A 69,547-nucleotide genomic window follows, 5' to 3' on the forward strand; every position below is an offset into this window, starting at 1 on the left:
AGTTGTAAATATCGTCTCAAAGGGAAATTAAGTCTGACTGTCCCGAAGGTCCATTGAAACAGCCACACACGTGCTTGCAGGTTGCTTGCTTTTATTTATTTCTTGAATGTAATGTATTTGACTTCATGCTGCGCTGTTCGGAGGTCTGGGATCCAAAATGTAATTTAATCCTGGAAAGGTTCCTTGTTTATATTGAAGCTCATACAGGAAGAGGCTTTTTGGAACGTCCTCGAGTTGTGCTGGACAACACAGATGTTCAATTAAAGTTCAATATGTTATGCTCACTTTCACATTCAACTTTAACTTTCAACAATAATGTAATCGGTTGTGATATAACTTAACTGCATTATATTATTGCAAAATACGTCTTTTCAAAGTGGGACGCTGGCAACCTGTTTACAGCCATCTGAAGTGCTTGCATTATTAGTAGGGAAATAATTTGCCACATTATAAAACAACATGCATTGACGTATCGTGATTGATGCTTTGGACACATCGCGCTGATCTATGATTATACCCTGTGGCAGAGCTTTGATATGTTTGATTTTATGACTGTGTAATTTAACAATGTGATTATGTGGTTTCGTCTGTTTCATGTTTGTTCGTCCCCCTTGTGCACGCAGGACCAGCACACGCATACGAGCTCTAAGTGGCCTGACCCTTGTAATTAAGGCATGTGGCTGGTGTGCTTATAGCTGGTTGAAGATTCTTATGACAAGAGGTTTCATTGACTTGAGATCACAGGAGCTACAATTTCAAAGGTACTGCAGATACTCATTGGAGTGATTTCTGGGCTATGTTTAGAATACATACGACCAGACTATTACCATTTCTGTGGTGTATATGTGTAGAGGACAGATTATGTACATTGTTTGCAAGCATACAATGGCTAGAATATCCAAATTATTATTAGCAAAAATGCACAATATAGCACTTTCAATGTTGTGCATTCGGCTTGACCACAAGCAAAAACTGATTTTAAACATTTTATAAAATTTAGAATTAAACATTTGTTTCACAAACTAGCAACCAGTATAAACAGTGGAGTATATTGGTTTTCAAACATAGCCTTTTAAAAGCAAAGTATTGGGCTATTTCGCACTTAACAATGAATTTAACCTTTCCCCCCAAATTTATGACAAAGAAATAAAGTTTTATTCATAGTAAATAGTTTCATTAATTAAATGTCCCCCGCGACCTGGATAAGAAAATTAATGGATGGATTATTAAATGTCTTCATAAAAGCAGGCCACTTTTTAAACCCAACTTCAGCATGAAAGCAGGGAAAGGCAAAAACAAAGAACAATGGCGCAACCTGCTGTTACTGCGCTTTATTGCAACATTGATACCCTTGTATAAAATGCAGCTCTTTACATTTTACATTTATAATGCATATCTTAAGAGCGCCATGCTCTAACCTCTTAGCCACAGGATAGCTCTTATCTCTTATAAATACCCTGAAAGGAAGGACTAGACACCCTTTTGGATGACAGTAGCCAAATTTATTGGTACAAAGCCAAACAACTATAATGGCATTCTCATGCAAATTAGCATTCATACAACTGTGAAAGAAAACCACACTTAATTCCTTTGAAGACGCAGTCTTGTATTATCCGAATGTTAAGAAATCTATTGCTACTGTAAAGTGAATGACCCAAATCTACAAATACTGCTCGACGCTGGCAACAGACAAAAAGTTCAATAAGAAAGTATATACAGTAATATCACAACAGGTCGAATGAGATTTAACGTAACATCATAACAGATGACGTTACTCTGCCAGCAACCGGATGAAAATGGAGCCGAAGAAGTGAACTTATTTAGTCCAGCTGACTTTGGGTATGTCATAATGCTCTGTCAGTGCGTCCAGGTGTCTGTTAAAATCCTGTAACAGAACAAACGTTCTTAACATATTAATACGCATGACATGGCTAACTTAAATATGAATTTAGGACCAGCTACATACCTCAACTCTTCTCTTGTGTGTCTTGGATGCCTTCTTTAAAATCCGCTCCATTTGCTAAGATAACATAATATATCAATAACAAAAAAGCATACAAAGATAAATACATTTCAATCACTTGTGTGCTTTTCCAATGTTTTAATGTTGTTTTGGATGTGGATTAATAATTCTAAACGTGTTCTAACGTTTACAGACATCATACAGATAAAATATAAAACCATAAATACCCTTTTCTCCTGTACTTTGTCAAACGCCATCTGAGCTGGTGTCCTTTTATCAACATAACCTTTCTCGGCTCCCTCTTCTTCGGTTTGACTGGCCAGCATTTGCTGCTCTAAATTCTTCCTTTCCTTGTCCTTCTTCTTTTTCCTATTAAAACACACAGCAACTTAATAAACGTGTATTATAGCGAGAAACGATTACGTTACAACACAACACAAGCTAGCATAACAGCTAACGTTTACGCTATCGTCTACTTCGTCGTAATCGTGGCGGTTTTTCCGCGACAAATAACTAAATATATTATTGTTTTGTATATCTGGAAGAGTATAGGTATGTATTTAGACATACTTTTTACTTGGCAACTGGACTCCTTTCAATTTTAGAGCGCCTTTCTGGGTAGGTGCGTATTCCGACATCCTAGATTCTTCTAGTAGAACAGTAGCGGCCGTCAAAATAGAGTCTTTATAGGCTATTCGCTGTATTACCGCCCTCTAGTGGCCAGGAGCTAAACTTAATAATTCACTTAATAATAATAATACTTCCGCGTCTGTAATATTCTGTTGTCGTTATTGTGTCACACCGTGTTTAGAAATAATATTTGCGCTGTTTGAAAAAATGCTATTTGAAAATCTTATGAAATCTGGTAAGTTCCGGTTTCACCCGGAAGCATGTCTCACATTTAAGTATGTCGGACAAGCATGGTGGAAGACCATAGAAGGCACAATGGCCCTACACGTACTGCGTTCTTTTAAGAGGTTAACCTTGACTTCTTTTAACGAGCGTTTTGTAAACGTTCCTATGATCCAGACATGTGGCTATGCTAAGAAAGCAGGTAAGGTTTGTCTGCGATATCTTTATCTAGTGACGTCAACATGAGCCTGCTTCTGTTGACATCTGACCTTGGAGGACCAAATTCATGAATTGATTTGCAATGTAGTTGTAATTGTAATGTGGCTTATTATGTATAGAATGTGCTGTGGATAATGGATATATATTGAATTCGTAATAGTGTATAATGTCAAAAGCATTATTTTGCGTATGTTATCGGTCACTAGCATTGACAGGTGTATATTTTTTAAAACGTGTAGTGTTACATGTAGATTTAAAATATAAATACAATTTTATAACAATAACGATTCTGTCTAAAAGTAGGATACGGTGTCACACTGCAGGCCATGTCAGCATGCACAACATATCTTTGTGATATTAAATGCGAACAAAATAATTAAATGCAAAACTAATTTTGTTCTTTTTTTGCAATGAAAGTAACTAAAGGGAAAGGGAAAGGAATGGCAAAAGAAGCCCTTAAGGGCCCAGACGTCTGTAAGGACCCAGTCACACTGTGCACCCATGCAGTTGGAGTAAACGTGTTCAAACAGGGCCAGGACCCTTCACTTAAACCGAAGGAGGAGTATCCAGAATGGTATGAATGTTTATGTGCCGATTTGATCACATTTATTTCATAATCTCTCATATAATTTAGAAAGAATGCAGTTTAACCCAAGCTGTGTGTTCTGTGACACTTTCAGGTTGTTTCAGCTGGATCTTGGTCCACCTAAAAAACTCAACGAACTGGATCCGGACAGTTGGGAATACTGGAAGCTTTTAAGGAAGGAGCATATATGGAGACACAATAAACTGCATAAAGGCAAAAAGATGTAGGGTGTGAACCCGGCATAGAGGACTTTTTTTGCCTTCATACTCAGTGGACGTTACGTGGATCGCACATCATACAAATACAGAAGAAACTATAGTAGAGAAGCCCAGCATCTTTGCCAGATTACCACACATCTCAGTTGTGATCTTTTTTATTTAGTCTGTGCCCCTGTACCTAAGGATGATGTATTTTTTGATACGGTGTTCACTTTAAAGTTAATTCTGTTTAGCAATATCGGTTTCATTGTGTGTTTGTCTCACTCACTTCACATAAAAATAAAATTCTTCTGCCATTATCAGTTATATCACCAATGTAAACATTTTTTGAGACTTTGAGATAACGATGCATTGCTCATTTAGGTCGAGAAGGTGAAAGTAACAATCTGGGTGCGCGTGCATGCAAATACATGTTAGAAAGAGGAACTGCTGGCAAAGAAAGCGGACTCGGTTGTTTACCATAATGATTTACGATAAGCGGAAAGATTCAACATCCGACCACATCAGCTTAACTGTTTGACTAAACTTACATGTGTACAGGTACCTTCAATACTTTTATTTTGGTCATATTGTTGTGCGCTCGTCGCATCTCGGTCGGTATTTCTGTGTAACTTACATTTAGGAAGCGGCGAGATAAACGCACTTCCTGGAGTCTCAATTGCCGTGCACCAGGTAACGTTACATTTACTTCTCTAAATCATTTGCTGTATTTATTAAAAACTAGTTCTTGCACGTCAGAAAACGTAACAATCCTATACTAGATATTTATGTCTAGAACGAGATGTTTATTATACTAAAGTGATGTGTAGAGTGCAAAGATCTTGAACTCAAGTGTGTATAGTTCATGAAGCGTGACGACACGCGTGTCCGTAATGCAAAAGTTAGTATACGTTCAGTTGCGCGTTTAACGTTGTTTGTGATCTTAGTGGCTATTCCGTTTATATTATAGAAGTTGGTGAATTGAAGTTTTACGTCTTCATTTTCCCGACGTGCAAATTGACCTTTTAGGGGTTGTTATCGGTAACCTTTGTGACTTGTACATCTTCTTCATTTATAATGTTGCTTCCTTTTTTCCTATTCTAATGCTTTTTCATCCCCAACTCATATCTAACCTTAGGAAAATAACCATGGTTTATTATATTAAATGTGTAGTAAGAATGCATTTTGGGCAGATTACCACGCGTGTAACCAGAGTTTTACTGGTTAAAATCATGCTAATTTCTATAAAATCACACCAGTTATTATTAAGACCCGGTATGTCTGCAAGGTGCCTGTTTAAAGATGGGGTAACATGCTATTTCATGCACTCTAACTTCTTTTGACTGTTAAACTAGCTGGCTTAATATGATGAACTTGTTTGAAAATGAGTTGGACGTAGTATTAGAGTTTTTATAAGTCTGTTCTATTCATATTATCAGCCATTCTCCCGAAAAGCACACCCACGCGTCATCCAGTGAGCGAAAGAGCACGTCCATCAATGCGGCTTCACTCGGTTGACGGAAATTTACATTTATGCATTTGGCAGTAGCTTTTATCCAAAGGGACTTGCATTGCATTACACTACACATTTGTTTCTAAGTATGTGCAATCCCTGGGTTCATACCCATGACATTGGCGTTGCAAGCGCCTGGCTCTAACCGCAGAGCCACAGGAAAGTTTAGAATGTTATACAAACGGTCCCTGCGCTAAAAGACGCAAGACATGGACTGCATGCGGTAAGTCAAACTAGGTCGTATGTCTGTGTTTTGTTGGCAAACGGTGCATAAGTGCATCTATTCAACACGAAGGGATAATGCGATGATGTACTGTGTGCTTGTGCTGTAGTTCCATCCCCCTGCCTGCCTCCAGCAGCTTGTCTTTTTCCAGAAATAATCGTACAGTTGTATCTCTCTTTGATAAATGTTATCAAACTTTAATACTCTTTGAAGATACGACGTATGCATTACTACCGTATAGGCACTCAAGAGTAATATGAGATTTACCCCATCTTTAACATCTGCTAAATGTTTTGGAGCAGTTTTACATCCTTTCTATATCATAAACATCTTACAGACATCTTATAGATGTCTATTTGACATCTGACAGCAGACGTCTCAGAGACGTTTTGCAGAGGAGCAAGACATCTCTGCCAGATGTTTGTGTGCTATCAGGGGAGAACTGGTAAAAAATATAAAGATATGTTTGATGCAGATGTGGCACAATAGACATCAATGACATCTTCCCATTTGTATTACAAGAGTTTAGGTGTTACAGGGATTTGATACGCAACCCATCAATGTCCGGGGAATTTCTGGTTTGGGATTCTTTTAAACAGTCATTTACAAATGTTTTACTGAGGATTTTTCAAACGAGTCTTTAATGTGTTTATTTCTCCTACTGCTTACTAAAATGTTACTGTATAGTTTATTTGATGCCATACATTTCAGCTTTAGAAAATAGACTTATTTAAAATGAGCCATTTTAGTTGCAAAGTTGAATATAAATAATGTTTTGGTAATTTCTGAAGCAGTTATGGAGGATAGCAATTTGGGTCTAAACACTCTCAGCGAAGCAACGTTAAACAGACTCGGTTATATGCTGGACAATTTACAGCATGGTTGGAAACAACTTGCGAGGGCAGTGGCCGAACAGCCACAGTTCTCCTGTAGGTGAGTTCATTGTAAATTTAATCATGATTTAAATTCATTTATGTTTTTACTTCCTGTACATAAATCCTCCTATTTTTTAGCGACAAGGAGTTGACGGACTGCTCACTTAAGGTGTTAAGTCCTAAAGGCAGCCCTGGCCGATACTTGCTTGCCCTCCTTGCGGATAGAGGCTGTACCTCGAGTTACCTGCTTCAGTGCTTCAAGAAAATGGACCACAGAGAGGCTGTTGAATTTCTTACGATGCATGGTACGCATTTCCTCTGTAAGAGCTACATTGCTTTACTCCAAAGTGCATGCAAGAACACATACTGTATAAGGTATACAATTTTTCCTATTGAGCTATATAGTGGTTACGATTTGCACAGGCACAGAGGTGAGGATCCAAACACAGTAAATGAAAAGGGGTACAAGGCATAATCCAAGGTCATAAACAGATAATCAGTCCAAACAAGACAAAAACTGGGAACAGAGAACTGGGTAACAAAGTGTGTAAACTGGGTTTAGATAGGCAGAGGTGCAACAGGTAGCAAGACACAGGGGAATGCAATGCGGATTAATGAGTCCAAAGGCTTATGGGAAATGTAGTAAGAATTGGCAGTCCGGGTGGTGTGTGGAGAACCCTCTTGTGAAGCACAAGGGCACTCTGGCTGGTGATTGTGACAATAGTATCTGAATGCATGTTTTGATTTTTTGAAGCGATGGAGGACATCAATATCACACTGCATCCACAAAGTCAACGGGTACCCGAGGGAAGTCCGGTGGTTTTGTGCTGCAAAGCTGTCGGACCTTTGGATCTCACCTACCAGTGGTTCAAAGGCAGAGATGAGGTCTGGTAAACAAATGTAATTTGTAAGACTGTCATTTTTGTCCCAATAGACTAATCATTGATTTATCTTTAGGTGCCAGGAGGCAGTAGCCCAGAATTGGTTTTGGGCACTTTAAATCCAGTTCAGCAGGGCCACTACATCTGTCGTGTAAGTTTTGGTGACAAGTACGTCTTCTCCAACTGGGCCAACGTACGGGTACTGAGGTCTGGAGGTGCAAGTGCAGGTATGTAAATATATTCACCTTACACTTTCATAAAACCTTACGGGTTTCATAAAGCCTTTGTATATAAATGGTCTTTGAATATATGTGTTTGCAGGTTCAAACAGTAGCGACTTTCTATCGACGTCAAGCGTTTTGCTTATAACTAAGCAGCCCAGACCTCTATCACTGGTGGAGGGTGATGCTCTCTGTCTCGAATGTGGTGCTCAGGCCAACCCGCCTGCACAGTTCCAGTGGTACCATAACAAACAGCCAATGCCAAATTCAGCTAGAAGTATTTTAAAGGTCTCACCTTCAGTGTTATGTTATCATTCAAGCTCTATTTCTCTGTTTTAAAGTCAACGTGAGTTGAATGTTTGGCTATATGTTCTCATGCAGATTCCATGTGTAACCACAGCTCACCGAGGTACATACACCTGCAGGGCCTACAACCTCTATCATGAAATATGGAGTGATCAGGTGCAAGTGAACATAGGTGAGTCGCTCGAGATGTTTCCTTAAAGGTCCATTGTGTGAAATTTAGCATCATCTAGCGGTAAGGTTGCGAATTGCAACCAGCGGCTCACATCACCCCTCCCTTTTGAAGCACTACGGTGGCTGACACAGGACTAAGTTGTCACGTTTTCGCTTCTTTGCAGAAATAGATTTTACGTGTTTACGAAACACGCTCTTTAGAGCAGTTTGGAGCCTTTAAAGAACTACAACACAGGTTATGCATGTAAGGTAGTAGTTATGGCAATATAGTGCGATCTTTGTATTTAGATGTTCGAAAATGTATACATTTTTGTCCCTGGCAATAAGTGTTGCAATAGGAGAGTAGCGTCGCGGTGTTGCACACACTGCTTTAGTTAGACTTCAGCTTTTTTCTGTGAACTTTTGTTTTGCGTTTGAAGAACAGCCACAAGAGACCACCTACTCTACGCATACGGACATCATGCGTAAACATTTTAAAAAGCACAGTAGTCAGACATGATTTAATCTATACCAGCTAAAAAGTTTGGGTTAAAGAAAAAAAGCTGAATGTTTTCTCACCATTCAATTTCTAACACATGCATACAGTGTTCGGTGCTATCTCACATCTGTCAAAGCAGAAATAAAACCGCTGTTTTTTTCTATCATCTCGGATCACGCTCATATGTATATTGCATGCACTTATTTAGTCTATTTAAAGGAAATATCTGAAAAAGCAAATACAATTACATCTAGTACATCATTTTCTTGAAGAAATCAGGACAAATGTGGTCAAAATAGATAGATAACAGCAGCAGGTGTAAACGAGTATGTGCCTCTTTCGTCCACTTGTGATCCGATCAACCAAAACGCATTTTAATACAGGCATTAAGACGGCCTTATAAAGACTGCAGGGAGCCGCAGCAGGGGGGCAGAAGAGCCACAGGTTCCCGACCCCCGGTTTAGGGCTACTGTAGAACAACATGGTGAATTCCATGTAAGGGGATCCGTGGTGTATGTAGATAGAAATAGCTCATTCTAAGATAATAAAGGTATAACGCTTCATTATGTTAGATCTTAATACTCCTCTTAAAACAAAGTTATATGTATTATATTGCATTTCTTTCAATAGATCTTCCAAAAAATTTATGGCTTTGTCGGCCTCCTTAAAATATAATATGGCCTGTTTTCCCTCAGGTCCTAGTTCGGTTTCAGACGCCTCTTGGGAAATGACTGAAGCAGGTACGCACATATTTATTTATTTATTTAGCATTCAAACATATCTTTAGTTAGGACAGTATATGATGTTTCGTTGTCACTCACATTTAACAGATGGTCCAGATTTAGCACCAAAACAAAGAAGTGATTTTTACGGTACGTGATGAAAATACCGTCCTTAATGTCTTTGAAAGATCTGCTGCAGTATGTCAATCTTGTCAATTCTCACACACAAATTATAGCCACTGATAAGGTCGCGTTGCTTATCGGAAACATGAACTACCTGCACCACAGACAGCTCAGAGCTCCGATGGCTGACGTGCACGAGTTGACAAACCTTCTACGGCAGCTGGACTTTAAAGTCGTGTCTCTGCTGGACCTCAACCAGCAGGAGATGCAAAGTGCCGTCAATGAGTTCCTGCTGCTGCTGGATCGAGGAGTTTATGGTTAGTTCCCTATCTACTGTATATGTTGCAGCGCAACGAAAATACTTAACTTGAATGCACTGCTTCGGATAAAAGTACAAATAATGCATTGAATTAAATTGTGGGAGATTTGGTAATGCTATCCAGCTATCAAAAAAAGTGAAGTACTCACAGCTCTGTTATTATATTCAGAAATATAATGCTGTATTGCCAGACTTCCCCCACACAAATGGCGTATTCTGTGCAATTTCCATATGTAGTATTGATATTGTTTTGGTTTTGTGCATTTGAGGCAAGAGGAACTTAGTCATTTCCTTTTTTAACTTATCACTGAACATAAATACATTTCTTGATTCAATTGAATTATTATCAGTTCAAAACATACAGTTGGATCTCTTACAATGCTTCATTCTGCATGAATGTCATTTCAAGGGCTGTTGTACTTTGCCGGTCACGGCTATGAGAATTACGGGAACAGTTTCATGGTGCCCATCGACGCTCCGGCCTCATATACCTCCAAACACTGCCTCTGGGTGCAGGACGTGTTACAGCGCATGCAACAACGCCAGACGGGACTGAACATCTTTCTTATGGACATGTGTCGCAAACGGTTTGACTCGTAGTGCTTTACATTGTTCGTGATCATTTCGGTTTATTTAACTGATATACTGTATGTGTGTAGTAGGGCTGTCATGATATCAGATTTCGTAGCCAAAGATATCCTTGTTTTAAATATCATTGTTATTGTCAATGTTGTGACACCCTCAGTTTGTGTATACGTGTGTGTTTGCAAACAAGTTTTAAAACAGTCAACATTTGGTGCTGTTCAAACAGAAACCCGAACGATGACAGCATCCCACAGCCCGGCCCCTTGAAAGTTACCGCAAACATAGTGTTCGGCTACGCAACGTGAGTCTCGCTCTAGTAATGTCATCGATATTAACAGATAAAATTGACAGCCATCATATATTTAATCCAGGTGCGTTGACGCCGAAGCGTTCGAAGTAAACAAAGACAACCTCTCTAATGGAATCTTCATGAGCTTCCTCAAGAAGAGACTCATGGAGCCGGAGAAGGTCACCGTTTTACTTGATAAAGTAGCAGAAGGTTTGGGGTTAAACCTACTCCAATTCCATCGCTGGTTTGGTTTAATGCTTATTAAGCTGCAGATAACATAATTTTGCATGGTTTAACATGTTTGTGTTCGATTGCAGACATGGGAAGATGCATTATTACCCGAGGTCGGCAGGCTCTGGAGCTGCGCAGTAATCTCTCAGAGCGCCGTGCACTTACTGACAGAATAAAGGCCCCGGATTGTAAGGTCACAGCGTCAACGAGGAATTTACAGTGGGCTATTGCACATGGTGATACTCTCCTCACTTAGCTTCATATGCTTATTTGGCTAACAGTTGTGTTCTTTTATGGCAAGCTTCCCTCTTGGGGCGGTTTCCCAGACAGGGATTAGTTAAAGCCAGTACTAAGCCTTAAATTAGAAGATTTATAACGTTTTTAAAAACATACTTTACAAACAAACATTACTGTGTGCATTTGGAGACAAAACAGTCGCATTGATTTATTTTAGGATATGTCAGTGCAAGTTGTTGCCCGATATGGGACTAGGTTTAACTAGGTGTCCGGGAAACCGCCCCTTGGGGTTGGGATTAGATAAACTTCAATTGAATAGTGCCACATAACCTATCCAAATAATAGTTAGTATCAGAAGTTTTAGAAAGTAAAAATTGTTAGTATAGTTGTTAGCGTTTATTTAAAGTTTATTTAAAAATGTACCCTATTTCTTTCTAGTTCTAGTTTTGTGGTGCATAATGCATTCATGCAAGTCAGTTCACAAAAAGTCATTTTTAACAACAATTCTAAAATGACAGGCCTGTTTTTACAAGATCCAATCAATTTGCAGGGAAAAAACTAACCACAACCTTTTCATTCAATATCTTGTTTCACTGTGAAATACGTCTAAACTTGGTCGCAACTTCTGATTCTTACAGACTGAAATTTACATTGTAGGTAAAATGTGGAGAAACGGATAAGACGTGATTTTTGTTTTATTTTTACTAGTTCTTCCTGAAAGTCGCTGTATTAAGTTCGAATGCGGCATTAAAGTACAGCTGGCCTTCGCTGCTGAGTTCTCAAACATCATGATTATCTACACGCGGATACTGGAAACTCCGAAAGACATCATGTCCTGCTCGGCTCAACTCTCTGACTTCACAGAGGTAAACTCTCTTTATTGTCAATCCAAGAAAAGTTTCATAGTCTTCATAGCCTCGTGTCACAAAATTGATTATTTTGGTCCATTTCAGGGTCCTGAAGTAGACCTGAAGCAAAGCAATCAGGAGACTCTCCTTGAAGCTGGAAGCATATTGTTAACCCTGGATGATTTCCAGCCTCTGGAACAGTGTCAGCTCTTCACTCGTATTAGCGCCCTGCAAAGGCTCCAGGTACGATATTGTTTTTTTAGGCAGTGCAAAACATGTAATGCAGGGGTGTACAAACCTGTTCCTCAAGGGCGACTGTCCTGTTAAATCAGCAATATTAAGAAATTCTGAAGACCTTCTTTAGCCATTTTAGGTGTGTTTTACCAGGGTAGCAGGTGTTATTTACAGGACACTGACTCTCAAGGAAGAACATTGGACATTTCGATCGAATCTATTACATATGCAACATGAATACATCTGCTTTAATGCAACTTTAAAAAATATTGAATAAAAAGGGAAGAGATAATAATTGTATAGACATAAACACAATGTAATGGAATATTTACTTCCCCTCACAGAAAGAGCTTTCATTTACTCTATGTCTTCACTACAAGTACACTAATCTGGATGAGGAGCTTTTGGAAGAGAAAAGGGTGTCCGTTGGTAAACCTCTAGTATCAAAACTTAATCTCCACGAGGCACGGCCACTCCAATGCTTCTCAGCATCTTCCTCCTCAGATCTTCAAATGTCCAGCATGCCGGAGTCTTCGTCCTTTAGTGTAGGCTTGACAGACTTCTCCTCCATCAGATCGGAATCTACGTCTTGGTCCTATTATCAGAGGCCAATGGAATCACCAACAAGATGTGGATTGAAGAATGAGCCAGAGGAAAGCATAAGCCCGGAGTTCCTTGTTTGTGAAGACCCTCCTGAAACCAAAAGTTTGCCTGGTGCTGCGGCAGAGCAGCTCCCGTTCAAATTCAGCAGCTTACCACATTCATTTTAAGTGGGGAGAGTTTTTCATTCAAAGCTTTGTTACAAACATTTTGAGTATGCTACAGTGAAAATGCTGTAGGTGTTTCTACGTTCCTGTTACACCTGACAGTGTTTGTGTTTTGAAGCATGTGAATAAATGCGAATGGGAGTATAATGGAGAAAGTTAGTCTTTCTATAAAGGAGAGTCTTTCTATGCCTCGCTAAGTCATATCGTCTATACGTTTTCAAATCAACTTGTTTTGTATTGTTTGTATTAAATACACTGAAAACGTTTTGTGAAGATTGTATTTTATATCCCAAAGTCACAATTACATTTTCTTTTTAAGAATAAGTGACTAAATAGTATCTAAGAATTAAACCAACCTTAAATGAATAAACACACTTATTATGAACAAATGACACTGTTATAAAAAAAACTAGCGAGTCTTTTACCCGTAAAATGTTAAAGAATGCGAACTAAATTAAATAGTAATTTCTATAAAAAAAAGAACAAAACATTTAGGTACGTTTTTCCTTTTCAGCAGACCGTAATTATAAATAATTATATATATATATATATATATTAATTAGCAGAACCAACAAAATAATAAGTTTATAAAAATGTTTTCTAAATATAAAGCAATGTATTGTTCGCCGCTCTGCTGTCAAGCCTTGAGGAAGACCGCCTCGAGCGCATGCGCACAACCGATAGCGCATGCGCATAACGCCGATCTGCGGCGCCATTTTGCTTCGAGAATCGGCGTTTTTCGCACTGAATCTTAAATCTGGTGTTTGAGCGTGGGGGAGAGATTAATCATTCAGAATCTGCTGTCTTATCCTCGCAAGCTGCAAGCATGTCGGACTTGTCTGCCGCAGATTTGGGTCCCGTGGAGCCCGGGGTTCGTAAGTTGTCAGAGCTGAGAGTGATCGACCTTAAGGCCGAGCTGAAGCGCCGAAACCTCGACATCAGCGGCAATAAGAGCCTGCTCTCAGAGAGACTCAAAAAGGCAAGAAAACCTCTCTGATATATTAATGTTCTACAATTTTCTCAGACACGTGCGACTCTTAATGCGTTGACGTCAACTGCGTGACATGGCGTAGGTTCTGCGTGGTCGTGTTTAGATATTGCAGTAAGTTATATGCACGTGCTGTTTATACAATCTCCAGTTTTACTGCTGCTGTGTATTTTTGGGGTATAGTTTCGCTCTATATAACTTCGGTGTTTATCAGACAAGTAGATGTAACAGAGAGGCAAAAGTAGTGAAATGTAGCATGTGTTGGATTCCTATCTTTGGTGGCATTGCTTTCAAATCAATACTTTAGAGGAAAGTACATAATAGCTGAAATGGACAAGTCACGTGTGCGTGCTGTTCTGTTACATAACATTCACATTCACATTCATTTCAGGCAATCGAGGAAGAAGGAGGGAACCCAGATGAAATTGTTGTATATCTTGAGATAACGCCTAAGAAAACCCCTCGCCGAACTCCCAAAGGTACAATTGAGGGTCATTTGTGTATATCTACTGACATTGTTGTTTTATCCAAGTTTGAAACCTAATGTCATCTGATGTCTGCAGGTAAAAGGCAAGACAACGACGAAAGTGAAGACTGCACACTTGAAGAAGACTCTGTCGACGGCCAGGTCTCTAACGTGAGGTTTCATACAAAAATACATAACATGGATGTATAAAAATACATCCATGTGGGCTAAAAATCATTTGTGTTTTTCAGGACGACCCAGATGGTGTCCCGGAAAACATCCACGAAATGGACATCATGGACATGAACGTTCTGGATGAAGCCGATATGGAAAATGGAGATGACGATGATGATGATGATGACGAGGAGCTCCCAGACACCATTTTGGATGACGAAAACGTGGGCGGTTTGAAGGAGGATTCCACAAATAACCACGATGCTGAGGAAGTCGGCGATGCTGTTGTGAGCAAATCTGAGATGGAGGAGGTGAGACTTGGTTATTTATTATATTTTTGGAGTTACATTTTATTGCACGTTGGATGACATTTTTGGGGCTTTTTTAGGAAATGGTGGCAAAGGACACCGTTGTGGAAGAGAACCAGGAAACGGATAAGCAGGTACTCATAGATGCAGATTTTGGTTCTGTGATTCTTTTTTTGTATTAATCTGCCTGAAGTGTAAATTCAACATTTGAGGGTTAGCTCAATACTCCCGTCAGCCATTGTTCAGCCAAACAAAGTACCGCCAACAAAATTGCGCCATTGGTTGAGCCAACATTTTGATGAAGTCAATTTATTAAATATGGCTTGCGTATTATGTTTTTGCGCATTTAATCCATGTAGTAGGAAGCATCTTGGCCTCGAAACCATACACTTTGTTTGTATCATAACATTTTGATTCCATGGTTCTCTGCGTAACGCATGTTTTTATCTTTAGCAGGAGGAAAGCGTAGAGGATGGATGTGACGATACAAATAGCGACAAAGGTACTGTATAGAGTCTTCTGGACACACCGTTCAAGTCAGGATGAAGCCTTAAAGTTAATGTATCGGGTAACTCGGGGAAAGAGACTGGAAATCCAAAGTTGGATTACTGGCTTTCTGCGTTGACGATAACATAAGGATATATGATCGTTTAATATATTCATATTAAAACCATGACATCATCCGGCGATGCAGAAAGCCAGCAATCTTTGTTTCAGTCAGCACGTCAGGTTGGTTTAAACAGCTCTTGCAGATGCAATGTAGTATTTCTAGGTTGCTTAAAGAAGACGTCAACGGGAAGATGAGAAGAAATGGATCACGCCGAAGCCAAATCTTTGTAGGACTCAAAGTTTGTTAATTGGAGATTTCACTAAAGGACCATTTGCTTGATTCAAAAGAATCCATTTCCAGTAAAGCCAACACAGACGGCTTCTCTCGTATCACGGACGCTTCAAGTTCTGTTCAAGCCAACAATGGACGCTTGGATCTGGTCGACGGTGCTCTTTGCTTTGAGGGCAGGTGAACCGAAATCTGTTGTCTGGAAGCTAGTTGCTTGTTCTCGCTTTGGTTTTTTCCAGTCTCTTTATAGGCTAGCCTGCCTTGTGTATGAGAATCAAAGGGTCACCTCCTAGTCCAGCCTTGCCAGTTCCACGATAAACATTGCAATGTCTCAGAAGTGATTAAACTCTGTGCCATTCTATTCCTGTTACATCCGTAGAAAGTGAGAAAGTAGCGGGGTCTTGTATATCAGAGCCACTTAAGGAAGACTCAGCTGAAGAGCCGACTGAAGACGAACGATCTTCAGTCTGCGATATTCACAAAGAGGAAGACAATGTGCTTGCTAGCGCCGAGGAGGCCGGCAATTTGGAAACGGACCCCGAGGCCTGCGAAGCGGAGACGACCGAGCAAACCGAAGTTGAATCCTCGAGCAAAGAAAACGTTGAGGACAATTTGGTGGACACTGAGAGCGCTTCCGCTCAGGTCGCTAACGCTAGCGAAACAGGTTTGCGCGATATCGAAAGCGAGGTTGATTTGGAAACGCCGTCAAAAGAAGAAGGCGTCGAGGAATGCACGAAGACTGAAGATGCCGAAGCGAAAGAGTCCTCTGTTCAGGGTGATGATCAGAAAATGAGGTTTGTTGTTTTCTGTCTACTAGAACAATGGCTTTCTCTGTTTCATTGGCTCCTTTGTTAACTAGTGTGGGTGTGCTCTTGGGAGGTGTAATCGACTGCGCATTTTGTCTACCATTGTGTCATGTTCTCCCCTTGTCTTTTCAAAAAGTAACATACCCGATATTTGGTTGCCATCAAAGCATAGTATCCAAAGAACTAAGTTTTCGTTCACTGCTTGAGGTTGTGTGTCCTCGCTAGGTGGGTATTTGTAATAAACCCTGCCTATACCGTTCAAACCGCCCATTCAATGTCTTATAACCTTGTTCTTTTTCTCTAGTGGCGATGAGGATAAATCAAGCAAGTCTGAGTCGAAAGATGATAAAGGTTGGTTTGTTGTCAAAAAGATGGGAAATTCCAGCGTTATGGACGTGACATTTTTAGTCAGAACTTGAAGTTCATTTAGTACAGATATATAGAAACATCTGTTTGAAATCTCTGATGATGGAGTACAAACGCTAGAACAATATTTGTTTTTAAATGGAAAAATTAATGTTACGGATGTGACAAATAAAGGTTGCACATTTGAGACAACTTACTTTGTAGGATTTCTGTGAATTAAAAAGGACGAGCCAGAAGCAAGAATACCCAACAACTGGAGAAGGGATGGCTCTTTATAAAAGATGAAATATTAAAAATGTCATGTTGACTGTTTAAGCATGTGACAACAAGGAAAACTATAAAAAAACAATATTAAAAACTATGAATATATGACTATTCAAATATTGACATCTATCCATCAGTATGGTGAAAACGTTTGGTAAAAACGTATTATTTTTCAAGGTTAGTATGGAATGGCCAGATGCGTTTTCAATAAGTCTTGACTGTCTTTATTGATCCTGTGACCCGTCAGGTAGCGCTGTTGATAGCGGGAGGAACCTTTGGGTCAGCGGACTCTCTTCAACCACCAGAGCGACTGATCTGAAGAACTTGTTCAGCAAATACGGCAAGGTATGAGTGCTAGAGCAAACTGCAGATTGAGAGCCACTTGTCAGGTTACGGCAATTTTTTCAATAAGGTTACGCTAACGTTTTATCTTTATCTGAATTGACAGGTTGTAGGCGCTAAAGTTGTAACAAATGCGCGGAGCCCGGGAGCTCGTTGCTATGGTTTCGTCACAATGTGCTCTACCGAGGAAGCAACAAAATGCATCACCCATCTGCATAGAACCGAACTGCATGGCAGAATGATTTCTGTCGAAAGAGTATGAATTTATTTTCACACTATTAACATATAACTATATAGATTTGATGCTACGTCATGCTGCAAATGAACTGAGTTTGATGTGACAAAATGAGTGTCCGTCACGCAACTTATAATTAAGGAAACCTGCCATTGACTAATTGTTCTATATCTTGTATATTTTAAGGCTAAAAACGAACCAGCTGGAAAGAAACCTGCCGACAAAAGCGACACCAAGAAGTCTGGGATTGAACGAAGACTCTCCTCTGAAGACTCTAAAACTGAGAAGTACGCCATAGTTCAACACTTGTTTTTATTAGTGATATGCACGAATGTTCGAATATTCGATCTGCTATAACTATTCGAATATTAAAAATGAAATGAGAATGTTCATATTTTTCATAAGAATAAAACTGCGTCACCACAAGGTTAAGTTAATGGTACAGAAGACCTTGCAACTCACATTTCACTCCAACTAATGTTTATGAATTTGGCCTTAACATAAGACTGGCACCTTTTGTCCATACCTAAAAGCCAGAATTTTCCTTCTAGAAGTTAAAACAAGGTCGTCGCCTTCAAGTTACGGCCTGTAAATAAATATGCACACATGCTTTTTTGTTTGTTTTAAAACGCGATGTGATTCCTTACCTTAGTTGAAATAAATAGATATTATTTATTGATGCAAATACAAATGCATTGGTAAACAAGACAGACATTGACCGTGAACGACAAAGAAAACATTATTTATAGTTTATTTACAGATGACGGTCACGTAATAAACAGGGAAACAAGCACTACAATGGCTCCATCTTTGTTGCAGGGTTTTTTTTAGGATCTTAACAGTCGGTATTACGCATGCATGTTTTCTCAACTGTAGACTTGTTAACCGTCGACTTGTTGAACAGACTTTCACCAAAGTAAAATAGACCAATGCTTGTTTTTCTTATCAGGACCATGTAAAACAATATAAAAACGACAACCATAAATCACAGTCTGTCAATATACGTTGTTTTCGTTTAAATGCAGTTTTAGGCATGTTTCTATTTTTTCAACATTAAAAAAACCTATATACAGGATATAATATTAAGGCTTTGAATTATTAATGATAATTATAAGCTTGGTATGAATTACTAAAAAAATAAAACCGTAACCAAAAATTATCATTATTTACTTAATTTCAATATTTGAATATTTGTTTTTTATGAACTTTCATATTAAATGATTGAAAAATGCCAATCCCTAGTTTTACAAATCTTTCAAAATATCACATGAACGGAACGGTCTCACATATTTACGTTCTTACAGGTCGGAGAACAAGGATGAGAAATCTGGAAGCCCTGATGGCAAAGGTAATAAAAAAGTTGTCCGATTATGAACATACCATTTTAGGTCGGCTCAAATTGGCGCTGTGCACACATATGGTTCCATCTTGTTTTTGCAGAACATGGTGGAGAGAGGACAGTTGTCATGGACAAGTCGAAAGGAGAACCAGTCATCAGCGTCAAGACCAAAAGCAAAGAACGAGTATGTTTTTTGCTACTTCGCAACTGTGTCATGCTCATTCTAAAGCACCGTTGAAATGACACCCTGCTTTTTTCGCCATAGAGCACCAAGAGTCGCGACCGCAAGTCCTCCAGCAAAGAAAGGAAGGACATTTTGTCCTTCGACCAGATCAAAGAGCAGAGAGAGAGAGAGCGGCAGAGGCAGAGGGAACGGGAGATTAGAGAGGTGGAGAGGCGTAGACACACAGGGTAATGTTTTTTTTTTTTTTTTTGTTTATTATTAGCAAATAATTGGTCTGTGCGGAAAGAACAACAGTAACTGTAAATTTGTTCTGCTTGGATGGTTATATAGGTGTTCGTAAACACATTAGGAATCTTATTTACTAACACACAGAAAGTTAACACATCGCTGATCAAAAGGACTTTGTAAATATTTTGCATTGTGGCACAAAACAAGTTCTCAACCTATTGTTGTGTTATTTTTCAGAGATCGCGACAGCCGCTCTGAGCGCGAGCGCATCCGTCTGTTCCGAGAACGCGAGGAGAGGGAGAGGCTGATGAGGAAACGTAACTGGCTGGAGGTGGAGAAGCAGCGGCTGGATGCCGACCGCATGGAGCGTGAGTTCCTTGAACGCGAGCGCATCCGTGTGGAGTACGAGAGAAGGCGCGAACAAGAGCGCATTCATCGAGAGAGGGAAGAGCTGCGACGACAGCAGGAACAACTGCGCTTTGAACAGGAACGACGTTCCCTTAAGAGACCCTATGATATGGATGGCAGGTATGGGCAGGTTTTTGTTTTATGGGAAATCTTTTGACATTTAATGCTGCTGCAACATTCTTGGACAAATCTTGTTTTTTTAGTAGAAAAGACGACTGGCAGGTGAAAAGAATGACCTTGGACGATCGCTACGGACGATCCGATTTGGGTCGACAAGAACGCTACCAGGACTTTGATCACCGGGATCGCAATCGCTATCAGGATGACACGATGGACAGGTAAGTCAAATTTCTCATCCTAGGTTCTCAGATCAACATGCCTCAATGGATTTCTTTTGTTCGTTTACATTTTTTATTTTAAGCACTGCCGTTGATTTCTGTGTTACCAACAGGAGAGACAACCGAGGTGGAATGCCTGGAGACCGAGACAACCTGGTAAGAAACGCTCCACACATGTTCATTTTGGTGCTTTGGAATCGGACTCCGTCTGATCCTTCTTTCAATTTGCAGCACTTTTCGGATCGCGACAGACACGGCAGAGACAGTCGCGATAACAACTGGAGCGGCGGTTACGACAAGCGAGGAATGAATCCTTCGAGGCCCGTATCTGGCAGGTTGGTTGATTCGTCTCTCACTACCTGGTTTAATAAATGAGAAATCAGATTTGACTTGATTCGGTTAAACTTTTATTTTGTTAAATGTTCAGTCGTGACAACAAAGATTGGGAACCTGGGCGTAAAATGGACGGAGACAGGAACTGGCAAGGTTTGTCTGACATTGCCCATTAAGTTAGATGATGTCACACATTATTTCGTTTCTTTTAACTGTTATTATGTGTAGGTGGCGACCGAGGTGTCCCAGGACAGGGTCACATGACGCGAGGAGGAATGGCAGGGTATTGAAATTTACTCTCTTGATGTCTTTTGGATGTTGTGTTTTAATGCCAATATCAGGGGTGAAGAATGACTCCTCGTATGTTTGTATGATCCTCAGCCGTGGTGGGTACATGCCGGCAGGAACATCCCAGTCTCTCTCTGGAGCCTTAAACAGACCAAACCAGTTAATGCAGGGCAGCGGAATGCAAGGGGGTGGAGCCTTCGGTCGGCGCTATTAACTTCCCTTTAGTCTGTAGTTCGTGTGCATTTACAAAGACGCTGCAGCCTGTACATTGCTCATCAAGCTTTATAATTGTATTTTTAAGTCTAATGTTTCCATGGTGTAAAGACAAACAGGAAATTAATTGCTTTGTGTAAAGAATGTTAACTAGATTTTTGTTCAACCCCCCTCTGTTCATTCCTCATCTCCTAAGATTTTAGTCTGTTTTTCTGTTTGTGTTGCACTCGGTTAATGCTCAGGAATGCGCCGCTCAAATGAAACCTCGGTGAAAGTTGATGTCCAATTCTTTTTGACGTGTTTCAATAAAATGATTGTGGAGTTTTCTTTACCCCATAGACCATTCACTTCTTACGATAGTTTTGAATTTCGTTTTATATAACTAAAATAACATGGCGAAACCTTATTATATGCTTTGTCATTTTATTATTTATTAGTTTTTTTATGATGCAATATATGATTCATTTTTAGTTTAATCTATTATAAATTTAGTGCTTTGTAATTTTAGGCCAATATTTTTTATTTCAATAAACAAAAACACTTTCAAAGTTTTAAATGTAGTAAACTAAAACTCATTGAGGTAGATTTTTTTAATAGAAATCGTTTGCATTGTCTTTCCACTAGATGGCTCACTAAGTTCACAATACACTGCACAATTGAGTGTAGAGTAAAAATAGAATTTGTCAGAGAAATCATGTTTATAAAAAAGCAACATTTTACTTTTACATTTTTAATACCATTATCAATAAATAATGCTATCATTGGTTTATGTTTTGAGTCATGTTGACTGAAATATGTAAGTGAAAATAATGTGTGGGCTCACTATCTCGCTTTTGGTCAGATAAAATTTTTTGGATTACGTAATATTAAAAGTTAAATTAAATTCTGAATCACATTCACCAACCGCCGGTAACATTTCTCAACACATCTCTTATTACTCATGCTGTAGGATGACTGTGACATTTAATCTAATAAACCATAAATACATCAACATTTGCAAGGAAACCACACATTTTAAAGATAGAAAAAATCACATCACTAACATCTAAAAATAAGACCCAAGTTTCCATCTCAGAAATTATGTGAGCTGGAGAAAGTTTTGTGAATGAAAATATTTTCCTGAATGATTGATTTGGATGCACATTCGTTATAACTAAATGCAGAAATGAATAAGCAGAAATGTGGAACTAAATACGTAGATTGTGGTCATGACAAATTATGTGAATTAACAAATTCAATGATTTTAATTCTTATTTAGTCTATTTATATTTTAGGTCATTTTAGTCAATGTGATTTGCTCCCGAAAATATAGAAGTGACACAAATCTCAAGCTGGGGGCAATGTTGCCTTAACATCTGTTGCCTTAACATCTGCGTTTGTGTTTTTGTAATAATTTAGTAATTGAGACCGTAAACTGTACAAGAGATGTTGGCCATCGCTGTCTTGAAATTATCCACATAATATAGAGACATTTGCATGCAATGTGCTACATACTCAAAAGCAAGCATTGGTTTATTCAAGTGAATATTAGTTTACATGATCAATAAAAATCCCATTATGGATGAAAAATTAAGTTAGAGAACAATGACCTAAAGTAACTTTCTCTTGAATGATGTCACAGAATCAGGATCAGGTCGTGCATCGCTGGCCAATCACATCCAAGGAGTGGATCTTGAGGCGGGGCTGAGCTCAGATCTACAGGCCTTCCGTGAAAGATATTATTCTACCAAGATGTTAAATATTTTCTCAGTATCAACAATTCAAGCAAAACAACTGCTTGTCTCTAATTATTTAAGGCCCAAACCATGTCTGGTTGTTTGGGTTGGCACACGTCAACATACGTCTGGAGCTGCACAGATCTGGAAATTAAATTGCAATGCACCCAAGAGAATGTCAGGTCCCCCCTGCAGTCGTTTTTGGGGTGTTTTCCAAGTCTATTTTACATATTTTCCACATTTTTGTGTCAGAACAATTGAATTGTACGACTCAACCCCTACACTTGGTAACTCTTATGTGCAGTTTCCCGGATACGGATTAGCGTAATCCAGGACAAACATTACCGTGTGCATCTTGAGATAAAACAATCGCATTGATGTATTTTAAGATGAGCAAGGGCAAGTTGTTTTTGATCAAGACGGGACTAACATGTTATTTAGTCTGGGACTAATCTTAAACCCTGTCTGGGAAACCGCCCCTTAAAGTTCAGCACAAAATATGCGCATGTAAGCGACACCCGTTCCACATTCTCAATGCACTTCTAAAATGTGACCCTCCTTCACAACATCCATACTAACAAGTCTGGATGACTAGTAAGAACATGTAAAGTCAGAAGCATTCCTGTCAGTGGTGTTTCCAAACACCCATTGAGATAAGAAACAGAAATGCTAGCCACGCTTTTGAGTGCTTCCAAGATTTTCTTGCTTATTTATCTTTTATCTAAAGGACATTATTCAGGTAAGATTATCTATCTATCTATCTATCTATCTATCTATCTATCTATCTATCTATCTATCTATCTATCTATCTATCTATCTATCTATCTATCTATCTATCTATCTATCTATCTATCTATCTATCTATCTATCTATCTATCTATCTATCTATCTATCTATCTATCTATCTATCTATCTATCTATCTATCTATCTATCTATCTATCTATCTATCTATCTATCTATCTATCTATCTATCTATCTATCTATCTATCTATCTATCTATCTATCTATCTATCTATCTATCTATCTATCTATCTATCTATCTATCTATCTATCTATCTATCTATCTATCTATCTATCTATCTATCTATCTATCTATCTATCTATCTATCTATCTATCTATCTATCTATCTATCTATCTATCTATCTATCTATCTATCTATCTATCTATCTATCTATCTATCTATCTATCTATCTATCTATCTATCTATCTATCTATCTATCTATCTATCTATCTATCTATCTCATGTTTGTAATATTCCAGAAGCTTTACAAGACATCAGCAAATACATAAAGCATTATGAAGGCCTGACGTACGATCGAGATCTTTTAAAGCAACAGCACCAGCGTATCGTACGGCAAACTCGTCTGAACGATCGAGTGCTTCACCTGAACTTCAACGCATTTGATAGGTACTGATGACATTTCAAGCGTTCAGATGTACACTGGTTTACAGTAACACTTTTAATATGTGACCCTTCGGTTATGCACTTGTTGTAGGGTTTTCCACTTGCGTCTCAAGCGAGACATCGCCGGCTTTACAGAGGATTTCAAGGTCCAGTCACAAAATACTACGAATTTGGGGGATCTTTCCCACATATTCTCGGGAACCCTCCAAGGTGGGAAGTGTTTCAACATAATTTTTTTTTAACATTATCACATTAGAAAAAAGACCATGAATCTTCCAAGTATATGCATGATGGAACAGCATTGTTGAGTTTGTTGAGTTTGGGCTGGGGTGTTGGGTTTAAATGTCATTCTTTCAATTCATTGTCATGTTTCTCAGATTTTGGTTACAGGTTAACATTTATACTTTTTGTCAGTGATTTAGATGCAAATAATGCGGACTGCAACTGGCAAATACGTGGTCACTTAAAGGTCCAGTGCATGAAAAATAGCGTTGCGAATTGCAAACAACGACTCACTCCACCCCTCCCTTTCCAAACACTACGGTGGCTGACACAGGACAAATATGTCATCACGTTTTCGCTTCTTGCCGAAGGAGATATAACATATTTTCAAAACGCCCTCTGTAGAGCAGTTTGTCCGTTTAGGGCTACTGTAGATGGTGTGTAAGGGGACCTGCTGTGTGTGTAGATAGAAATATCTCATTCTGAGGTCATAAAAACATAACGCTTCATTATGTAAGATCTTTACACACCTCTGAAGACATAGTTATATTGCATCTCCAAAAAAAGTTCACATTGGACCTTTAAATCAAATTAAGTCTCTTGACCAAATGTCATGATATAGTTTCTAAAATTAAGTAGACTTTGTGACATGTTCTTTGCTTTGTTTTTAAAGATGAGAGTGATGGTTCCTGTCACGGTTCTGTTCGCGAGGGTCAATTCGAAGGCTCCATTACCACAGCCAATGGCACATTCTATGTGGAGCCCATTGACAGATACACAACCAGCAAATCAGAGCATCATTCCATCATTTATCATGAAAACGATGTGGGTAAGCGATTCAAAACCTAATTCTTCCATCGCATCAGTTCTGATGTAGTCTCATATATTTTGTATATCTTTTGGGAATTATGATTTGATGGCTTTTACGTTTATTCAATTATGACTTAAGACGCTTTTATCGAATGTGAGGATAATATTTTCTTCACCTCCATGATATGTTCACGAATGTTGTTGTAGCTTGGAAAGGAAACATCTGCTATGAAAATAAATGGAAAGAATATGTGAACCGCAGGATATTCAAGAAAACAATGTAGGAAGCAGGATATATGTACAGTATATGTATAGATATCGTAGGAAACAGGACACATAAAGAAACATGATTTTATGATTGGATTGTGTAAAGTGGTCTTAACAGATGGTTGGGAGAGAGGAGGCGCTTGAAAACAAGACTTTCTTGCTTTATTCGCTTTCTCTTCGACTAAACACAGTTGCCAACTGTTTGCTTTTACTGTTTAACTGTTTGTGTTTAGAAATAGCGTCTTTGTTCGTATCGTTCTTTTTCATATAAGTGACCCCCTGTCTCTACAGCAGAAGGTAAACATTAGCAGAGCGACATGTGTCTGTGTATTATGTGGATATGGGTGGTCATGTGATCTTCTGGTTGAAGTCACACCATATCATGAGGCTCCAAGGTTACTCCAGAGCGTTTCCCATGATTCCAAAGGCTGTATGTTACTTATTCATTGGCTACACATGAAGCTTATCGCTACGAATGTGTGTTGTGTGGTTCCCAGGTAATCTTTTAGGTGATTCTTTTTATAGACCATATCTAGAGAGCCAACAACTTTCCATAATGAAAAATGTCTAAAAATACAGTGGAAAAGCTAACAATAATAATAAATAAATAAATAAATACTATTATTAATTACAACAAAAATTATAATATTAATACTTATTGTATAATAAAATACAACTACATATTAATTATCAAAAATGAACAAAACCGCATACAACGCTAAAGCATAAATCAGATCTATATGTCTGGGTCACCATTTGCACACAATCGTAAATGAATTGTTTATGTATGTCTGATTCCTCTCTTTCTGGATAATCCAGTGGATTTTCTGCCATCTGGAAGTTGAAATTTACAGGAAGACGGGTGGCATTGATTAAGTTTCACTGAAGATAAACAAAAAAATCTGAACCAGCCAACTGAGCAACACAGAGGAAAACACATCTGTGTTTGCCAAATCTGTGAAATTGAATTTTAATATCAATTCATTAGCATCTCTAGCTGGTTCAACAACAGTAAAGCCAAGGTTGTGGGTTCAAATCCCACAGAACATGCTGATATAAGTGTTTACCTTAAATGCCTAGTGTCTGCCAAACAAATAAAAGTAACGTAAACTACAGGCCATTTTGTTTTAAATATGATCTATTGCCAACATTCTTCATGCTGGATATGCTCCCACAAGTGTGTTTTTACCCAAATATTCACTTTAATATCCACAAACCTCTGGTGCGGATAGTTTCTCTATAGCCATATTTTTCCTCAAAGAACTTCTGGGACCTTTCTGATCCGGTCTCTGCAGGCGCAACTACTTGAAAGAGATGGTTGGAAAATGGAGCCAATGTCTGGAAGTAATTCCATCAGTGGGTCAATGGCTGACATTTCCCGCTCCATCTGTCTGCACGCAGTTGCAGATCCAGGAACAACTTTACCAGCCTTTGTGTTCACAGAAACCGATACGGTCATCATTTAACATGCGATCTGAGAACAGCTGCGGGTTCGGCAGCCAGGTTGATTCCTGCACACCAGGATGGTGATCCAATCACATCGTTCCTCTAGTTACATGGGGGCAACCTGACATTTAAACCCCCTTCGATATTTTACATTTATGCATTTGGCAGACGCTTTCATCCAAAGCGAATTACATTGCATTATCCTGTACATTTGTTTCTAAGCACGTGCAAATCCCCTGGGATCGAACCCATGACCTTGGCGTTGTTAACGTCATGCTCTTACCACTGAGAGCCATATTTTATATGCATGAAAGTGACCTGCCCATTCACCTGAAGTAGTGCGAGTTGCAAGTGTGCTTGTTAAACTTAAATAAAGATCTTCTTCCTCGATGACAAGCAACAGGATTAACTCACATCGATTTAAGGTATACATTCATTTGTTGTTACACCAGTTTGTCATTCCTTGGTACAGTTCATTAAAAAGAACCGACTCTAAAAAGTGATTCATTCGTAAATCGGATACCCAACGCTGTCTTTGTAAACAGGTGACTGATGAAACGCATTACGCGATAAATATTTCAAGCTTTCTTGTCAAACATTTCAACAAATGACTCATGTCATGTCAAACGACGTTTTCTTAAGAGAGATTTACAGTTGTCTTTTACGGATTTTCAAGAAAATCCGTCGTACAGGAATGTGATGCGCTTTTGGCCATAATGTTACATTTTATGTTACATTTTACAATGAAGTTTTTCAACAGAGGTCAGGGAAGTCAACCTCTCAAGGATCACTTGAGCAAGACTGGTTGTGCAATGAATTACGATTTCAAGATGGCATAAGAGGGCTCAAGACATTTGCCACGTTTCTTCATTAGATTTGCATATCTGACATCCAGTCGTTGCACAGCGCACCAATGAAAAACGTATGAAACATTGAATTCATGTGTATCACAAATGTAGATTGAATACGATTCAGTTTACATACAAATGGTTTATATATAAATGATTTGTCAATCTGTCCAATACTGGTCGTTTTGTGGAATGTATTTGCACAGAAAAAGCATATTTCTTGACCCCGTCTTGAAAACCAAGCTAAAGTCGTTTTTGGTGATTTTCTGTTTTCTACATAAAATCATCCTACATCATTGTAAAGCACATCCTGTGAAAAATATAACATTGAGATATTTCATATTGACTGAGGAATTACATGTCAAAGATCGAAATCATAGTGAAATTTTTCATATTTTTAGCTTTTTTTGTTGTTTTACTAATCTAAAAAGTAAAATATTTTTCAGATGCCACTCCATTGAGAGACAGCCATGTTGGATTCTGTGGTGCCGACCAGCTGCAGCATCTTGTCCAGAACAACCATGAGGTCAGACATTACATCTGCTCCCACCTCATTTCCTAATCCTCGCACACCCAAACCGTCCATTAAGATGTACGCCATGTCTGAAAATAATTCTGAAGTCAGATGTCTGAATGATATTATTTATAGCCCGACGACAGTGGCAGTCGATTGTTTTCGCTTACCACCTGTGAATGGCATGCTACGGACAATCTATCTATTGTTTCACAGTACGTGTTCAAGGTCAGCGGGGTCTGTTTTCATCAGATAACATCGTATTTTAAGCGGCACTTTCCCACGTGTTTGGTGCAAAATCGAAGGAACAGATGTGAACCGCCTCCTCTCTGTAGGTTGTAAGAATGTCGGATCTCCTTGTCTTGTGACCCACAGATACCAGTCTCAAGGTCGAAGCGAACGGTGGACCAATCCAAAACCAGCTGCCTCCTCCATCTCTACGTAGACCATCTCTTTTACAAACGCTTCGGGAGTATCCAAGCGGTCGTGGCTCAGGTGAGCTGTGAAAAGCAGGTTCCTTCAATCCCGTTAAACCACATGTGACTGATGAAGTAACGTCTGCACGATCATAATATTTACTCCAATCCTCCCGAATTAGGATGCACAGCATGTTCTTTCCTCTATTCCACTGGGGAATTCTGGGAAGTTGTGGGGTTGTGTCCACTTTGGACCGTTGCCAGTTTCTTTACTATTGCTGTGAAACACAAATGGGTTTCACGCGAAGCATGGCGTAACCTAACATTTGTATGGTAACTGTGTATTGTTTGTTTGATGAGTTTTCCAGATGTGTTCTGGGGCTTTGAGGTCACGGTACCATTACTTTGTTGGCAGTTCCTATTTTCTAGGTATTACTTTTAATAGTTACGCAACTTATTTTTAAGGATTTCCTCTTCACAGCTGGTGTACTGTTATTGTTTCACAGAACCCCCTCATGTTTTTGTCTCAAGGAAAATTGAAAAACACCCCTTTATTGCATTTGCAGATCATGCCTGTTTTCATTTCATTTCTTTGGTTATTTTGCTAGTTTTTAATTTGGAGAAAAAAATATTTAGGTCATATTTAGTGTCTATTGAATTGGTCATATTCAGACAAATCATATTTTTCTATTTTGAAAATGGCTAACATCCATAGTTATTGTAGTTTTGATTACATTTTTATTTAATCTTTACTAATATTAAGAATTACCTTTTATTTTTAGATGTTTAGTTTTTGTGTTCATTTTAGTAAAATATTTAGCGATTTTTAGGGTGCTTTTGTGTCATTTTATTATGTATTTGTTTATTTTTATATTGCTATGTAATGGGACTGTCCTAAAGTGGTTTCAGTCTTTGTCAGTTTTTGTCAAACTAGGTAACTTCTCATCCTCCACTGCCCCACTCATATGTGGCCTGCCTCAAGGCTCCATATTGGCCCCCTCCCTTTTCTCCCTGTACATGCTTCCTCTGGGCTCTATCTCTAGACGGCATGGGATGTCCTTTCATTTTTTGCTGACGATACCCAGATCTATATACCTATTAAGAGGAATGATCCGTCAGCTCTGAATACCCTTTAAAGGTGCATAGATGAGGTCAAAATCTGGCTAGGTCAAACATTTTTAACGCTAAATGAAGATAAAACAGAGGTGATTGTTTTCAATCCGTCTGCTCATTCTCAGGCTCCCAGTCCTGATCTGGGCGGCTTATCAGCCTTTAGATTAGTTGTGTGCGCGAAGAGTCAATAAAACTAGACAAGCATATCTCCTATGTAATTAGCTCCAGTTTTTACCTACTCCACTTGCTGTTTAAAATCAAACACATTTCTCACTGTACTATGGTATTTTTCAGTCACAAATCATCCGCTCAAAATTGGTCCAGAATGCTGCTGCGAAATTCATTACAAGAAGCCGAAAATACGACAATATGACCCCTATTCTGAGGGCCCTCCACTGGCTGCCCATTCAATCCAGAATGGATCTGCCACTCGAGATTAGACTCTCTTTACACTTCTCATTTAAAAACATATTTCTTTGATCTGGCCTACAACTAATTCACTTTTCTTCCTTTTTTTACTATGTATTTTTATTCCTTTTACTGCGTTATCTGTATGCTGTTCTGTTTTTCCTTAGGTTTAAGATTTTCATTCTAATGTACAGCACTTTGGTCAGTCTTGTTTTAAATGTGCTTTAGAAATAAATGAACTTGAACTTGGTGAAAAATTCATATGTTTTAGTTTTATATAATCATTTTAGTGCTTTAAAATGATTTTTATTATTATCTCTTTAGGAACATTTCAATTATACATTTTTCCCCAATAATGTTTAGGTCAAACTTGTTTGATTTCAATAAACAAAAGCGCTTTCGATGTTTTATTTTGAGTAAACAAAAATAACCTTGCTTGAATAATGATATATTGTCTGTCTCACTTCATGACTTCATTGCATAAAAACATATTCTACATGGGAGTTCTTCAACGAATACCTTATAATTTTCGGTGCATTTTAATTTAAAAAAATGAAAACTTGTTATTTTTATAATGACACACTTCACCCAATTGCTTTTTATATATACAGCTTGTTAAAGTTGTATAAATGGGTGTTGGTGCCCGGGCAATGCTCCAGTCATCATTACTAACCCACATTGCTTGATTCTCCCAGTATAGCTCTCATTTGTTGTTTGCTAACATGTTGGCCAGATAGCCGCTGTGATTGGTTGCGTTCTCTCAGAAGCTTAATGTGCCACATTCCTTTGACCGTGACTGGGGCAAAACACAGTCTGGAGACTTGATCGCCAGCTCATAAATCTCTTCTGCATGAAGCAAGTCTTGAGGGATCAAATCGTAGAGATAAGAACAGTGCCTCTGTCTGTCTGCTTATCCGTCTAAAATATATTGTTTTGGGGTTTTGCCTTTTGTAGGGCTGTATAGGTATCAGGACAATGTGCTCATATATGATAATTAACAATTAATGGTATTTTATTTTTCGCAGCTGGCCTCTTACATGAAAGTAGTCAACGACATTTATGACCGAGCCGACTTTGATGGCATACAGCTGGTCAACTTCAAAGTTAAATTTCTCACTGTAAGGCATCTATTTACCATTTTTGTGTATAGTTTTGTTTCTCGTGGCAGACTTTAGTTTACACACTGCTATTGGTGTAATGGTATATTGTGACACGGTATACATCACGGTATAAACAAGCAATATGTATTGTAGAATGTTGAGATGCCAATGTGTTTTAGTGTTTTGCTAATTTACGAAGCTCTCTTATAGCTTTATACATTTATCATTTTAATTTGTAGGTTAAAATTAAGTTTTATTTCTCGGTCACTGACTGTTTCTGTTTTTGACTGACCTGAATTTGTATACATAAGGTTCAATGAACCCTAAATGTTGCACGTTGAATATAAAATTAAAATCTTATATTTGGAAATAATGTTTAAACATGTTGTTAAAAACATTGTGAAACTATCGTTTTATTGACCCAGTATATTATGTTTCTTTTATTGAATTGTGAGCTGAGCATATTATGTATTGTCACCTGTCTGAATACAGGTGAGGACGGAAGAAGACCCCAGCAGTCCTTTGGACCAGACCTACATTGGACCCGAGAAGCTTTTGAGTCTCTTTTCTGAAACAAACTGGAACGACTATTGCCTTTCTTATCTGCTGACCAACAGAGACTTCAGCGGGGTTCTCGGCCTGGCCTGGAGTGGAAAACCAGGTAACATTTCAACCCCTTCACTCAGAACTGCTGAATCGGTGACACGAGCCTCCACATTAACGCCCGCAACAGATATCACGTTGGGTCCACCGGGGAATATTGTTGCACCTGGTGACAGCCAACTGGGCTTTGTATTCCATTAGGGAGTTTGGTATGTGACCCCTGTCCAGAGTCGTCATTGTTGCGACGTGAGATCAAAGCGAAGCACTCTGATAACATCACTCCGGCCCCAAACAACCTATTGAAAATGTGTATAGGGTGTGGAGGATGTCTTGGGGAAGTTGTTCTTAGGAACATATGTTCTCGTGTAAAATTCTGAGAAACTGACTTTCTTGGAAGCATGTGTTGCATTGTTCTGTGTTGACAGTTCTATTAGATGAACATGGAGAAATAACATTTAGAAAACACAATATCACGCTTTCTTGTTAATTATTTGTTTACAATAACACGTATTGTATGTACAGTGAGACAAGCAGATCATCAGAAATGTATTTCAAGAGGTGAACAGAGGAAAGTATTTTTACCCTGGAAAATGTGTAAACATTTTACTTCACTACATTATGCAGCATATGATCATATTTTGAACTCCACTACATATACTTTATACATTTTCTAGGTGCTTTTTTTTATAATTTTGAGTAAAGTTCTTGAGTTAAAGTAAGAAAGTTCTGGCTTTTTAATGTACCAAAGTTGAAATGTATGTACGAATTCTGTCGTCATTTACTCACGCTCAAGTGGTTCCAGACCTGCGTATATACAAAAGAAGATATTTTGAAGAATGTGGGGAATCAAACCTTTTTGGGGCACTATTGACTACCATAATAGTTTTTCAGTAACACACTACTTAAAGCATATATGTATAATGTATCATAATAGTAGTTTTAATGACTTGTAATACATCTTATAATGCAGTGTAATGTCTCATGAATAATTGTACCTAAACTTCATACTTTATAACACTCATCAATTCATATTTTAAATTTGGTTATAATTCTTTACAACAACATTTAAGTTTAACAACACGCATTATGAACAATCATAATGCATTACTCTTTAATAACCCTTTATAATGCATTTAGCACAAAGGCTTTTATTCTGACAATAGGGGTCAAGGGTGCCCCAGAACGGTTTGGTTACAAACATTCTTCCAAATGTCTTTCTTTGTGTTTAACAGAACCACGAAATTTATGCAGATTTGGAAGACAGAATTTGCATGTTGGGTGAACTGTTTAACTGTTGAAAGGTATGAGATAACATGTATTTATGAAGTATAGGGTAGTGAAATTATGATATATGCTTTATATTATAATGTACCACATCTCCAAAGTAAAAACGGATGATTTTAAAAGAAAATATTTGGGAGATTGTTAACTTACAGTTCTTGGTCACTATTGACTTCTATAGGAATAAAAACTACTATGGTGGTCAATGGTGACCTAGAACTGTTTCCCACATGCTTAAATATCTTTCTCTGTGTTCAAGAGAAAAAAGGAGTTTATACAGATTTGGAACAACTTGAATGTGAATAAATGAAGACAGACTTTTCACTTTGGGTGAACTGTCCCTTTAAGTACCATCCACCTCTGTTAAAAACATGATACCCATTTAATGGGTTGAACAGCTGCCCCAGGTCTGTTGTTATGGAAGCTACAATGCTCTACCAGTTGAGCTGCACGATTCATAGCAAATCTCTCTTGTGTATTGATCATAATGTGTTGTTGGTTAATACTGGGCTGGTCGGTCTACAGGACTTGAAAAAAGGATGGACGGATGCATTCACAAAGGTTGCGCTCTGGAAGCGTCCGCTCAATGCGAGGCCTGCTCAACCGTGCAGTCATTGTTTTGGTTATTATTGTTGTATTATGAGGAGCAGCTGAGATCTTTGAATGTTGCCATAGGATTCACCACAGCGCCCGGTGTGATTGGCTGAGAACGGGGGTGTGAGTCCACCAAAACGGTCATGTGACCTCAGAGGTATGTGCTCCCCCAATGCTTATCCAACACAACAGGGGGACGACAGCATTCCTGTTTGTGGATTTGCCCGCATGGCGAAGTATTCATGTGAGATTTCATTCGAAACAGACCCACTCCGGCATGCATGATGAATAAATACGCCTCAGGTTGTGTTAGATGTGACTTGGGATTACTTTTTTGCTTTTGCGGAACACAAAGGAAGATATTTTGAAGAACGTTGGTAACCATACAACATTGACCCCATTGATTTCCATTGTACAGACACAAAACCACAGAGACTTTTCTCAAAATATCTTCAATTGTGTTCCACAGAAGAACGAGGTCAACATTTTTGCATTGACGTTACAATACTATGCCAAAGTGTGTGTGTTGACAGATTGTGTCATACAAACCTCGTGACAAAAATGGCCCCAGTGGAAAAAGTGCCTGATATAGACCTGTGAAACTCTGCGACTTCAGCGAGGGTGAACCTCCCCGAGGCTCCATCCGAGTCACCTTTCGTGTTCGGTAACGTTTTCCCAGAGTCAAGCGATCTGAACTCGAGCAAAGCGCAGTAAATGGTTCACCTCCGTTTCAGTCAGCTGAGATGAGTAAGCCCTACAGTTTGTTCTCCGACCAGTAATGAAAGTTATAATACATAACTATGTCTCCAGAGGTGTATAAAGACCTTACATAATGAAGCGTTATGTTTTTATTACCTTAGAATGAGATATTTCTATCTACATGCTGTACACCACGTGCCCCCTTACATGGATTCTGCCATGTTTTTCTACAGTTGCCCTAAACAGACAAACTGCTCAAAAGCGCGCGTTTCATAAACACGTTATCTCCTTCGACAAAGAAGCGAAAACGTGACGACATCTTAGTCCTGTGTCAGCCATCGTAGTGGAATCCGTTGGACCACAAGATGCCACTAAATACACTGTACCTTTAATATACCTGTTTAGGGTAGGGGTTTCAATCACATGACACTGCGTTTTCAAAAACGCTGTTTAAGTAGTGCCGAGCGCTATAAATGAGAGTCAGATGAAGGTCATAAATCCTGCAGCGCACACATGTTTTACGTCAGCCGGTTCGCTCAACATTGATGTATGACTCCTTAAGATGCAAACGAACCCTTTCCACGGCGATGATGTAATCGGTTAGCACTGTGTGAGAATGACCATCTGTTTGTGATCTGCAGTAAATGTGTCTGCTGGCGTAATATACAATTGGCTTAAAAGAAAGGAGCTCATGAGAGAGAAGAAAGAGCTCTGCTAGGGGTTTCTTGCACTCTCAAATCATGACAGAAGCCCTCTAAAGAACAGTTGACGCATCCATTTCCAGGAGACCGAATGCTTTTACTCTGAATCTGGTCAAGGGAGATAACTTAATCTTGAGCTAAATGACCCGAGTGATGCCAAGCTTGACTCGCCTGTTGTTTAACCCTTCGCTTGGTCAGAACCTTTACGACCTTAATTCAGTTTTACAACTTTATTTGTATCTCTGTTTAGATGATCGAGGTGGAATCTGCTCTCAGATGGTCAGAAACAACAGCCATAACACGGGTCTGATCACACTGCAGACGTACAGCCACTATCTCTCCACCAAACATGTGCAGCTGACCTTCGCCCATGAGCTGGGTCACAGTCTTGGAGCCCCAGTGAGTTTGTGCATTCATCTCTCGTGGTTAAAGGAAGATCTATTGACAGACATGCAATATAATATACATAACTATGTCTTCGGAGGTGTATGAAGACCTTACATAACGAAGCGTTATACATTTCTATCTTCTTACACCGGGGGTCCCCTTAAATGTGCATTTCACATGTAAGCACGACGAGGGTCGAAACTGCGGTGACCCGGGGATAACCAAAGGGAAAGGATGGTTCCTGATGTACCCACAGGCCTCCGCCAAGATTGAGGAGAACACCGACAGGTTCTCCCCCTGCAGCCTGAGGCACATGAGCAACATTCTGAAAATCAAGAAGGATAATTGTTTCGTAGGTAAGAAGCCAAGTACCTTTAGCTATAATAGTCGATTGATTGGTTAATTGTTCAAATCAGTTTTTTAAAGCACTCATGAGCACACTTCGGAGACCCGAGGGGTCTAATGCTAACGAATGCATACAATCTCATACAATGGAGCTTATCTCCGCGCCTGATCAGAGTTGTGTCTGTTTTGTCTTGTCAGTCAGCGATCAGCCCATCTGTGGAAACCGCATCGTAGAGGACGGAGAGGAATGTGACATTGGGAATGACGTCAATGATCCGTGCTGCTACAGCTCGAAAGAGCCAGTGGGTGTCAAGTGCCGACTGAAGCCTGAGAAGCAATGCAGGTTCATTTTGATCCATTTTTGATCATATAAATGATGGACAGATGATGTCAGGTGGCGCTCGTGTGCAACATCTGAAACATTAAAAATAATTGAATTTCCTTAAGATTTAGTCTCTACATTTTTTACAGAAGCCAGGATGTATTGTATGGCATGAAATTAAATAAATGTGTCAATTTCTATACCTTTTACTTTAGTAACTGTTTATATTTTACAGTCCCAGTCAGGGTCTATGCTGCAGCGCTCAGTGTGTCTATAAGGTAGCCGGGCAGATATGTGGTCAACCACCCGAATGTCGGAAACAGAGCGCCTGCGGCGGTTCCTCTGCCGTGTGTTCAGATCCCGCTGCCAAGCCAGACATGACATTGTGCAACAACGGCACACGGGTTTGTTTTAAAGGGGTACGTATGGGGACAGCCTGGGGGCTTGCTTAAAGGGACTGTTCACTTAAAAATGAAACTTTTCTCACCCCCATGAGATTCTAAAATCTCTCTCAAGAGTAAAACACAAGGAGACATTTTTTTAAGAATCTTTGTAATGTTCTTGCTTTCCATACAATGGAAGTGAATGGGGACTGGGGTGTTTTAAACAGACAATTCGCTTAACATTAAATGTTAAACATTAAACTGCTTTTTTCAACTCTATTTGATACAGAACTGCATGACTTTCTGTCACCTACGAAATGCAGGGAGATATTTTGAAGAATGTTGTTAATGCTCTTATTAATCCATACAATGGAAGTGTATAGAGACAAGGGACTTTCCTAAACAGACAGTTCACTCAAAAATAAATGTTGTGTCATCGTTTTCTCATCACAATTTGATTCCTTACTGTATGACCTTCTGTCATCTGCGAAACGCAGATATTTAGAAAAATGTTGTAGATACTCCTATTTATCCGTACAACTGGAGTGAATGGGGACTGGAGCTGTCAGTCACTATCATTGTGCTTCTAACATCTCCTCGTGTGTTCTGCAGACAAAAGTAAGCCATTTAAGTTTGGAACATCCTGCGACCGAGTAAACGATGACAGAATTGTTTATTTTTAGCTGAACGATGACGTTCGACCCGTTTTCAAATGTTAGACATGTGATGCCAATGTTTGATTTCATTGACAGCCCCGTGCTTCTTTTTTCGAGCCAAATTTTAAACATTATGTTGTGTAAATGTTAATGTGCATGCATGAAAGATATGCAGGATATATCTTATAAATCTATAGTTGCAATGCAAGATTTCTTTGACACTTGCAATAAATTTGTGTTTTTTTATGTGCTCTCCAATTACACAATGTTGCTGGCTGTGGCTTGGCCTGGTTGGCACAGGACTGCAGTCTTTCTCTTTGTGCGCTGTACGACATGGTGCAATGTGACTGTCCTGGAGACAACCGAACAGAGAAGTGCTACATGTGCTGCCAGCAGAGAGGTAACCACAATGTTCCACCGCATAAGAACGTGTCTACTGCTGCATAAATAAGCTGTTTGACATTTACTCTGATATAACTGCTCTGTAAAATCTGAATGAAGCGCATGTGTTTGTGCATAGCTTTGAATGGGCAACATGTTTATTTAAATTTTCCTCAGATAAACCTCACACCTGTGCGAGCACTACCTCGTCCGTGCTTTCACAGCAGTTTAACGGTAAGCGCGTAGCGTTGCTTCCAGGAGCCCCTTGCTCGGGAAACCGGGGCTACTGCGACAGGTTCAAACTGTGCCGAATTTTGGATGCAGACGGTCCTATTGCGAGGCTTAAAAATTACTTCCTGAAATTGGATGAATTTGAGGATTTGGCTGACTGGATGAAAGTCAGTACACCATGCACCTTTAGAAATGACTAAAATACATATATTTTTAAAAGCACTTAATATTTCAAATGACTTATTTCCTCCACAGGCGTATTGGTGGGCAATACTTCTGGCTATTCTCACTACTTCGGCGATAATGGCAGGGACGATCTGTGTTCTCGGACAGCCCTTGGAGACGGATTATAACCAGTAAACATCCGTCCACTTGGGTCTTTGAAACTTGCAAAAAGAGACATTGCTTTTGAGACAGTTTGTGAATGTAAAAAAATCCAGATGTTCAGATGGGAGCGAAATAGAGATTTTGCACCTGTCAAAACGTGATTTAAGTTTACATTCACCACCCACGTGACGTGTACTGTAACATTTGTCATTTCAAGGATATTTGAATGACATTGCTCATCTGACATTTGAATGCTGTCCAATGATCCAACAATGAGTCATTGTGTATTCTCCATAACTTCCTACACAACATTGCCAACAATTATTTCGAGAAAGTGTGAGACGTGACATTTACATATTTTGAAATCTCTTTAATCAATGCTCGGTCATAAAACAGGTTTGACCAAAACAACAGATGGCTGAAGTTAAATAACTAGAGCATACGCTTTGTTGTGCGTTAATAGTAAAAATTCTGCACTTCAGAGAGAAAGATTTATTTGTAGTCCCGATACTTGCGGTAGATATCAGCCAGGTCAAAATTTAACCAGTTCACAATCTTTTGGCTCGGATTTTAGGACAAGTTGTGTCCAATCCTGACACCAGTTTGTTTGAGCTGTTGGATTTGCTTTCACTATCTATCTCTTTGTGTCGTCCTTGTTCAGGTTACCGCGATAAGAACGAAGAACTATGTGACATTTTAACTAGATCTCAAATAGGGTAAAAAAGGTCAAAAAACAGCTCTAGACGGTTTCATCAGACGCACGTGCTTGGCCCGAAGTTAACTTCCGCTCTGTGTTTGTTTTTTGATATTACAATGAAATAATATTTTATGGTATATGAATTGTATTAATTAAAACTTATTAAAAGTTATTGATTCTTGGGGGAGATCTAATGGAAGTTTAGTTTGGGCCACTTTGTTGGTGAAAGCGTCAATGGGTAAAAAATGCAATTGCTATAATTGTTTAAAAATGCATTTTATTATACTTTTACGGTACTTTGTTACAAATATTTTAAGTATTCAATTATTTCTACAAAAAATACTGTATTTAAAAAATAAAATATATGTAAAAATCTTAATTACGCATGTGAAATGAGAAAATATCTCTATTTAGCTTAAAGACAAAATTTATTAAATCTTTACATATACAAATATATACAGGTTATTTCTTCATTGTTGTTGTACATTTTATGATTCATGTGAGGTCATAAATCGATTAAAGGACAGTATACTAAATTCAGTCTTTTTACTTTATGTATCAAGTGCCAAAAATACAACAAAGACACAACCAACGTGTTGTTAGTACCAATAATACAACACATCCAACATACAGTAGATGTGTCATGTTTTCATATTTGAGGTATAAGAAATTCTTTAATTGGGTCATTAGATCAACTAATATGACTAAATGCAGCTGTTTGCACTTGTTGAAATTTATTTGGAGTCTTCCGTAGGGAGCATCTGAACACATTTGTTCTTTTTGGACATAGAAGTGATTGATGATTTTATTCGTGTAGCCTGACTGTGAAGAATTATTGTCCAGAAACTACTTGGACAGGGTAAATACACCCACAAAGTTTGATTTAAAAGCGGTTTCTTTAACATTTTAGCTCGTAAAATCACAGATTAAAGTGTCCAAGCCATTTGAGTTCTTCATGAACTCAATGAATTGTTAAATACGACCTAAACATATAGCCTTGTTAAAGCCAAAAAACAATATCACATATTGTGACTAAGATCACACGGTACCAAATCACCTCTTCACCTAATGTTCTTATTAAATAACTTACAGTTTAAGGCTTTTTAGCCGATGCGATTTACCTTTCAGAAACCCTTTAGGGGGTCCATTATTCTTCGATGTCACATCAACATTTTAATAAAGCACTGTTTTGTGTCATGGCCATTGTGTAACAATGGTAGTTGTGCTTGTACCAAGACTCAAAATGCATGAATTACATTCATGCCCAAACATTATATGTTCAAAACAGTCAGTGCATTCTTAATAAATAACAGCTGTATAAATATTACTTAAGTGCTTTGTCAAGAAAAAAACTGGAGTATATCTTTTTAAGAATAATATCATGGGCTCTTCAATCTGGGCCTGTGTTGTGGCAAAGAAAATACAGTTATTAAAGATATTCTTCATTATGTGTAGAGATTAGGTATAAAAGCTGTACAGAACGTCACCTTTTAGATGAAGATCGCCACGACTCCTTGCATTTCACAAATATTACTTCCTGAGCTGAAAGTGCTCTCGGTTGATCTTTTGAACAAAACACAAACCTAGAAACCAAAGATGAACAGAGGTCCACGCGATGTTTGCATAAATTACGTGAATTATTATGATTACATAAATGAATGTGATCGAATCTAATGCATTAACAACACATTTTTGGGCCACTTTATGCGTTTACTTAAAATAGCAGGAACGTACTTCTTTTGTGTTTCTCCAGCTCGGACCCAGATCTTTTGGACCTGTACGCCAGAATCTCCAAACCACCACTTGGACAGCTTATTGAATAAGGAGGAACTGGAATCCTCCAATTTGAACTTCAGCATTAGAAGATCACCAACATCCTTGTCAGTCACCACAAGGAAGGAGTGCGTCCTATTTGTGGTAATCTTCTCCTGGCTATTAAGACATTGAGAATAGTTAGAAACATGAAGTTAGATTGGTTATGAACTCTATATGAGATTACTCACACATTAAGTTGAAGGTCCTCTGCGTCACCGTTGGTTCCATGGAGTGAGATCGTCACTGCTGGTTCCATCTCCAACTGGTTCAACTTTCCAAGAAAATTGATCTTCAGCTGATAGTGAAAAACTGAAAAAGGTAAATGTTGCCATGTTAAAATTAAGTACGTCAAGGCAGTAGAAGAAGGTTTGTAACTCAACGCTAACCTCTGAAAGGCATGGACGCTTGTGTCATGGTGAACATCTTGGCACTTCGTGCCTTGCGCACTTTGCTGATGTCGTAGCCCACAGTGCTACATCGGTTCTTGCGACACTGAAGGCACATGCCCCGGTCGAACATCTCATTGGTCCCGCAGCGGTAAGCTTGGCTGGCTTTTTCTTCGTTCAGCAAGGAGTCGATAAACAGGTGGACGGAGCGTTCGTGCTCACATTTGATAGCCTCATTTATAGCTGAAATTGTAAATTTTAGTCCACAAATGGACAATATTACTAAATATAGATATAGGAACATTAAATTTTGTCTGAAATTGGATATTCCAGATCAGAGTCATTACCTAGTATTCCAAAATTGGCGATATTCTCAAGGGCTCCTCTCAAGTTACAGCCAGGCTGGAAACTTCCTCCATTGGGGTATATATCCACATGACCAACGGGCTGCTGGATACCAATACTGAGACCAAGGGAACGGCCGGTGAAAGTGTGGAGGACGTCCACAAAATGGGCATCATCTGGGGATAGCCGTCTATGGGCATGAACGCCTTCGAAGTCCGGCCCTGCTGGGTCTAAACCTGCCAAAACACAAAAATAGGACATTTAAAAAGATATTATCCTTCATTTACACATCTTTATGGCATTTCCAATTTGTATGACTTTCTTCTGCAGAACACAAAGAAGATATTTTGAAGAACGTTGGTAACCACACAACATTGGGCCTCATTGACTTCCATTGTATACACGTTAAACCACAGAGACATTTCACAAAATAACTTATTTTGTGTTCCAAGTTTAAACGCTGTAAAACCATCAAACCTGCCTGTGATTCTTCCAACTTTGTTGGTGGCGTGACTCCCCGCAAAGCCTGCAACGTGGGCTCCAAGACTGTAGCCAATAAGATGCAACTTCTCCAAAGGAATATTTGTTATCTCCTATTAAATTGAAACAAAGTACAGTATATACACAAATACGTTTAAATGTGAATTCAACTCAACGAGTCACCATTGGATATTTACATTTATGAATTTATGCAAATGGTGTCGAACCCGTGACTTTGCTAATCCCATGCTCCACCATTTGATCTTATGTTTCATTTGATTTGCTAACCTCTAACCAGTCTATAAACAGTCCGATCTCCTTTCCCACTATCTTCGTGTTTTGCGCTGCCACCACATAATGGTCCTGCGCGGTTTCCAACCAGTCCACGACAACAACGTTGGCGTCTTTCTCCCTCTCATAGAGTGCGGCGACCAGTTTCTCAACCCAGCTCTCGAACAATCCAATTACCTAAGGAGAAAGACCTCGGTTACCATTAAGATGTGGAATCCTTTGAAAAAAGAATTGTGAAAACTTCTCATTTTACCGTCCAGCCATGAATGACCAAAAAGGTTTTTGAAGTGTTGTTAAATTCGCAGCTTCTGAGGGTTTCGGGTTTTCCACGCACGATGTAACAAACATCATTGTCTGGTTGGAATGGATTTCGTAGGGAGAACTTCACATTTGGACGGTTGGCATTGGCTGTGTTTTGGAGATCGTCGAGGAAATTGCCTATTTAAAGGAAAGATCATTCAAAATCATAAAAAACAAATAGATAATAGTCACTGAAGTGTTTTTATAATTCAACCAAATTAATAAAAGAAACAAATCTTTTTGTATGTATTTATGCATCGGATTTAAAGTGCTTCATAAAATAATCTACAAAAAGATCGTATTCAACTGAAGTGAGTATTATTAATGTGTAAAGCTTTCTTTACCACACTTAAACTAGCCATAGACACCTAGTGATCCACAAAATACGAGCAGCAAACAATAGTCATATGTTTACTACAATAATGTCACGTGCGTTCTCGAAGCGTGCGTTCACGAAATGCATTTTGGCAAATCTCGTACACAACCATAATGTTTACATTTCCCATAATGATCGCGTTACTAATGACTTAAGTTACAAAAAAAAACGCGTTTAAAATACAAGAAGCGCGCCGCGGTTTTATAAAACAATGCGCCTCGCGCGTGACCTATCAAATCAAATACAGTCTTGTGTTTACTCACCGAAAATGGCACTGGACGACTTTTCCTCCTTCTCTGAGAAAGCGAGCACAACCGCAAAGCTTAATATGAGCCAGAAAACGCATCGGCGTGACAAAACTGTCATGTCTTTAATGCGCAGGTTTTGGGCACGTTGGTGGTCGTCGCCAGTTCTAATTGCGCGCGCGCGTTAACGCAACAAACGACTAAAATCGAGTATTTTTGTAAACTCTCGGTGTCGCTTGAACACCAAGCTAATGAAATCTGAGCTTCAGAATTCTGTCAAGTTCCTACATACTACTTCTGAGAGCGTTTGGTCGCAGCCCACGGGCGTGGAAATGTGGTCGCAAGCATTTGTGTGAGAGACGCGGTTGCTGCGAGCGTAATTCAATGACGTTTGGACGTTGTGATGTCTCGCAAGGTCGTTCTTATGAACAGACAAATGTAGGTGAGAACTTTTAAACGTACAAATATGAAAATTCAGTCAGGGTTGACTTTTCCCCCGCATAGTTCCCGCAACAACAAAAAACGGCGTGAATGTCATTCTTTAGGATTTGGCATTTGCGTCACTGACGTCTGATCTTGCAGTCTGTCTGAAACAACATAAGGGTGAAGATAAGTTGCTATCGGGGGTTGTCATTAACTTTGTATATATTTGTCTGTTGTTTTTACTATATTTATTTTGCACTGTGCCTTTTGAGCAGGAAGCACAAAATCTGCACAGATGTGGTTCATTTAGATTTGAGAAAACTTCAAAATGCACTTTTATGGGTGATGTTAACCTAAACTCAAGTGTAGAACATTGATAAACAACATCACTGTTTATTTCTCGTGGATATTATTTCATTGAAAACAGCTGTTGGGTGCTAATATGCTTTAATGAAACTGAAAAATGGTTTTATTAGACTTAATCTCTGATCTTTTCCAATTGCGTGTGTGATGTCATTGTCACACTGTAACATTCTGTTCCCACCAAACTCACAGATGGCACAGATGGCATCTGTCTTGTGCTCTGCCATTCATTCCCATTGTAAAAGCTTAAGTTAAAGTTCATTTGCAGCAGAGAGTCGGAGACCACCATTCACAATATTCTGTGAGAACATTTGTTTTTGGCTAACCAGTAAAGATCTGAGAAGTCTTTAGCAGGACCGTGCACATGGAAACCTTCCTAATAATAAATTTCTATTTCTCTGAAACATTGGACTGCAATCTTGCAAGAGAATTGTGAATCCCCATCTCTAATGTCTTTCTTTCTGTGTCTGTCGTGTTGCCAGATGGAGACTGCTTCCAAGATTCAACAGCCGACGCAAGAAGATATGGTCCTCTGCTGAGGGGTTCTGATTAACCAGAGAGTTAGGAATGATCGACCAGGAATGTCGTAGTTTCATTCCAAGAATCCTGTCTTCCGTGAAAAGGGGAGGGGATATGGAAAAACAGCCTCGCTACACGTGAGTCTCTCTTCTGTTAACAATACAGAGCGAGTTCATCAAGTGACCAGATGTTTGTGTTGAATGGATGAGGTCATAATACTATTTTGAATGGTGCTAGCGTAAATAAAACCACTTTATATGACTTCACGTTATTTTAAGTTGAAAATGACATTTCAGATATTGATACCTGGTTGATGTAGTTTACACTTGAATATATGAACACAATTTCAGAATTATTTAAGGTTTAGCATTTAAAGCTCTGCAGTATCTAAAGTACATTCGTGCGCATCCAAAGCGAGACTTTGTGGCACAATTAAAGCAATTTGGGACGAATATTCAGTGCAAATTTATTTCTTCTGTCTACCGAAGAATAAATGCTAATACAGACATTGCAATTGTAAATATATGAAATATATAAATCAAATGAACTGAACATCTAAACCCCTGTCATACAGTAACGTTTATTAAAATGACATTATAATAATCAAATAGTATAACCATCGTGACCTACAATCCGACAAAACAGCTGTTTGCTTATAAAAATAAAGAGAGGCTATATAACTCAACAGAAAAAGCCAGGAGCAGAAACATGGAATACATATATTAAGTGCTTAATATACAAATATATACATTCAATAAATAGAAAAATTCACAGTTCTGTTGCTTATGTATACTTGTGGCTATCATGTAGGGCAGTCATCCCTGTAAGGCCTTTTAGAAAATCTCTATTTTATCCTTTAGGTCAAATGTGTCTTTTTCCATCCTGGCTGGCCCACGAGTAATACAAGTTTAGGTTTGTAAATTTAATGCAGACAAAACATCGCTTTAGTTGGGGTAAAGAGACAAAACAGTAATTGCATCAGTAGACAAAATAGTTTGATGTTGTTCGCAGGTTGATCCAAACAAACCCAATCAAAGGGAGGCAAGCCTTTTAAAGTGACCTGTGCCAGACACAATAACCCAAGAAACAAAAGAAAGGTAGACACTTGAAGAACTGTATATGTATGAATGTATAATGACAATTACAAGTGTATAATGACAATTACTATTTACAGTAATCATTTTGATTCAGTAGAGAGAGATTTTGGTCCCATTTTTGGTCAAAGCTAATGGTATTCAGTTGAAAGCAAAAAAAACATACGTGCCAGACTGAAGTGTTGCTTTGAAACCGAGGCAAAGAGGATTAGCATAGCTAGCAAACAGCTTTGGTGCAAGAAAACTACTTCACAGTGCAACCAAAAATGCAGTTCAGACTCTAAGTGGAATTTCAGACGTAATACTGTTGTCAGAGAGCTAAACCGAACAATCCTTAACATGTTCCAAGCGACATCTTCGTCCGACAGGAAAGGAAATACTTCAGCTTTCATTGTCTCTTTGGTGGACCACAAACAAACTCAGTTATTTAAACGTATAGTTCCCCCTAAAATGAACATTCTTAAAGGAGCAATTCACCCTCATGTCTTTCCAAACCTGTATGACATGCTGTCGTCTGCAGAAGAAGATATTTTGAATGTTGGTGACCAAACAACACTGGCTCTCATTGACTTCCATTGCATGAAAGCAAAACCACTGCGACATTTCTCAAAATATTGTCCTTTATGTACGACAGAAGAAAGAAAGTCATACAGGTTTTAAATGACATGAGGTTGAATAAATGATGAAAGAATCCCCCACTTATCTTTATACCTCCTTCACTTTTTTTAAACCAAAGCAGACAAACAAAAACATCATCACAGTATACTTGCAATACGCATAGAGGCATGTAATTATCCTTTCATGTTACAGATTGTCTAGCGAGAATTTTCTGTTTCTTTTCACTCGGCAATGAAATACTCAGCGGTTTCCAAAGTGACTTTTTTGTTTCAAACTGCACAGCAGTAACATTTTCGAGATGCGGCTTCTTGCGGGATGTTTATCAGGATTTAGGTACGGTAGAGGTCAGAACATGCAGAAGAAGTCCGTCTCAATCGTTCCAGTTCTCGGCCAATTCTGTGCAGGTTTCAGTAAAGGTGGTTTTGATGTGCGTCTACTCCGTGTTTTGTTTGAACGAACTTCCGTGCATCTTCAGCTTGTGCAATCTGTGGGTGTAAAGTGCAGAAGGTTTAGCCAAATAAAAGCCCCCACAACAAATAAAACGAGAACATGCGTGGCGCATGGGAAGGTCAGTTTTATGGATAGATAGGTCGAATTTACCTCTGGTTTTTGCGGCTCGACTGGGCTTCTTTTTCTTTCACGAAAATGGCGGCGGCGCCTCCGCGGGCGAGGTAGGAAAATTCGCCTTCTTTGGCGCTGAAGATTAATCTGTATGAAACAAGTCATCTGGTTTATTTTTTAAGAATTATTATAAAATATATATATATATAACAACAAAAATAACTACTATAGTATCATATATATATATATATATATATATATATATATTAATTTGAATAAAAATTTCAGATTTTCAAGTTTCAGTCTTAACATTCATACGCTAAAAATGTTTTACTTAGATTGCTTCTCTCCCGATTTGATCCTCATCTTGCGGATGTGGAATGTGTCAGGGTTCCACCAGGGCCAGCTGATGAGCGTGTCTTTCTCCCAGAGAAGTTTAACCATGAGCAGATCTCCGATGTCCGCACCTGTGGTCAACAGGAAAGACACCGTTGCGTTCGAGTTCAAAGCAGGCCTGTGGATTCAAACAATAACGTTGTCATTTCTGTCTAATCTCAATCGGATGATTAAATTCACACTCAAATAAGAGCATTTTTGTACTTAAAGGAATAGGAAACACACTATCACTGTTTGTACTTAATTTAGGACACTGAGTGATGTTCAAAAGTCCAGGGGCTTTTGCCACTTACATAACATATGGAATGTTTTCCTTCTCATCCAGGGTGCCGTACAATGAAATCTTCATCGGCTGGTCGGTGTAGCTCAGTTTGGTCTTGCTGAAGAAATGCACCTTCACTTGGTAATGGAAAACTGTGGAACGGTGGTTAAATTTAGAAAAGGCCTTTGATGATGTAAACACGCAGATCTTACACATCAGATTTCTGTTAAAGCAGTCTTTGGGTAATTTTAGAGGAAGGAAGCTATTATCATGCATTTAACCGGACCTCTTCCTGGAAGGCATATACTGTTTATTCTGTTAGCGGTAGCAATTTGCCCTGCTTTTCGTAATGAAATGTAATGTAGTTGCTCACCTTTATACGGCATCATATCTGTGGTTTTCATGAACATCTTGCTGCTCCTGCGCGTGCGGATTTTATTGACGGCGTAGCCCACCTTGTTGCAGCGGTTCTTGCGACAGCTGAGGCACATGCCCTTGTTGAAGGTATCTTTGGAGCTACAGTGGTAAGCCATGCTTTGCTGTTCCATATTCACAAGCGAATCGATGAACAGGTGAACCGAGCGCTCGTGGGAGCACTTCACGATCTGATCCATGTCTGGGGGGAACAGAGAAACAATATTAAAGGTAATGCTCTGACATTCAGTGGTTTGTGGTTTTGAAATATCTTGAGGAGATTTACAATAACTCACTTCTTAAACCAGTGGTGGCCACCATCATCATTGTGTTTTGGAGGTCACAACCAGGTTGGAAGGTTCCGCCGTTGGGGTATACGTCTATGTGGCCCACCGGCCTTTGAATCCCGATGCTGCGGTCTGGAGAGCCACGGGTGTTGGTGTGAAGAACGTCCACGAAAAGAGCATCGTCGGGTGAAAGAGTGCTCTGGGCGTCAGCATACTCGAAGCTGGGACCGGCAGGATCCAAACCTGGTAAGACAACCGGATTTTAACACAATTTTCTCTCCAACCAATGAGCCTTAGCAAACTTTATGTGTTTACCTGTAATTCTGTTAACTTTATGTTTGGTAAGAAGGCCAGTGATTCCTGCCACGTGTGCTCCAAGACTGTAGCCCAACAGGTGCAGTTTCTCCCAGGGATATTCAATCTCAGCCTTGTTAAAAAAACAAGACACACAAGAGAATGTTTTAGATGTACTTTCTCAGATTTATGGTAGTTACGTGCATTTTAAAAGCATTTTATGTTGCTCCGACACAATGCAAACTCGTGTGTGTTTAACATACCTGCAACCAATTGACAAATTTGGCCACGTCTCTGCCCACTAGCTTGGTGTAAGCGGCTGATGTAGGGTAATGCTGCTGCGCCCGTGTCAACCAGTCGACCACAATGACATTGGCCGTTGGCTCTCGTCCATACAGGGCAGTCACCAGCTTGGGAACCCAGCTCTCAAACATACCCGTGACCTGAAACGAAATCATTGATGTCAAGGTTTGTACCGGTTTTTACATTCATTTACACTCTTTTATGGGTGTCACACAACTTTTATATTGCTATTTCGTGCTCAACTAAACAGGCCTGTAGTTAAACTTTGTTCTTTCAAACTTTGTTACTGGTGTTCTAGAAAACCACTCACCGTCCACCCGTGGATAACTATGAAGGTCTGAGTCTCCGTGTTAAAGTTACATTCTTTGATGGTTTGGGGTTGACCGGGAACTATATAACACAAATCGTCCTCGGGTTCCTCACTGGTTCTGAAAGAAAACTTGGACTCAATGTCACTGAAGTCCATCATCCATTCGGTGGAGTTGTCCATGAAGTTACCTGTTCAAGAACGGGTTAACATGAGTTACAGCCAGCAATAGACAAATTTACTTGTAAGCTGCTTTTATTAAAAATGTGAATTATTCAAGCTTGAAAGAAGCTTAGCTTTTCATGTGCCAATGCTTTTCTCAAGAGTTTAATGTGAGGAATTCTTTACCAAGGCTATTTGGATTCTCCTAGAGTCAGTGGTTGACTATGCATTTTATGACAAATAAATAACAGATGTAGCTAAATAAATACAGATTTTAGGGTTTTTTTTATCAATAGTGCTCACAGCAGTACTGTTAAATTCGTAGGTTTTTTGCAAAACAAATACAAGAAAACAAATATACTTAAAAGTTGCTGGAAAACATCGTACAATTTCGTTGTCTAACGAAAGTTTTATAAACGGAGTCATAGCATATTCTGATATATTCACTTAACGAGATTAATCGATAATAAAACAAAGCAGACCAATAAAAACGTTTATAAGCGTCATAAATAAAGGAAAAACACACATAAAATAAATGACAACAAAAACAATACTGTGTAGAAAATATATATTGAACACTAGATCAATACAACGAATACAATAATTTTGAATACAGAATTATGATATAAATACAGAAAATTATTTATAAAGGTAGCCTATTAAAATACATGAAAAATTTAAGTGATTCAGTCATAAATCGAGGACAAAGTTAATTTCTTCAAACCCGTCCAATAAAACGCTTTCCGTTATGCATCATAATTATCATAATACAAAATATTGCATTGAAACCTGAACGTTCATGCACTGTTTTCTTTAAAAAAGCACTTTCACAACGTCGCATTCTCTTATATTGCAAAGCAAGGATGCTTATAAAGTGCATATTTACCAAAAGTTGTAGATTCGCTCGTGGGCTCGATCGTAGTCGCATAACCCGAAAGCGCAATGCACGCAAAGTATATCCAAGTTATCAACCCAAAATTGCTTACTTTCCCCATAATAAGAGTACAAAAGCCGAAGGCTGGATATAATTCAAAGTGAAGGCGATGGAGATCCTGATATTGACAGTGTAATCGCTGGTTTCTAGTCCAGATGGAGGAAAAGCTGCTTTTGATGACCCGAGTTTCTCTCAAACTTTTAACGTGTTACCGCTACAAGCGTCTTTATTCTTAGTGCGGGACCTCATGCAAATGTCTCGGATCCTATTGGTCGAGGGGGCGGGGTGAGGGGTGAGCTGGCCAATAAAACGACAGGATCCCACACTGACTCGTCCCTCAGGTCTTAGTATTAGATATTAAAGTTATTAAAGCTCCAGAGAAATAAACAAAGATATTTGATCTTACACCGTATTCTGATTGAAATAGTCTTTTTATGTATCTAGAAATAAAAAATATAGTAGGATTTTGAGATATCCATTCTTGCGACTCAGTGTAGTTTTTTTCTTTTCTCGTGTAGTTTTCTCTTTAAAGTGCATTGCAATTTATTCTCCTCTTTACATGTCATTGTCTTTATACACTTTGTTGTTTACACAATTGTCATTGAATGTCCTCTTTGTTTTCCTTACAGTTTCTTTTGTACAATCTTGTATATTTTGCAATGACAAAAAGATCCAGAGAACTTACTTTTTATTTGTTACTTATATGTTAAATAATAATACGATTTTTATCAATGTAATATAACTTTTAAATGTTTTTACGGTTTTCCTTCACGTTTATGATGATATCATATCGCTTATTGCTCCTCAAACTCTTTGTTGGTCGCTTTGGAAAAAACTAAACTAAACTAAACTAAACTAAACTAAACTAAACTAAACTAAACTAAACTAAACTAAACTAAACTAAACTAAACTAAACTAAACTAAACCAAACCAAACCAAACCAAACCAAACCAAACCAAACTAAACTAAACTAAAAACTAAACTACCCTACTTCTGCTAACTTTACCTACAAAGAAATCAACAAACAATGTGTACAAAATGTGTGCTTGCTCTTGGCAGCATATGAAACAGGGCCACAGATATCAATGTGACTTCCATTCAGGGAGACGGTCAATGGGTGTGTTAAGCCACCCTCCCTCTCATTGGCCAGACGGGGGTGAGCAGAGAGCAAACCGAGCCTTTCAAAACCCTTTGAGAAGAAAAATTATGTCGTAAACCACTGGCTTTTAGTGAGTATGCAGGTAGGACACTCCGTAACATAGATAACTTGTGTCTATAAAAATAAAAAGCTGCCAACTTGTATTAGGTGTTGATGCAGACATTTTTCTAAACACGTTAAAAGCAACAGTAAATCAACCTTTAAACTGTCAACCCTGTTTTGTGAGATGACACGCAGGAATTTATTTGTACTTGAACGTGATATCTGTCTGACAGAATGTATAAAGTCGTATAAAAATGTGACTTTGAATCAACACCGTATCAAACCTGAAACAGCCCTCGTTTTAAAACAACCCAGATGCGACTATCAACACCGTAATGACTGAGCAAACACATCCACTTGGTCAAATTATGTCATTTGTGTTTTCAAAAATGTGCGAATATGGACATTTTTCTAAATACATTAATAGTTACAATACATTAGCTGTTAACTGTCAACCCTGTTACATTTCTGCATACTTGAGTCCAATCATACATTACAATCTTATTGAGATGATACACTGCAATTTATTTGTACTTTAACATCATTTTTGCCTAAAATAGAATAAAAATGGGCGTCATCATTTCAAACCTGGAACAGCCCTCATTTCATAAAATAACCCAGATGTGATGATCACCACCGTTATGACTGAGCATTCAGGACCAATGATAAAAGGAAGCACATGCACATGCCCGTCTCTCATATACACATGCTTACACGCAAAAAGCGTAAACATTTATACTTTCTAGTCCAGAATCTACCAGACACAAGTAAACTCACTCACAAAGGAACTTTTGGAATTGCTAAGGCAAAAGTAGAGCTTTACGCAAACCACATGTTTGAAAACATAGCAAAAGTGATCTTGAGGAATTAACATACAATAGCTCAGAAATGCAACAAAGCTGTACTGGCATTTTAACATTAAATCAGCGTAGTTAATATGGTGAAAATGATTTTGTCAGCAAATGCGAACAATTTCTTCATGTTTTACAGTTTAATCGTATAATGTACATCGTACATTGTTTGTTTTACTAGATTTTTATAGAACGTAATGTTTCACAGACATCTTGTCAGCAAGATTATAATTGTAACCATCTGGGGAATGTAAAGAACCAATGTAAACATTTAGCTTGAATTTCCATTATTGTCATAAATGTATTAATATGAAATATGACAACCAGTTCATACCGATAAGGATTTAAGTCTGATCCCTCTGATGTGTTTGTTTCAATAAATATATATTTTTTCAAATGAAAAATTCTTCAAATAAACATCCAAATCTACTACATGGTTATCTGTGCAAGCATAATATCACACATGTTTTCTATATAGTCATACAATATGTACAGTTGGAGGGATATAATCCACATTTATTAAACTATGCCACATCTGCATTAGAATATTAAACTAAGTATTTTATGCAAACAGACATTTTTAGTCATTCTTGTAGCGACTATTGATTTGCATCAAACACTTTTTAGTGGATTCTGAAGGTGTAGCAGCATAACCATGGGGAGACATTTCACCCATGTTTGACAACCAGAATCCATATCACTTGTTGAAGAAAACAAATCAGATCTTATAAATCTAATTTGAAAGCTTGAAAGTTTTTATTTATTTACTTTGCACGTACTGTTAATTGCGAAAGCCAAAAGCAATTCTTTTGATTAAATAAATAAGCCGAGTGCATAAGTCTCTTGGTAGCTGCGAGTGTAACATTCGCCGCGCTCTGTGTTGAAACAGTACGATTGCAGAGTCGGATCCCGGCGGACATGGATCTAATATCGGTTTCAGCTGTGAATGTTGTAACAACGTCTGCTTCCAAAGCCTCGGTTGTAATCTTTGGGCGAGCCTTGGCTGTGTGATGTCAAGCATATACTGTACACCACAGTCTCCCTATGGGGTACAAGCCAGTATTAGATGTTATGTGGCAATATCTACCAACCGGGGGTACATGTATCCCAGGGGCCATCCAAAACTGATCAATTAATTGTTTTGTTAAAGGGACAGTTGAATATAATGAAGGTCAATACATTCAACCTTATATTGCTCAAACCTGTATATTGTTCTTTCTACTGTGAAACACAAAATTGTGTCCATTCAATGAAAGTCAATGGAGGTCCAGTGTTTTTGGTAACCAACATTCTTCAAAATATCTTCTTTTGTTTTCTGCAGATGAAAGAAAGTCATACGTGTAAATGATGAAAGAATACTTCACCTTAGTTTCAAAGTCATTTTTTCTTTTGCATTAGGACGTCAAAAGTCTCACTTCTCAAAACCAAAGCAGTGTCGTAACGTTTATTTTTATATTCATCGTTTATTTATAATCAATGTTTAATTCGGTCAACGTTAACGTCACCCATCGGAAGTGTTGAAATGATGACAACAGACATATTAAATGTCACGTAATGTCAAACAGTGACATACGGTGAATATTAATCATCTGTTGTTCACAGGGCCAAAAATGTTATGGAGTTTATGAGATTCAATGTGCACAGCATGACAGTTGTGCTACTCTCGTATGTACTTATTCAGAATGAGTGCCTTGGAGATTTTCACCGTGCAAATAAGCCTTCCAGTAGTCACGGTAGAGATAAGCCTCCAGTGTTTCACTTGCCTTGTAGTAAAGCCTGTGAAACAGAAACTGCTGAACATAAGCAAATGCAACGGATTAGAAAGCACAAAATATTTTACACACAACTGTGCTTGTTAAGGGATCGTCCAAGCCGCAGTGTGCTACGGCCTCCAACAGCTGGACTTTGAGAGACTGTGGGAGTTTTGAATCTTTCCTAGACAGCAGGCCCCTGATGAGGAAACCCCTAAGCATGAATGATCCCCTAAGCACCAATTTTCTGTGGAATACTGAAAGCAGGGGTTGCAGGATTTAGGGAAAAGAACACACGCCTACATATGGCTTTTAACCCTTTTGTGACGTAAATCGGCATTATGACTGTAAGAGATTCATAGCGTATGAAGTAGGAAATCATATTGTGAATAATAGGTTGAAATTATATACGGGCTTGCCAGCAGTTGAACTTTCGTCATGTGATACATCTGCTCATGTAGTTCGGTATTCTTCTTTTACATATGTACTGGTACAGACACTACCAGTTGAACGTTTGGACACATCTTTTCATACTTTATTTTTACATTTATGTGCATCATTGAATTACATTAAAATATTAAATAGTATATGTATAACCGAAGTCATTCAAAAGTTTTAAGTCATTTCAGATTTGTCTGATTTAAAAAGTATAGGTATATGTCTAGGTAAAACTAACAGTAAAGATGCTCTGTATTTTTTCAGACCTCAAATATTGCAGTACATATTCTCTTTCAAGCAATATAACAGTCGTATTTTACATCTGTATGTAGGAAATGTTCAAAATATATATTTATGTGGTAACCTTGATTGTTTAAACAGTTTTCATGTGTCTTTTCTGTTAGTTTTTCACATTCACATGACATTGTCACTCCTGAGGTTTGATTTTGTCAAAATCCAACAGACACTGAACTGGACTGACCACAATACAATGTCAGTCCAGTCAATACATTCACTATAAAGGATGAATGGCAAAGATTTTAGGTCAACTAAAGAACTTATGAAGAACACCAGATGTGCGTCCAAACCTTTCACATGAGGTGTTTATTGTCATGCACTGAATCAGACAAACCTGGTCTCAAATCTACAATGTAACGGCACATGTTTTCTTCACATCAGGTCACGGAGAGCAGAATGAGGCGTAGCACTGCGTCATATGGAATAACACGGCTGTCGGCAGGGGTCTTGAGTTATGTTCTTTGTCAGTGATACTCTTGCCATGCCTGCCCTCCCTCCCAAGAGAGACCTCATGTTCAACATGCCACATGGTCATGAGGTACGGTGACTAGTATGGTGCATGAAAAACACACGCAAAGCTTCATACATTTCTTTCTCTGGAATTGCAACACAAATGCAAAGCTTGTACATAATTTCAGAGTTTGCTGTAATGTTCTTTTTGGCGTAAGCTGTTATTGGCACACAGTTCTGCTTTTAATACGTTTCGATACATTGTGCAACATTAATATTTGGCACAGGAGAGAATGGGGTATAATGTTTCAACTGTTTCACAAACTATGCATAATAGTTATCATCATACATATCATCATTACATACGGCTATACATTTATAATAAATCTGTCAGGATCTAAAGAAAACTGGCACCTGAAATTTCAGAAAACATCTTTATGGACCATGTATGAAGCAGAACTCAAATGCACTTGGCATGCCAGGAAGGCGAACAACCGACTAGGCCTCACCATAGACTGCTGCTTTGAAAAAGTTACACAAGTTTTCACTCCCCACCGGCGTCACATTCAAATCCTTGACCTCCCCCCTTCACTTTCTCAATCAGATTACAGCGTGCCGAGTTCATGTCCACTTGATTTGTTTTTACTGGTGCGCTGCCCGTTTCAAAATTGCCTTTCTCTGTCTGTTGGGGGTTTCTCCATTATTCACATAATCTATATGTCTCCTGGCGTTGTTCTTTCCAAGAACGAATTCCGCTGAAACACAATAAGGATGTTTTCACAGCTTTGTGTATTTTCACAACATTGCTCCCCCGAACGGGGTCTCTTGGACAGGGCTGTCCTGGATTAGACGCTCTATGATGTTGCACGGTGTGGGCACTGACCGCATCAAAATATAGGGCCGTGTGTCGATTAGGTGATAGATGGTGTCCTACTGTGTGTGAACAACATTCAACGTAGCTCATGCTTTTTGGTATGGAGGCGTGCTCCTAATGCATGGGTGTAAACATATTTTGAAGTGTTTGAATGCATGTGTTCAGGGGGCACGGTTTTAAAATGATCTATCTTTCAGTTTTGGAAGAGTGGCATGATCGGTTTAATAGTTCCCTTCTGCTATTAAAGTTGTTTAGGGATCAGTTGCTTCATTTATATATGCAATTGTTTGTTAAACCCGTAGTTACAGTTGTAAACTTTTTGCAAGCCAGTGAAGCATACTTTGTGAAATTTGAGACACTTGTTGAAAGACGGGTATGGGCTTTTTGTAGTTTGTTGTAAATATGGAGTTAGTGCGTCATCTGCTGTTCGTTATTGGAATTACAGTTGACAGCCAGGGCCTTTTATACTGTACATTTTTTGATTAGATTAGATTCAACTTTATTGTCATTACACATATACAAGTACAGTGTAACGAAATGTAGTTTAGGTCTAACCAGAAGTGCAGTTAGCAAGTGCAGGATATACAGTTAGAATTAATACAGAATACAATATTAGAAAAATATTATACAGTGGGCGTGGACAATGAAAATATTTTACAGTAGGTATGTTCTTATGAAAAATATGACAGTAGGTATGTACTATGAACAATATATACAGATGACTATATACTATGAACATTAACACTATGAACATTTATGTACAGGTGAATATGAACAGATAATAATTTAGACTCAATTATTAGACTAAATGGACCCCCACAGTGTCAAAATACCCCTCTAAGGGGCTCAGTTTTGATCAAGGTGTAACTTTTTTATCATACAATGAAAGTGTCGGTCGCTAACATTCCTAACATCTTTTGTTAAAAATCATACAGATTTGGAACAACATGACACTCTAAAAAATAATTCACGTGGCTTAGTGAATATCACACAAATGACGTAAATCACGTATACGTAAAAAAAAACGTACATTAACTTAATAAAAAGTTTTTTTTTATTGGGACATATTTTTTTTAAATTAAAAATCCAACAGTTAATTTCGGTAAAATGTACATTTATATTGTTTAAGTTTATTTGATGAAAAATAACAAATCATTATTTATTATTATTATTATATATTATTATTTAATTAACAAATTATGTTTATAATATACACTTAATATTTGTGGTGAATTTTAATGGAAATATTTTGATTTACTTACATTTCTGCAATTTAAACAGTATATTTCATTGATTTCACGGCTTTAAAATAAACTCAACTTTTTTGGCTGTATATTGTTTCATGTAAAATCACGGTTACATTTTTTCAAAGTGTATGATACGGAAATGATGACATCACTTTTATTTTTAAACTCTCCCCTTAATGTGAATAATTTTCCAGTGTTCTGTTTTCTTTTGTCCTTATTTCTGTAGGCCAACTATTTATTCTTATGCCTCTACGTTGTTTGTTCCAAAATGTACTTTATGTTAAATAAAATACTATATTTATAAGAAGATAGTGCTGAAATTAAAAGTGAATGGAAACATAGTGCTACAGAAATGCATTAGAATAAATACACTAATATTAGTGTACACTGGACATCGTCTTGTCTAGATCTAGATCTAGATCTAGACTAGATTAGGACGGACCACATCTCTTTACAGATTTAGTTTATGTAGATGAAGGTCGTCATCAACAAGTCAAATCACGTGTCTGCAATGCCTCACTGTTCACCACAAGGGGGCGTCGTAGCTTTTGTGAGTGTTGAAAAAATAAATTGTCAATGTTTGCATAACTGTTGGGTGAGACTACTTTTCAAACATGCTGTGATGTCAACATATAAAACAATACTTTGTATTAAAACAAGTATCTTTGTTAAATTATTGTTTTACTGAAAACTACCACTAAAGTATACGGCATGTTAGCCTATGTAGCCTAATTGAGAACCTGTGCTGTCAATTTTTGGTCTTAATGGATTAGTATTTGGCCTATTCTTTGTGTGTCTTTTCGCTGCTTGTTTCTTTAAATCGAGGTATATTTTATAACGCTATTCCCAAGGTACCAGAGCAGAGGTCTGGGGATTTTTTGACCATAAAAGGCCATACTGAGTTGAGCTATAGTTTCCTGTGGGCAGGGCCTACATTTCTCTCTCCCTCCCTTGCATGTCTTATCTTCAGTTCAGTTCAGTCCGGACCGGCCTGCGCTTACCAAAGAGAACAGATCAACACTGTTAATGGCTATAATACACTAAAATACTTTTTTTAATCTAGACACCATACACTTGCAGACGTCTTGAAAGTTTCAGATAGAAACGTACTAACTGATCAAATCTGCAGACTGGCACAGACGGTTCTGCAACAAGTCAAGACTGAAAATCTGGGCAAAATCTGAGCAAAAGTCTTGTCGTGTATTTAGCCTTCAGATGACACACGGTGGGGGGGAATCAACATGTTTGTGTATGTTTAAGGTATGTTGTGCTACTCTTTTGAGAAGCGTTGAGGAATCCCAGAGGACTGTTTTATGGCTTCTCTGTGCAAAACCTGTTTGTGACTCTTTCGTCCGCGGAAGACAAGAGAAGTTATTTGGAGAAATGTCTCAGTGGTTTTGTGTTCATACAATGCAAGTCATCAACCATCTTTAAAATAACCATCTTTGTGTCTCACTGTAACCATCATTTTAGCTTTTCTTTTTCTTGTAGTCGCACCTTCTACTCGTCAAATCTGAGATCCAACCACACCAAATCGATTCCCACAGCAATGCTGTTTTCCAGTGGCCATATTTACAAAGCACACTTTGTGTTACGTCCGTCCGTTAAACTTACATCACGATGGGACGCTGCCAAACAACATGACACACATTCATACTTCCTCTAGTCCGTAAAACGAAGCAGTCGCGAGTCATCTTGAACCACGGCCAAAGTGCATTACGTATTTTCCTGCAACCGGTGCCCAAGGGTAAAGCAGAAGGGAACGTGTGCTTACAATTGGGCACACCGGTGGCAAACATCTGTGCACGGCTAGAGGGCACGGCGGGGTGTCGTTACGAACTGTTACCGTGACATGCACCAGATGGCTGTTTGTCTATAGAGCACAGGTGTTTTTGGACACTGATGTCAGAACGTTCGTCCAGGTGTTGTGGAGAGAGTGAGTCATACATTTGATAGACGAGGAGAGAGGCACGCTAAACATGTCTCATAGTTTTATCAACACGGTTTGTCGCGTTAAAATTTCAAGCAGCCGCATGAAACAAGGATTCGCGAAAGACTAAACTTTTGAAGTGCTATGAATAGATTTTTATAGTTGTTGTAGGTTAGAAAATGTGTCAAGGAAGGGACTGTGGCCAACAGCCGTTTGGAGAGCCAGTCGAAACACAGTGTTACATTCGGCATTTCTTCTCTAGCCGTGTGTGCCAAAACCGTCAGACGGGCCCAACGGTTTGGACGTTAACACTTAGAGTCCTAACATCTCTGAATCACTTTCCAAAAACATCTCTTGATGGTGTTTACCCAAAAATAAAATTCACTCATCATTTATTCACTCTCGTGTGGTTCAAAACCTGTGTCTGACTTAGTGGTTTTGTGTCCATACAATGGAGGTCAATAGAGGCCCAGTGTTGTTAGTACCTTTATGTTCAATTATTGGGTTAAATCCGTCCGGCTTGCCTGTTCACCTCTCCATCCTTTTTTTAAACAAAACGCACTCACTCCAAATAAGGAGAATTGCTCAGACTGAGTTTGGAGCCTTCTCACAAGTGGTTAGATATGAAGACCGGTGGGGGGAGCAAAAAGGGAATGCGTGTGTATCTGGGGGTGACTTTGGCTTGGATATGTAGAGAGGTCCAAGATCGCTGGCAGCTTTTGGTTTCAGGCAACATCAGCTGCATTCTTCTGCTCTCCAGCTTCGCATCAAGAGTCATTGGTTTGTAGCTTCCCTGAATTTTAGATTTCAAATCTCAATCTGCAAACATGGAGGCCATCAAGAAGAAGATGCAAATGCTGAAGCTGGACAAGGAGAACGCCATCGACCGTGCGGAGAAGGCCGAGACGGAGCAGAAAGCAGCGGAAGAGAAATGCAAGCAGGTATGGGCCAAACCTGAGAGAGTCGAAATTCAGAGATACTCTTAAGAGAATGTAGATTTTGTTCCAGTTTTGTTGAATTGTCATGAGGTACTAGATCCAGAGAAGTGTTTCCGCATACCCGAACATCAAATGCATTGTGGCAGTTCTTTATTTTTTCAATAATGCAACTTATTTTGTTTGTTTAAATAAGAAATCTGTAGATGATCTGTTTATAAAATGCAGTATATATGAGCAAAAATGACCTTATCTACTAAAAATGTATTCATTTTAATGATTATATTAAAAATGATCATTATAAATTAAAGCTCAAACGTATGTTTTTCAATCAAATATGATATGATTACATACTAGTTTTAATGAAAAACAATGTGATGAACTAGAGTCCCTGTTCTTCTGCTTGGACACCTGTATAAACGTAAGGGCCAAATGGCTCAGAAAAGAAAAAAGAAGCTAGCAAAATTAGGTTACAAATATGTGAGCCTGGACAACTAAACCAGTCTTATGGGTACATTTCATCTGAAAGCTGAATGATAAAGCTTCCTATTGATGTATGGGGAACTGGCAGAGATACAGCCATTTAAATCTCTGGAATCTGAGGGTGCAAACAAATCCAAATATTGAGAAAATTGCTTTTGAAGTTGTTAATGAGAGGCACTGTAGTCCAACAGATGAATACCTCTGTAAATGAACACCTAAGGTTATAAATGGAAAATAGGTAGTCGACTATCTGGAATCCCAGGAGATAAACAGAGCCTCTCTTGAGCATGAGAGCACAGCCACACTGATAGTCATAGATTAGCAAAGTGTTTGTGAGCTCATCGCTATGTGTGAAATGTCACCCCTGTCTAAAATTAAAACCATTTATCTGATGTCAACACCAGAGCGTTTGAAATAATGTGGTATTAAATCTCTTACAATTCTATACAACATCTATACACTACATCATTTGAATGTCACGCTATAAGATAACAAAAACAGTAATCATGTTCATAAGAATAACGGTAGTTATCATTATTAAATAATATCGGTAAATAGAAAGTAAAAGGATATTGATAATACGGACACCTTAAACGGACAAAATACGTTTCGTAAATACATTATCTCCTTCGATAAAGATATCTAGTTATGTAAAAAGTTTAAATATCTGTGAACACAATGTTAGCAGCCATTTGTCTCTAAATAATACAGATTTTTATGAGATGTTGAGTTAAATATGTTCTCTTTCTCTCTCATTTTCTCTCTCTCTCTCACTCACAGCTAGAGGACGAGCTGATGGGCCTGCAGAAGAAACTCAAACAGACCGAAGATGAACTGGACAAATACTCAGAGGCCCTTAAAGATGCCCAGGAGAAACTGGAACTGTCTGAGATAAAAGCCGCTGACGTAAGTGACGCATTCCTTAAGGTTGAGGCTTTTGTTATGATGTTTGTACTTCCTGTCACTTCCTGTTGGTCTCCCAGGCATTTAGAACCCCACCCACCACAATGTTTGAGAGGGAGTCAATTATACCCCACCCAACCTTCATTTACATAAAGGAGTGGCCAAAACTATTTTACAGGTATCCAAAAGTGAAAATTCTGTCATCATTTACAGACCCGCAGCTTGTTTCAAATCTGTATACATGTTTTTGTTCCGATGAACACTGGGAAAGATCTTTGGAAGAATGTTAGTAGTTTTCAGTTTTCCTACTATGGTAGTGGATGATTACCCAGAACCGACAATTGCTAATTCTTCCGAATATCTTTCCATGTTTTCATGGAACAAAGACATTTATACAGGTTTGAAACAAGCCGAGGGTGAGTAAATGATGACAAGATTTTTGGGTGCACTATCCCTATAATGCTCATTAGATCAACGAATGAGCTGGACAAACAATTTTACATTATGTATTGGTAAGTACATTTTGTTACACACACACACACACAAATTTCTATGAATCATTTCAAGTGTCACAATGGGATTAACAGGCAATAAAAAACTTTAAAGCATGTCAACACAAGAGAAACTATAAATCAAAATTCAATCCTCTTTTCTTTAGCTTTACCTTTGCAATACCTTGAAGAAATCAAAGTCCAGTCATTCATAGACAGGTTTACTGTTTATGATTGGAAATTGTCTTTCAAAGCTAAAGTGAATCATATCAAAGACGTCCGGTACAGTAACTGTTGGAACGTGTTTGGTCTGAAGAATCATGCTTTCAGACATGTTTATAGTGATCACACCTGCACGGGTCTGAGCGGGTACATCCTGTCCACTACACTGATAAGCTCATGTTTCTCCTGCTCTGAGCTCAAAGGAAATGAGCGCATGAGAAGGAAGCTGAAGCGAAACGGTTGTTTGCGAATCCTTAATGATTCCAGCATGGGGCAGATCTGCTTGGGCCGCGTGAGGATCCCCTCTGATATTGCGAAACATACTGTCTGTTATGCTCATTAAAAAAGGTTCTCAATAAGCCCATTATTGGTTCATCAAAACTCAATGTGACATCAGATTATACTTTATCCAATACCAAGAGGAATACATGTGAGTCGGGGATCTTCTGATTTTCAGCTTCACACGGTTGTACCACATGTCATGCATTCGTAGAAACTATAAACTCATTTTATTTCCTAATTCACGACTGAAAGAGGCGCTTCGATGCAGGCGAGACTTTGGATTCTGGAGGCCTGTTAATGATCAGTCAGGACCGGCAGGGCAGACCGGCGCTTTGGTTGCCATGTAGCAGCCCAGGAATTTCAGGAATGTAGGAAAAGAAAACAGAAAGAGCCACACTCCTGTGACTAATGAAATCAATGCTTCGAGATTCCTGTCTAAACTATAGAACAAAAGCAAACTTCTGCGCAAAGAATCGGAGCAGAAATGGCATGTAACTATTTGACTATTTGGATGTTGGGCTTGTTGTACGTCACTGTGTTTCTTACTGTAATGTCAGATAATAACAAAATTTTTATTTTAAAGGGGTCATATGGCACGGAAAAGTTTTTTTCTGGATTCGCGTGCGTGTGTGTGCATTTATTGATAGATTGCTATGATATGACATCTGCATCGGTGCAGTTCTTGAAATTGCAGTTTACATAATGTTACTGGACCAATACACGGTTCGGTTTCTCATCCAAAACCAGTACGTCTTCGCTACAGTGTGGTAGTTGTTTTTTCTTCCAACAAAAATGAAGCGATTAACACCTATGAAAACATACTTTAGAAAACGATCATGATTTACTTTAATTTACTTTTGAAAATTTAAAACATATTATTGTGTATCTCGGCATTACATTGTGCAGCCATGCCCAGAAATGGTTAAATACACACATCATTGTCTGAAAGCAACAAATGGCACAGAGAGAGAAACATCATGTGGAGCTATTTTGTTTTGTAATATTAAATATTTTTTTGTATTAAGTAATAATGAATCATTAGTGTATCATGATACATTAGAGTAAGAGTAGAGTTAAGGGATTTGTGTTTTATTTTAAGTAATTGATTTATAGAAGTGGCAAATTGATAATTCATGTTGTTATTTTTAATAAATAGAAATAAATATAGAACAGATTAAACATATTTCCAATAAACAATTACATTAATACATGTTTTGTCTATATTCTTATACATACACTTATCGAATACAATGAAATAGTGGATAGCAATAAGGTTAGTAGTATACAAACCTACCCTAATAGTCAAATAATATTTTTTTAATCATACCCTTATTGTGGGCTGAGGCTCCCTAAAATGAAAATCCTAGAATCGCCCCTGGTCCCATGCATGTATTAGACACGTGAAATTGCTCAAAATTAAGTGTCGGAACAAAAGATGCATTCTATCAAAAAGCGAATGCTCAACCAGACCTGAAACACCTTGTGTCACGTCAGTTTGTTGTATGAATTGACCGCCCAAATGTGAACGCGAGTAAGGTTTACCTGTCAGTACAATTGCTTTGGAACCTGATGTTATGCAGAAGTGTGTTGCGTGCACTCGCATTTATAATACGTTCGTTTAAACCGCCAAAGTGTTCGCTACCAGACCCAAACGATAGCGGCCCACCGGGAAAACGCCAGATGACCAGTCCGCCCCTGACCACAACCAAAAAAACTATGATTTCCATCAGCCCCTTTAAATGTTATTAAGTCAAAAAAGCACTCAAATTAAATACTATGATTGTGGTTTAGTGGCATTACATTTTATTATGACTGGGTTTCTCCACCAAAGATATTTTGGGTCTAATCAGGTAAAAGCAGCTGTTTTACGTGCACACACAGTAACTTTAGCAAATATCTGTGATATCAAAATAACTCACAAAATAACATACAGCAGCGGTGACAGAGAACTAAATCAGGGAACAAGGCAATATAAGCGTCTGTATAAAATAAAACAAGAGAAAAGAAATGAATCGAGGACTGCACGAGCCAGAAATGAATAGGATTCCTGCGGGCCCCGCCTCGCGTGACGTCACCCGGAGCCGAATCGTAACTTTCCCGTAGGACTTTCTTCTCCCCCCTTAAACTCCATCACACGTACATTCCCGATGCATCCACGAGGCAGGAATAACCTCCCGTGAAGACCTTTCAGTGATCAAACTTCTCCGTGTCTCCATCCGAACTTGATATTCAAGTGGACATCCCGTTTATATTCGTTTTCTTTTATCTTAAAAAGTCAGTTCGCGTTTTGGCACATCGTTTCGACCAAGTTCGTCTTGTTTTAGTGTTGAATCAAATAGAAAGTGGTTAAAATGACAGGTGTGACTTCTTTGGACGCGGTTAAGAGAAAAATCCAGACTTTGCAGCAGCAGGCGGATGACGCGGAGGACCGGGCATTGGCTTTACAGCACGACCTGGACAACGAACGGGAACTGCGGGAGAAAGTAAGGAACGAAAGGTTATAACGTTCTGTCTTTGGACTTCATTCACGTTTGTTTCTCACGCTGGGCCCTTCATCTTACATAAAGAGCTGTCATGCCCATTTGAAGACAATAATTGCATGTGTAGGTGAACAGTGAGACATTGATGTGAACGTGAGGATGTGGAAGGAAAGGCGTTGGTCCAACGGTCCCATTTACGCATTACGCACGACAGCATTTACGCGCACGTTTAACCTTTTCCCCAAAAGTTGTAGCCCTGTTAGAGAGTTTTCTTCACTTGCGTGGAAAATACGTGAGCACGCTTTACAATATTCTACAGGAAAATATACAAAGTTTAGTTTTGAGTTGATAAACTTGAATATACAATGCATTCTTGGAATATGAAATAATGTTAAAATACTATTGTATTTGACTATAGTGCATTCAAAAGTATTAATGTGGGCTATTTAAAAACGTTTACGTATTTTTGTGAATGTTAATTCTGTATTGTGGCATTCAGATTATTGCTAGATTTGCTTTTATCTCAACGTGATGTCATCATTTACCAAGTTACGTTTACTACCACCAGACTGAAAAAGCTTTTGGTTGAATAAATGGGTGGATGTGATGCAACTAGTAATGATAGTTTGGCCAAATCTCATCGTTTACTCGGCCTCTCGTCATTCCAGACCTGTATGACTTTCTTTCTTCCGCAGAACACAAGATATTTTGAAGGAAGTTGGTATCCAAACAGCACCGCCCCCCATTCACTTCCATTGTATGGACGGGTACCGATGCAAGTGAATGGGGGCCGGTTGGCAACATTCTTCAAAATATATCCTTCTGTGTTCTGCAGAAGAAAGAAAGTCAGACAGGTTTGACATGACAAGAGGCGAGTAAATGATGACATCATTATCATTTATGGTTGAACTATTCCATTTAATGAAATTTTATGACTCGTGGAGTCTTTAATGCTCAAGTTGTAAATATTGCCATAACCTACAGTCTGTCGCATTTGATGGATCTCACCGACGGGGTTGAACTATGAGAAGAATGTGTTCAATTAAACATGTGTTTTATTAAGCCATGTCAATGAATGATGGTTCATAGTTGTCAAGTACATGTTTTACTCAAGACACACAAAGTATATCACGTCACATCATATACAACCCATCCGGAGCTCCAAGAGGAACCGGATCAGGATGTTGACTCTGGTTCCACATTTAAGCTTCCTGTGGACCCTTTTCATACTCAGATGACCATGCAGATATGCAGGAATCTGGCACTGCTAAAAACTCCTGTTCAGAAGGACCAACAGTGTGTCTTTCACATTATTGTTTTTTATTTATTTGTATTTCTTCTTTTAACGTTCTTTTTTTGCAAGCTTTGCTTTTCCAGGTGTGAGTCCTCCACTCCCAGTCTGACTTTCTCATGACGGGACAGACATGACCTTTGTCCCCTTTGTGATGGTCGTAATACATGCAGGTCATAATTTACAGTGTCAGAAACACGACATCATATTTAAGTCTCTTCAGTGGTAAAAATTAGTCAAGTTAGCCCCAATGAATAAAATAACATTGAAAGTGAATCGAATGCTCCTTAAATTTGCATTGACATTCTCCAAAAAGCATACAGAAACTACATATGAATATTTTTAATGTGATTCATACCTTAAAAACGTTTTACTATTAGCTTTTTGTAGCTCCAGCTCAACAAGTATAGGATGTTGACTGTCTTTCATTCACTCGTCTGATAAACCTTATTTTCATAATAGCAGTCCATAAAAAGGTCATTACATTGATAGGGTTTTTCTCCGTGTTTGCTCAGTGCCATGGACGATAATAAGTACCTTCCATCTCGGGACTTCTTCCAAACTATCGGGTGATTCCCCTACAATTTAACACTAAATGGATAATTGGAAATGGATGTCCTTGTGCTGGTCGAAATCTGATCTGTCTTAATCGCTTCTTCTTTTTGTGTTGGTTAGTTGGTGTCTCTGTCGGGAATTCGTGTTTTGGTGTAAATGTTGGCCGACGTTTGGTTCGTTTGGTACGTGATAAACTATTCAAGGTTGCATTGAGACGCTGTTCTTGATAACACATAGCTTCATGAGCGCTTTAGTTTCTGCTTTTCTGGCTAATTGTTAAGTATTTTTAGCATTTCAGGCATTCTCCAGATCCTATTTCACCATATATGGCTTGTGTCTGAAGCAGCCGGAGAATGTAGTGACTGAGGAAAAGGGACAACGCTTTAGGGAGTTTCCTGACCCTGAACTCAATGAGCTTGTGGGGAGGAAAGAGGAAGTGGAGGGTGTCCATTTCCTGTTCATTTTTCGCATTGCCTATCATTGTGGCTTGCCTTTATTTGGAGGACGGTAATACTACCCGACCTTTTGATAAGCTCCTGCGCAATGACAAGCTAACAGCTCGCTTCCTTTGATACGCTGATTAAATATCAGTGAATGTAAGTAGCTCAATTTGACCCCCAATTTGCAGACAGCCTGTCTGACTCCATCATGAATAGCATATTGAAATACTGTGATGAAAGATGTATTGCGTTCTACAGTGGAGAAATCCATAATCTGTTTGTTCAGGCACAGTTTTCCACCACAGTTAGGTCAAACATGGACAAACCCAATCGTTGGGTTAACCAACAGTTGGCTTTGTCTATTTGACCCAACCACAGGGTCAAAGTGATAGGTCCCCCAAAAATGAACATTCTGTCATCATTTACCCACCCTCATGTCATTTAAAACCTTTTTGCCTTTCTTTCTTCTGCACAACACAAAATAAGATATTTTGATAGAAGATATGTTGCTAACGGCACCCATTGACTTGGTTTTGTGTATATACAATAGAATTGTATGGGTGCCAGTGTTGTTTGGTTACCAGCTTACCATAAAATATAGTTTTTTGTGTTCTGTGGAAGAAAGAAAGTCTTTGAAAGGTTTGAAATGACAAGAGGGTGAGTAAATGATACAATGTTGGGATAATAGGCCTTCAGCTTTAATTTATCACGTTCATATGTGTGTTTAATAAAGTTTAGACCTATTTATGCCATTAAGTAGTAAACCAGCTATAAATAAAATCCAGAATATAACATTTTATGTTCATCTTGATTCGTTTACTACTCCTGTTCATCTTCCAAATATGAATACTTAAACCAAACGCTAGCCAGGATCCAAAATACCAGCAGCACCGACTCCGAAAAGGTGTAAGCAGTGGTCAATGGGAGTTTTCCCCCGTGCCTCGTTTCGTCCTCGTCCCATTTTCTTTTTCCTAACAACTCTTATAGTTTAAACACAGACACGACTTCTTGGCTGCCAGATTTTCCTACTATTCTGACAGACCTGAATGCAAACTCAAGAGAGTTAGAGAGCCGTGGATATTTCGTCATAATAATTATAGTAAAGAAATGTATGTGGTAAGTGGGTAGACGTGACTGTTCTTGAAACAGAAGCGTTGCACAGAAGGTGCCATTGTGTTCGATCTGAGTTCAAACTTTGTTTGAATCACAACGGGTGGCAGTCGTAAAGGGTATAAAAATGTTTCATTTGTTTGCAAACTATGTTTCAGTCACTCCCACATCATTCATAACGTTATCAAACCTTTTTTTGTATCCCAGAGACATAGTAAATTACATCTTAATTCTGCCATGTTATAGTGCATTACCTCCCAAAAAGGCTGAAAGGGATTAACCTCTTGAACTTTTCATCAGGCTGAGGGCGATGTGGCGGCCCTGAACCGCAGAATTCAGCTGGTGGAGGAGGAATTGGACCGGGCTCAGGAGAGACTGGGGACCGCGCTTCAGAAACTGGAAGAAGCAGAGAAGGCAGCGGATGAGAGCGAGAGGTGAGCGGAATGCTAATGTGAATTTTATAAATATTGACACAAGCAACGAATGACAACATTGCTTCCGACACAAACAACCTTTTGTGCCAGAGTTATTTAGCCTCTTGATCATGTTTTTCTAAATAGACAATCCACAAGCATCCTATATAAAATTAGTGACAACGTGATGCAAATCAAGAAATTTGTGGTTGCACTTAGTTTGAGAGGTTAACTAAAAAAGTGTCACAGAACTGTGGCAACAGTGCATTAATCAACCGCTTCACCTACAGAGGAATGAAGGTCATTGAGAACCGTGCCACGAAGGACGAGGAGAAGATGGAGATCCAGGAAATGCAGTTGAAGGAAGCCAAGCACATCGCCGAGGAGGCGGACCGCAAATACGAAGAGGTACATCTGAAATATGAGGAGGAATTTGTGCGCTTCTAGATGCTTGAAGTTTGAGGCTTATTATCTGATCTCTGTCTTCGCTATAGGTCGCCCGTAAACTGGTGATTCTGGAGGGAGAGCTGGAACGAACTGATGAGAGGGCAGAAGTTGCTGAATGGTATCACCTGTCCAGCCATGCACTTGTGTTTTAAAACCATTGAAGTATAATGTGAATGTTTATGAGTGGATGAGTAAAACACTGTTTTTTTTTGCTCGTGTGCTTTCAGCAAAGCCAGCGATTTGGAAGAGGAGTTAAAAAATGTTACTAACGCCCTTAAATCTCTAGAGGCTCAGGCAGAAAAAGTAAGCAAAACCCTCCTTTGCCATTTGATTTTGGTCACGCGTTCGCAATTTCAGACTTCTGGGATGAGCTTTCAAAATCGGAATGGTCCAAATGTGATAAAGCGGCCATATCACACAGAGCTTCCACATATCTCATGTTAATCTTGA

At 38.7% G+C, this 69,547-nt stretch overlaps 8 protein-coding genes across 17 annotated transcripts in view; 5 read left to right on the forward strand and 3 right to left on the reverse strand.

Moving 5' to 3' along the window:
• Positions 1-912: 912 nt before the first annotated feature.
• fam32a (family with sequence similarity 32 member A) lies at positions 913-2,837 on the reverse strand. Its single transcript, XM_079472181.1, has 4 exons — positions 2,534-2,837; positions 2,191-2,332; positions 1,967-2,020; positions 913-1,885 (listed from the first exon to the last, which is right to left on the reverse strand). The coding sequence occupies exons 1-4, from the start codon at positions 2,599-2,601 to the stop codon at positions 1,817-1,819; spliced, it is 333 nt and encodes a 110-aa protein (XP_079328307.1). The 5' UTR covers positions 2,602-2,837; the 3' UTR covers positions 913-1,816.
• On the forward strand, positions 2,705-4,366 carry mrpl54 (mitochondrial ribosomal protein L54). Its single transcript, XM_079472180.1, has 3 exons — positions 2,705-3,017; positions 3,452-3,608; positions 3,715-4,366. Exons 1-3 carry the CDS (start codon positions 2,801-2,803, stop codon positions 3,845-3,847), a joined length of 507 nt encoding a protein of 168 aa, XP_079328306.1. The 5' UTR covers positions 2,705-2,800; the 3' UTR covers positions 3,848-4,366.
• Positions 4,231-13,111, forward strand: malt2 (MALT paracaspase 2). Of its 4 annotated transcripts, none has more exons than XM_079472173.1 (17): positions 4,231-4,510; positions 6,348-6,486; positions 6,567-6,733; positions 7,183-7,313; positions 7,386-7,536; positions 7,631-7,818; positions 7,912-8,008; positions 9,181-9,225; positions 9,316-9,357; positions 9,444-9,647; positions 10,059-10,236; positions 10,461-10,535; positions 10,606-10,733; positions 10,841-10,990; positions 11,700-11,857; positions 11,945-12,082; positions 12,418-13,111. In XM_079472173.1, the coding sequence occupies exons 2-17, from the start codon at positions 6,350-6,352 to the stop codon at positions 12,841-12,843; spliced, it is 2,415 nt and encodes an 804-aa protein (XP_079328299.1). In that variant the 5' UTR covers positions 4,231-4,510; positions 6,348-6,349; the 3' UTR covers positions 12,844-13,111. The 4 variants fall into 4 exon arrangements, with proteins under 4 accessions (XP_079328299.1, XP_079328297.1, XP_079328298.1 ...); XM_079472171.1 differs by having other exon boundaries at positions 4,231-4,378; positions 6,345-6,486; XM_079472172.1 differs by having other exon boundaries at positions 4,254-4,378.
• Positions 13,112-13,473: 362 nt separating this feature from the next.
• safb (scaffold attachment factor B) lies at positions 13,474-21,290 on the forward strand. Of its 4 annotated transcripts, none has more exons than XM_079472183.1 (21): positions 13,474-13,819; positions 14,220-14,307; positions 14,392-14,465; positions 14,546-14,779; positions 14,857-14,910; positions 15,230-15,278; positions 15,994-16,408; positions 16,725-16,771; positions 17,298-17,395; positions 17,499-17,648; positions 17,814-17,914; positions 18,932-18,975; positions 19,068-19,150; positions 19,232-19,377; positions 19,616-19,906; positions 19,993-20,124; positions 20,238-20,280; positions 20,356-20,459; positions 20,552-20,610; positions 20,686-20,740; positions 20,839-21,290. In XM_079472183.1, exons 1-21 carry the CDS (start codon positions 13,667-13,669, stop codon positions 20,957-20,959), a joined length of 2,541 nt encoding a protein of 846 aa, XP_079328309.1. In that variant the 5' UTR covers positions 13,474-13,666; the 3' UTR covers positions 20,960-21,290. The 4 variants fall into 4 exon arrangements, with proteins under 4 accessions (XP_079328309.1, XP_079328308.1, XP_079328310.1 ...); XM_079472182.1 differs by having other exon boundaries at positions 13,476-13,819; positions 19,990-20,124; XM_079472184.1 differs by having other exon boundaries at positions 13,476-13,819; positions 14,392-14,456; positions 19,990-20,124.
• A 2,001-nt stretch (positions 21,291-23,291) lies between these two features.
• On the forward strand, positions 23,292-39,364 carry LOC306902424 (disintegrin and metalloproteinase domain-containing protein 10). The gene is made up of 15 exons (XM_079470957.1): positions 23,292-23,412; positions 23,936-24,083; positions 24,172-24,290; positions 24,976-25,131; positions 28,120-28,199; positions 28,563-28,682; positions 31,150-31,242; positions 31,717-31,885; positions 35,353-35,501; positions 35,674-35,845; positions 36,033-36,177; positions 36,392-36,575; positions 37,496-37,595; positions 37,754-37,974; positions 38,063-39,364. Exons 1-15 carry the CDS (start codon positions 23,340-23,342, stop codon positions 38,165-38,167), a joined length of 2,034 nt encoding a protein of 677 aa, XP_079327083.1. The 5' UTR covers positions 23,292-23,339; the 3' UTR covers positions 38,168-39,364.
• Positions 39,090-43,641, reverse strand: lpl2a (lipoprotein lipase 2 a). Its single transcript, XM_079470960.1, has 10 exons — positions 43,088-43,641; positions 42,402-42,586; positions 42,146-42,325; positions 41,859-41,970; positions 41,380-41,613; positions 41,033-41,275; positions 40,835-40,955; positions 40,566-40,763; positions 40,319-40,414; positions 39,090-40,232 (listed from the first exon to the last, which is right to left on the reverse strand). Exons 1-10 carry the CDS (start codon positions 43,188-43,190, stop codon positions 40,211-40,213), a joined length of 1,494 nt encoding a protein of 497 aa, XP_079327086.1. The 5' UTR covers positions 43,191-43,641; the 3' UTR covers positions 39,090-40,210.
• Positions 43,642-44,818: 1,177 nt separating this feature from the next.
• Positions 44,819-50,266, reverse strand: lpla (lipoprotein lipase a). Its single transcript, XM_079470958.1, has 10 exons — positions 49,959-50,266; positions 48,914-49,101; positions 48,564-48,743; positions 48,322-48,433; positions 48,016-48,249; positions 47,679-47,921; positions 47,337-47,457; positions 46,982-47,161; positions 46,687-46,794; positions 44,819-46,571 (listed from the first exon to the last, which is right to left on the reverse strand). Exons 1-10 carry the CDS (start codon positions 50,065-50,067, stop codon positions 46,520-46,522), a joined length of 1,527 nt encoding a protein of 508 aa, XP_079327084.1. The 5' UTR covers positions 50,068-50,266; the 3' UTR covers positions 44,819-46,519.
• Positions 50,267-58,030: 7,764 nt separating this feature from the next.
• tpm4a (tropomyosin 4a) overlaps positions 58,031-69,547 on the forward strand; it is a 14,808-nt gene continuing 3,291 nt past the window's right edge. For 2 of the 4 annotated variants that reach the window (XM_079471796.1, XM_079471798.1), the window contains exons 1-5: positions 64,429-64,844; positions 68,538-68,671; positions 68,941-69,058; positions 69,145-69,215; positions 69,325-69,400. In XM_079471796.1, the coding sequence (XP_079327922.1) occupies positions 64,713-64,844; positions 68,538-68,671; positions 68,941-69,058; positions 69,145-69,215; positions 69,325-69,400 (531 nt within the window). In that variant the 5' untranslated portion in view covers positions 64,429-64,712. Of the gene's footprint in view, positions 59,987-61,243; positions 61,370-64,428; positions 64,845-68,537; positions 68,672-68,940; positions 69,059-69,144; positions 69,216-69,324; positions 69,401-69,547 lie in introns of those variants that run through there. The other 2 variants (XM_079471795.1, XM_079471797.1) reach the window with 2 other exon arrangements.

This window comes from Barbatula barbatula (genome assembly GCF_947034865.1).
Source record: "Barbatula barbatula genome assembly, chromosome: 13".
In the NCBI taxonomy this organism is placed as follows: Eukaryota; Metazoa; Chordata; class Actinopteri; order Cypriniformes; family Nemacheilidae; genus Barbatula; species Barbatula barbatula.

Bases quoted from the DNA above. Each gene is read 5' to 3' on its own strand.
- LOC306902424 (XM_079470957.1), top strand. From the start codon at position 23,340: ATGCTAGCCACGCTTTTGAGTGCTTCCAAGATTTTCTTGCTTATTTAT. The intron at 25,132-28,119 runs GTAAGCGATTCA...AATATTTTTCAG, and splicing joins TTATCATGAAAACGATGTGG to ATGCCACTCCATTGAGAGAC. The intron at 31,243-31,716 runs GTAAGGCATCTA...GTCTGAATACAG, and splicing joins TCAAAGTTAAATTTCTCACT to GTGAGGACGGAAGAAGACCC.
- lpl2a (XM_079470960.1), bottom strand. From the start codon at position 43,190: ATGACAGTTTTGTCACGCCGATGCGTTTTCTGGCTCATATTAAGCTTT. The intron at 42,587-43,087 runs GTGAGTAAACAC...TCCTTTAAATAG, and splicing joins GTCGTCCAGTGCCATTTTCG to GCAATTTCCTCGACGATCTC. The intron at 40,233-40,318 runs GTGACGTTCTGT...GCCACAACACAG, and splicing joins TGGCGATCTTCATCTAAAAG to GCCCAGATTGAAGAGCCCAT.
- safb (XM_079472182.1), top strand. From the start codon at position 13,667: ATGTCGGACTTGTCTGCCGCAGATTTGGGTCCCGTGGAGCCCGGGGTT. The intron at 14,780-14,856 runs GTGAGACTTGGT...GGGCTTTTTTAG, and splicing joins GCAAATCTGAGATGGAGGAG to GAAATGGTGGCAAAGGACAC. The intron at 17,649-17,813 runs GTATGAATTTAT...GTATATTTTAAG, and splicing joins GAATGATTTCTGTCGAAAGA to GCTAAAAACGAACCAGCTGG.
- mrpl54 (XM_079472180.1), top strand. From the start codon at position 2,801: ATGCTATTTGAAAATCTTATGAAATCTGGTAAGTTCCGGTTTCACCCG. The intron at 3,018-3,451 runs GTAAGGTTTGTC...TTGCAATGAAAG, and splicing joins TGGCTATGCTAAGAAAGCAG to TAACTAAAGGGAAAGGGAAA. The intron at 3,609-3,714 runs GTATGAATGTTT...TGACACTTTCAG, and splicing joins AAGGAGGAGTATCCAGAATG to GTTGTTTCAGCTGGATCTTG.
- malt2 (XM_079472171.1), top strand. The intron at 8,009-9,180 runs GTGAGTCGCTCG...GTTTTCCCTCAG, and splicing joins TCAGGTGCAAGTGAACATAG to GTCCTAGTTCGGTTTCAGAC. The intron at 10,536-10,605 runs GTGAGTCTCGCT...TATTTAATCCAG, and splicing joins ATAGTGTTCGGCTACGCAAC to GTGCGTTGACGCCGAAGCGT.
- fam32a (XM_079472181.1), bottom strand. From the start codon at position 2,601: ATGTCGGAATACGCACCTACCCAGAAAGGCGCTCTAAAATTGAAAGGA. The intron at 2,021-2,190 runs GTATTTATGGTT...ATGTTATCTTAG, and splicing joins ACAAAGTACAGGAGAAAAGG to CAAATGGAGCGGATTTTAAA. The intron at 1,886-1,966 runs GTATGTAGCTGG...GTTCTGTTACAG, and splicing joins CACACAAGAGAAGAGTTGAG to GATTTTAACAGACACCTGGA.
- lpla (XM_079470958.1), bottom strand. From the start codon at position 50,067: ATGGGGAAAGTAAGCAATTTTGGGTTGATAACTTGGATATACTTTGCG. The intron at 48,250-48,321 runs GTAAACACATAA...TTGTCTTACCAG, and splicing joins TAAAGTTAACAGAATTACAG to GTTTGGATCCTGCCGGTCCC. The intron at 47,458-47,678 runs GTGAGCAACTAC...ACCGTTCCACAG, and splicing joins AGATATGATGCCGTATAAAG to TTTTCCATTACCAAGTGAAG.